The sequence below is a fragment of the Lolium perenne genome, chromosome 3, assembly GCF_019359855.2.
Source record: "Lolium perenne isolate Kyuss_39 chromosome 3, Kyuss_2.0, whole genome shotgun sequence".
Taxonomy (NCBI): domain Eukaryota; kingdom Viridiplantae; phylum Streptophyta; class Magnoliopsida; order Poales; family Poaceae; genus Lolium; species Lolium perenne.
Genome location: NC_067246.2, coordinates 246,699,659 through 246,771,747, shown reverse-complemented (window position 1 = coordinate 246,771,747; position 72,089 = coordinate 246,699,659). Strand labels below are relative to the sequence as shown.

Genomic DNA, 72,089 nt, shown 5'->3' with positions numbered 1-72,089 from the left:
GGGGAACAACGCTGACAATCCTGCATTAGCATTTGCCACGCCTTCACGAATTTCGGACCCATGCAGCTCCAGATAGGAAAGTGCGTCAAGGAGAGGGTCATCGACAGGATTCGCCAGATCAAAATCTTGGTTTGTTTGGTCTGTCAAGGAAACAAAGCGTTGGTCAAACAACAAGAAACAACGGCTCTCATAAAAATAGAAGGGATCAATAATATTACTGAAAGTGCGGCGACTTTGGGTTTTCAGGCGCTTGAGGATCCCCTGTTCACGAGAAGCTTGTGCAGCTTTGTGCTCGTTTAAGGCAGATGCAGTATCCTCAAGTTTTTTCTGCAGTTCCTCGACACTAGCAGCTTTTGCCTTGGCTTCATCAGCCTCGGCCTTGGCTTCGCTAGCAACAAGTTCGGCTTTCTTGCGAGCCGCCTCACTTTGCTCAAGTTTTTGAGCAAGTGCGTCGGCACGTTTGTTGGCCTCTGCAAGTTTCTCTGTCGAGATATAAAAAAAGAGAGAGAAGAAAGATCGAAAATCACGACAAGCAACAGGAGCAAAAAGACAAGGAAAAACGGCAAGTATAAAAGTTGTTACCTTCGGCTCTGCTAGCATATTCACGGTACCCAATAAATTGGGATCCGATGCGGAGAAGCTCTTTGATCATGGGCTGTTAAAGAAGAACACAGCAAGAGAAACATCGGCATGAAAAAGAGAGTGAAAGCGTGCAAAAGCAAAATAGGGAAAATATAGATATCGACAAACTTACATCATCTAAGAGCAGAGTCGACGAGCTGCCCAATTGAGGGGCAGGTTCAACAATTGTTTCAATCCTTGTCCTTTTTGGTGAAGGAGCAAGGGGGCTTGCTGGTGGAGTTGTGGTGACGACGTTTTGTTGAGGAGGCGAGGATTCTTCTCCTTCAACTAGCGTGTCTGAGGCAAGTACAGTATATGACGTGCTTGTCTGAGGAGCTACGTCAACAGTTGGTACTTCTTCCTCGTCATCACTGTTGATCAAAAAATCGGCAGCATAAAAAGCAAGACAAGATAAATATTTCGAGTACAAAAATAGGGAGAAATAAAGACGACTTACGAGCTGACGAGGGATTCAATATAAGGATCATAAGCTGCCTTCGGATGAGAAGGAACAACTTTTTCAGCCTTAGAAGTGCCAGAATCCTCGGCATCATTCCTTTTCCTTTTGTTCCTTGGGGAAACAGCAGGAGGAAGGGATTGCGTCGACTCACTGGCTTCAGATTCAACTTCTTTTTCATGGGAAGCCACAGATTTGTGAGAACCTGCGACTTCACTTTCAGGAATAGAAGAACCTTGGGTGTCTTCGGCAACGATAGCCTGTTCTTCGACTTCTCCATCCTCAGGAAGAGGAGGAAGGGAAGTCATAGTAGGATGGTTCTGCAAGAAAATAGCGACAAACGAAAAATTAGAGCGATACCAATACAATGAGATGCAGGGAAAATTCGGAACAAGATAGAAACTCGAGAAGACAAAATACCTCGGGGAGAGGATTGGCGGAGCTGTATGGTTCCACGCGACAAGAGGAGGGAATAGGATCCTTCTTGGCCAGGCGGGAAACTCTTCGAATCAATTTCTCCAAGTCCTTTGCAGAAAGATCACTGGAGATTCTATTGGCATCATTTTCACCAGAATACGTCCAAAGGGGATTTTTGCGAGCCTGAAGAGGCTGCACTCTAATCCTAAGGAAGTAGGCAGTGATTTGAACACCAGATAATTCTTTGCCTCGAGTATTTTGAAGCTGATGAATACAAGACATAAGTGCTTCTGTCGCCTTTTTCTCTTCTTCGGAAGCTTCAGCGTCCCAGGAACGGCGGCCCTGAATTTTGGCACTCCCGTCGAAAGGGGTTATGTTGTGTTCTACAGAGTTGGCACTTTCTTCGTGAATGTAGAGCCATCTTTTGCGCCATCCTTGGACAGAATCAGGAAACTTGACGTCGAAATAATCAACGTCAGTTCGGACACAGATAACAACGCCGCCTATGTTATAGGTGGCGTTGTGGGAGCCATTGCGGCGGAGGCAAAAAATGCGTTTCCACAGAGTCCAATTAGGAGGGATTCCAAGGAAGCATTCGCACAGTGTGATAAAAATGGAAATGTGGAGGATGGAATTTGGGGTCAACTGGTGCAGTTGAATCCCGTAAACAAAAAGGAGGCCGCGGAGGAAATCGTGAATTGGGGCCGAAAGGCCGCGGATGAGGTGATCAACGAAACTAACCCGGTACTCCATTGGAGGGTTGGGGTAGCTTTCTTCGCTGGGAAAGCGGATGGCGTCTTCCTTCTTCATGAGGCCAAGCCTCTTCAGCGTGTTGACGTCCTGGTTGGAGATTTTAGATCTCTCCCACTCAAGATCTTCGGCGGCCATCTTGGATTCTGGAGTGCTGTGGCGAGTGAGTCGCGTGCGCGGTGGCATCAACGGCAATGGGCAAAGCAATGTTCGTGAGTGCGGAAGATCAGAGCGAGTTGGGCGCAGAGGAAGTTTTTGCGAAGGGGAACAGATGTGCGGCGCAAGCGAAGGAGTGAACGGAGGTTGAAGAAAGGTTTATATAAGAATCGGGCGAAACAATGCACCGTTGGATGAAGAAATCGTGTGGTGGCAAAAAATCTTCTAGATAAAAGGGTAAAAAGGTATTTTTACTGAGATAGGCGTTACTGTACGTGCGCCAGAAAAAGCGGAGGACGTGTGTCCCCCACTTGCCCGACGTGTCAACATGGTGGAAACAATGGACCCACAAGGCAGAAAAATCAAGACTATTAACAAAGATGGAGTAAATTTGATTAAGGGAAGCATGTCGACAAGAAAAATAAAAGAAGATTGGCGACAGGAGGAATTATTAAATACTTCGGGAGCCTTTGATCAAATACAAGTTTTTGCCCAAATGCTCGGGGGCTACTTCGATAAAAAGTAAAATTTCGAGTATGGCAATATAGAAATTATGAGCCTACAACCAAGCACAAGTCCTTGGCTGTAGCCTCGGGGGCTACTCCCATCGGGAGCGCTGTTCGCGCACCCGAGAGATAAAAAAAAGAAGAGAGAGATCATATTGGGAAATAATGACAATATAGCGACAAGGTGGACTAAAATGTTGAGCCTACAACCAAGCACAAGTTCTTGGTTGTAGCCTCGAAACTACTCCCATCGGGAACGCTGTTCGCGTGCCCGATGAAATTACCAAAGGAAAGATAGAAAAGCAAGAGAGTATATTTCGAGTTATAATTAAATCTACATATACTCCCATCGGGAGAGCAATATAAGTCATATTTGACTCGATAAAATGTGCCATTCCAACAGCCGGAAAAGCACTCGACAATATATTCTCAGAACGCCAAAGTTGCGATCAATTTCTGAATGCCGCAAATTTGCGAAGGTAAGACCCCAGATCCGTTCTGCTGGGCGTCGCATCGCCGAAGACTGCGCTCTGCTACTTTTATCCGTATCAACAGATACGAAGAAAAATCCTAACGGACGCGTTAGGTACCCGATAAATTTGACTGGGACTCGACAGAATGGTAAGACCTTAAGCGGCACCTGTCGAAGTTTACACCAGTATCCCGAGATCATGTCCAGGGACGTGATTTTGAAGTAGGTTTTTGCGGATTGCCACTAGAGCAGTTAACTAGTACCTGATCCGTCAGATGAACTAGCCCCAATTACCATTATCCCTGTACAATATAGAACTTTATGTGAAGAAATATAAAAAAGTTAAAAGCTCTCGAATAAAAATAAACAGTGGAGATTTTCCCTGACTCTACGATTCAAGCAAAATCTCGGGGGCTACTGACATAGGCATCCCAAATGGGCCTGCCGAAGATAGTACCCGGGGTTTATTGAAGGCCCACTACCCGAAGAATAAGAAGATTCGGAAGCCCAAGATATATTAAGGAAAGTTGAGTTGTAATAGGAAGTGTTATTTGTAATCTGGCGGGATGAGTTAGAAACCGTCCCGGACTCTGTAGCTTGTATAGCACGAATCCCTCGGCTCCACCTCCTATATAAAGGGGGAGTCGAGGGACGGAGAGATAATCGAATCATTGTTACAAACCCTAGTTTTCATAATCGTCGAGTACTTTTCGGCTGAAACCTTCGAGATCTACTTGCCCTCTACTTCCAACTAAACCCTAGCCTACAATCCATAGGCATTGACAAGTTGATACCTTGTCATCAAGGGGGAGAGCAAGTTCTTCAAATAGTAGCAATGGAGGAGAGAGAATAGGAAGAACTAGTTGCTCAAGGTGGAAGAAGAGCTATTTATAGCATGGGAGCAAATAAAACTATTGGGGGGAAAAGACAAGAAAAACGGGCAAAAAACAGCTCTAAAAAGTGGCCCAGCCGGCTGCCAGGCCGGCTGACCGGATTCTGCGCTGAGGCAGCCGGCGGCCCAGCCGGTCCGGCCGGCCAAGCAGCCGGGCGAGCGCGCCGCGCGCGCGGCGGCGGATAAGGGAACGGCGCGCGGTCCGGTCAGAAATCCGGCTGGGCCGGGGTGCCAGCCGGGCGGCCCGGTAGGAGAACTGGCTCCTGGGCCGGGAGAGGCTGCGAGGCCCACTGGACCCCGCCCGGCAGGCACAAGCGCCCAAGCCGGTTTTGGCCGGGTGGGCCGGCTTGTGGGCCAGCAGGCCGGACGCCCGGCCGGCTGCCCCTCCCCTTTCTTTTTCTTTTTCCTTTTTTTATTCTTTTTTCCTTTTTATTCTTTTCCCTTTTTATCTTTTCTTTAATAACAAATGCTCCCGAACTCCGAATCGCATGAAACCAATTTTGTTTGGAAGATAACAACGAATGCTATCTAATAGAAAGTGAAAACCTAAGAATCTGTAGGAGGGGATTTTATCATGAATATAAAAGGTAGAACCTTATATCATGAATAACCGGTAAAATCACCCAACCTCGAAAACGCAATAGAAGATGCATGTGAACTCCGTTTTCGATGAACTTGGGCTTGTTGTAAAGCTAGCAACAAGCTCAAGAACCTCACATAGAGAAACGCCAAGAAGCAATAAGGATATGCAAAGTATGCAAAGGGTTGAGCTCCCTAAGACGATGTGATCAAGTTACCCAACCGAAAGCCCCTCTTAATAGTGCGGCTATCTATCTTATAATCCGGTCTCCCAACATCCACCTTGAGACCGGTAAAAGGAAAACCTAGCAAGGCCATACCTTTGCCTTGTGCATCCCGCTTGATCTTGATGATAACTCTTCAAGCTTCACTCAAGCCGGAATGCCTCTCTTGACCAATGTTGCTTCGTGACGACTCACAAATGCTCCCCCATACACTATGATGGGAAAGCTCCATTGATGCACATCTTCACAAGTCCATTATCATCAAATGGACGGCAAGCTTCAAGTATGTGATTCACTTGAGACGCTCATCTTGAACTTGCCCAACTCAACCTTGTATCTTCACATACTCACATAAGATAGAGCATGGCTAATATTGAGTCCCACATAAGAACTCCATCTTCATTTCTTCTTATTGATCATATCACATACATATATCTTCATACCGATGATCTTGATGCCAATACACAAGATATACCTTTATCTTCATGGCATCCATACTTGAATCCAACACATGGAGAGCAAGTAGTACCTATGGAATATTCCTTCATATAAACTCAATGAAAACATTAGTCCATAGGGGTTGTCATTAATTACCAAAACCACACATAGGGGCAATGTACCCTTACAATCTCCCCCATTTTGGTAATTGATGACAACCACAATAAGAGGGTTTATATAATGAATATTAGTGACAAGTACGCAACTTATCCGAGAATAAGTTGTATACAAGAGGTTGTATTTGATATGGTCAAGTAACACAAAGCTACTAGCCCATATCAAAACCGGCTCTACTCACACAACTACAACAAATGCAATGGATTTGAGTAGAACCAATATATATAGAGAAAACTCCCCCACAATGTATGCACGTGTGATGAACATGAATTCATTGCATACATTGTCAAGATTAACCTTTGGGATAGTTTCCACTATATATATACAACCATGCAAGACATATAAATATGGAATGCATGAGAGGCAAAACACTTAAGCACAAACCAAGCTTAAGTATAAAACCATTCCCTTAAACCCTCTAAACTTCTCCCCCATTGGCATCGATTGTCAAAATGGGTGAAAAATTTAGAAGGCCAATATAATGTGAGTTCCTCCCCAAAGTGTGCACTTCTCATAATTTGAGTGGAATCAATTGCACATATCCAATGATGAATACTTGAAGGAAATCAAACTATATTGAGGATCAAAGATTGCATAAAGATAACATGGTAAAGTGAGCTTCAACAAATAAAGCAAGCAATCAAAGATCCAATTGGACAAACAAAGATATCATGATAAGAGAGATATAGTGCTTCTAGAAATAAGAAAGCTCCCCAAGGTTCGTGCACAATTTATAATGTTTGCATTTGAATACAATATGCACAAACATGGAATCCTCACTCCCTATATATCATTTAGAACACAACTAAGATAAAGAGAGTATGCTTATCAAGAACAACTTTAGTCCAACAATTACGAGATATGAGTGCATGAAGAAAATAAATAAACCAAGCACTCATAAATTTTCTTTACCAACCCACTAAAAACAAAAGGGGTAAAAGATGGTCGGCAAAGAACAAGGATATCAAGATGATGGATTAACGCTCTTATGTATATGAGTTTCTAAAGTGGACAAAGTGATCCATAAAGAAACATGCACACACAAGAGGTTAACAAAATAGATAAGACGAGATATCCAAGATGAAGTCATAAAATATACCAAAAGATGTTTGCTTAAGAAGCATATATAGCCTATGGCTTCAATTTTCACTTATGGTATATGAATGAACTTCAACCAAGTTAAACCTCAAAAGCATTACAACTAACAATAAGGGAAGTAGAGCTAGTTGGAGTGTTTTGAGAAAGGCAACAAGTATCACAAATACGGATTTATTTCACAAATTCATCAATATTGCACACAAGAGCTCTTTGAGGAATTGATATGCAATAAATTGCTAGAGGGCATATTTGTGATAGGTGAATCATAAAATATGATATATATATAACCTATCATATGCATCTTCTCAAATTACTCAAATGTTCAATAAGAAGTTTTACTTTAAAAAGGGTTTTTCAAGAACCGCAATATTTTCAAAATAAATAATTTCATGCCAAGATACAACCTACAAGAGGTTGGATGCTATATGAGAGTGCATGAATAAGATACTTGTTACCGAGATAGCAATGACTTGATGTAGTAGATAAGAGTTCATTGATCATCCTAGCTTGACTCCAATTCTCATATGGTGATAACACCTTCCTTATAGATGAGACAAGCCTCCATTGCATCTCCAATGTACCTAAAACATCATTCAAGTACATCTTGGTCCCCAAACTTATTGGGTCCAACATGGTTAGACTAACCACAATATATAGGACACACTCCATATAAACATGTGCATATTTAGATGAAGTTTGAATTTCATGCACATCTTAGCCATTTAGGATTTGATGGAGTATATCCTACATAATGGATCAAAAGAAAGCAAGCATGCTACAAGTATAAACAAATTACATATAAGCATGCACCAAAACCTTTAAAGATCCAAGAAAGATATACTTTGGACAAAACACCAAAAGAATTAGATAAGGCATAGAGGTGCCACAAAACAAATTTGTTGTCCAAGTTATATCTAAGAAGCAAATCACAAAAGATTTGTTCAACAAAGTTCAACAAATGAACTAAGAAGAAACCATTGAGCATAAAGGATGAAATAAAGCAAACATGCTCAAGGATTTATCTCATTCAAGCAAATAAATCATGTAAGAAAGAATGAGATAGCAAACTCCCCAAAAGAGCAAGGTTCGAACAAATAAACCAAACCCTCTACACCTTTCACAATGGCACAATGTACCATAAAGAAAAGGTTTGTCTTCCAAAACAAACACTTGATATGAATCAAGATAATTTATCAAAAGATTTTTCAAAGAGACAAGGAAGACACATGGGAGCAACAAGGATTTGTTGGAAATAAAATAAGACAATAAGAAGCAATCCAAGGTGAAGGTGATCCATAAATTCAACCACATATAAGGTTATCAATTGTCAAAGACAATGAGTATATTGGAAATAATTTCCGGTGGTGAATTGACAAGGATAGTAAGGATCAACTTCACAATAAAAGGCATAGGATAAGTATATAGAATTAAGCACTATGCATGGATGAAGATTCTTGATAGCTTCAATTAGTCAAACAATCACGCACGGCAATGATTAGAATAACTTGAAGCAAATGGTGTCCCAAATAAGATATAGAGATATGTATTTGAGGAAAACCGTACCAAGGATCTCTTACTCAAACAAGAACCAAAAGATGAGCAATAAAAGCTTTTTACTACAAGTGGAGCTTGTTTGAGCAAACATGCCACCTAGGAGCAAGATAATTAAGAGCATCAACTTTAAGTGGCAAAACCTCATATGTTCACATTTTCTAGGCTTGTGGTATGTACAAAACATATTACTCCCCCATAATGTGATAAAACATTTCTTCTAAATAAGAGGCAACTAAAATTCAACTAGAGATGATTAATGGATATTTAGAATTTGAATTTCTCATGAGTATGGCACACCACATAGTGACTAGATAATCTTGCAATATCAATACTAAGTGGTGCTACCCATATACACACATTTTATAGAAAGAGAGATGCACAAAGCATATCACTCCCCCAAAATGGGATGCTCCATTAATCACTCAAAGAGAGCCAAATAAGATATCATCAAGATGCATTAGGCTCAAAACAATACATAAGTATATGATGAGTCAAACAAACATACTTGAATACACAAGATAAGCAAGTAAGACACAACACATACATACACATATTTGGTACAAAACCAAACATGCAAAGGGGCAAGTAACTTACAATAAACATGAAGAGTTGACGTATAAGTTACCGCAAAGAGGAACATTGGATATAAGATATAGATGATAATCCATACGACTTGGCTTGGTAAAAATACAATATATGAAGATCCCTTAATTCTTCATGAAGTAGCCAAATCTCCAATGCCCTCCACATGCACCTATTGATCAAGTTTGAGATTGTTGGTCCCCAACCAAGTTGGGTCCTAAGAGATTAGTCACAATAGGCTTGGCAACCCAAATGGTTCTTTTCTTGAAACCACTTTGAGTTCCAACAAACTTGGCAAACACATTGCCATCCTTATCCTTCCCTAGAGAATAATCATTATCAACAATTATAGGGTTAGATAAGGTACCACCTAAGCAAGAAGAAGCAAAGTGCCCCTTCTCACGACATAAGTAGCAAGTGTTCCCCTTTCTCTTCTTTATTGATTTCTTCTCTTGGGGAACAATATCTTGATTCTTCTTGGGAAGAGCCCTATCTTCAACTTGAGGTCGAGCATGAGCTTGACCTTGACCTTGTGGCCGTTTCCCTTGTTGTTTCTCACTCAAGTGCTTCTTTTTCTTCAATGGGCATGATCTAACATGATGCCCTTCAACCTTGCACTTGAAGCAAACCAACTTGGCCGGATCCTTGACTTTGTCTTGGCCCTTCTTCTTGTTGCTCTTGCTCTTGGACTTGTTCTTGTTATTGGAGTTGAATCCAAGTCCACTTTTGTCATTGGGGGATTGTTGCACACTTAGCATCTTGTCAAGTGCGGATTTCCCTTCATGACGCTTTTCCAAGTCTTTCTTCAAAGAAAGGACTTGAGCCTCGAGCTCTTTTATTTCCTCTACATGGTTAGTAGAAACACAAGTACTAGAGGAAGTAGAAGCTTCATTGTTAGAGCAACAAGGCAAAGTGAGTAATCCAACACAAGGTGTATCACTAGTTTGACTAGATGGATTACAAGGACTAGCACATGGCAATATAGCATTTGTAGTAGAGATTGTGCTAACATCCATATGAGGCTCACAAGATGTTACCTTAGTGATACTTGCCTCATGAGCTAACTTTAGCCCATCATAGGAAATTAGAAGTTCATCATGAGAGCTTGAGAGCTTTTTATGACTTTCTTCCAATTCCCTATAATTGCTAGTTAGCAACTCAAGTTGAGCCCTTAGCTCAACATTCTCCTTTAAGGTCGATGCTTCACAAGAATTAGAGTTAGTAGCACAAGCATCAACAATAGTTTTCTCATTTTCATGCATATAGGATTCAATTTTTTGTGTAAGCATGAAATTAGCATGCTTCTCATCTTTTAGCTCATGCTTGAGGAGAGTGAATCTCATTTCCCCATTTTCAACATGGGACTCCAACTCCACTATGGTTTCCCTATATTTATTCAAGGTATCCATAGAGTGTTCGAGATAAGCACGAGCTTCTTTATTACCACGAAGAGAGGCATATACCATTGCCATATCATGCACCAAGATATTATGTTCTTCATCATTATCATCATCATCACTCTCATCATTAGAGGGTGTGTTAGGAGTCAAAGTAGGAGATACCTTTGGTCCATTTGCCATAAGGCACATGTGCATACCGGAGGATGAAGATGAAGATATTCTTGAATCCTCATTTGAAATCATGTCTTGATCCATAGAGTGTTCGGTTTCCTCTACAATGTTAGTCAACAAGCAACTAGAGGAAATAGAAACATTTTGATTATGGGAGCAAGACAAGGCAAGCATATCCTCATGAGATCTATGTAAGCAATTTACACATGATATGCAAGGACTATCAACACAAGCATGTAGATTATTTTCAATGCAAGATGTGTTTAAGTCCAAAGAGGAAACATTGCAATGAGATAGAGATGAAGAGTCATCACTATTGAGCACAATATCAACATTGCAATTTCCCTCACCACTCACCATATCATTACCTTGTGTCTTGCAACACGTTGGTGAAGTGGAAGAAGATGATATATCATCACGACCGGAGGTGGAAGCAACTTGGAGCTCTTCATGATGTGAAGGGGAAGAGAGCTCCTCGGAGTCACCACCGACCAATTGAGAAGTGGATCCACCAAACATTTCCTTAAGCTTGATCCACATCTCATGAGATGATTTTTGCTTTATATATATCAAGAACCTACGAAAATCGGGTCTCAAAGAGAATAAAAGCTCATTAGATACTTGAGCTTCAAGATGTAAGTTTTTCTCATCCTCTAAAGATAGATTTTGAGAATCCATCGGAGGAGAAAAACCGACATCTAGAAATTGCTCTATATGTGGACACAAGGTCCGAAGTTTACAAAGCAAGCAATTTCGCCACAAATGATAATTTGTGCCAACAAAGATAATTGTGTCATTGTGCACTAAATTACTAGCCGACATCTTTACTCTCAAGGCGGTGAAGCCTAAAACAAGGAGAGACCTTGCTCTGATACCAATTGAAAGATCGAGATGTCGCCTAGAGGGGGGGTGAATAGGCAATTACAAACTCTTGCGGATTTGTCTTGTAAGAATGCGGAATTAAACTATCGTTTAGTTTACAAGCACAAACCCTAAATATGCTAAGCTCAACTAGGTGTAACAATAGCAACTAGAGCTAAGCAAGATATGCACAAGATATATGTAGCACAAGTGATAGCAAGATATATGTACTTCAAGCACGATGGCTATCACAAGGAAAGAGAGCTCGGGTATAGAAATAACCGAGGCACGTGGAGACGAGGATGTATTCCCGTGTTCCCTTGCTTTGCAACAAGGTACGTCACGTTTGGAGGAGTGGAGGTTCCACGAAGGATTCCCCGCGCCACGAAGGCTCACCCTATTCTCCGAACCACACCCACGAAGGATTATGGCCCTTTCCTTATGGTTAGCTTTTCCTCCGCTCCGGAGATGGCAAGCTCCACAACCACTTCACAAGCTCCACGAAGGAGAAGCCCGGGCCTCTTCACAATCTTCTTGAAGAGATCACCGGAGCACCAATCACCAAGCCAACTAGGAGGTCACCCTCCAAGAGTAACAAGCTCACGGTCTCTCACTCGAACAAATCGTGGTGGAGAGCTCAACACTATGCAATGATGCAAAGCAAGAACACCGGAGGTGTTCAAGTCCTTCACACTCAAATCCCACCAAAGCAACGAATGCTAGGATGAGATTGGAGAGGAAGAACAAGGGGGAAAGTCAACCAAAGACTCCAAGATCTAGATCCCAAGAGTTTCCCTCACTTAGAGAAGAAATCGATCGGTGGAAGTGTAGATCTAGATCTCCTCTCTCAAATCCTCAAATATGAGCAAGAATGATTGGAGGAATCAAGGGGGAGAGCAAGTTCTTCAAATAGTAGCAATGGAGGAGAGAGAATAGGAAGAACTAGTTGCTCAAGGTGGAAGAAGAGCTATTTATAGCATGGGAGCAAATAAAACTGTTGGGGGGAAAAAGACAAGAAAAACGGGCAAAAAACAGCTCTAAAAAGTGGCCCAGCCGGCTGCCAGGCCGGCTGACCGGATTCTGCGCTGAGGCAGCCGGCGGCCCAGCCGGTCCGGCCGGCCCAGCAGCCGGGCGAGGCGCGCAGCGCGCGCGGGCGGCGGATAAGGGAACGGCGCGCGGTCCGGTCAGAAATCCGGCTGGGCCGGGGTGCCAGCCGGGCGGCCCGGTAGGAGAACTGGCTCCTGGGCCGGGAGAGGCTGCGAGGCCCACTGGACCCCGCCCGGCAGGCACAAGCGCCCAAGCCGGTTTTGGCCGGGTGGGCCGGCTTGTGGGCCGGCAGGCCGGACGCCCGGCCGGTGATGGCGTGTATTTCACACGTTCGTTGGGCAACCCCAAGAGGAAGGTATGATGCGCACAGCAGCAAGTTTTCCCTCAGAAAGAAACCAAGGTTTATCGAACCAGGAGGAGCCAAGAAGCGCGTTGAAGGTTGATGGTGGCGGGATGTAGTGCGGCGCAACACCAGAGATTCCGGCGCCAACGTGGAACCTGCACAACACAACCAAAGTACTTTGCCCCAACGAAATAGTGAGGTTGTCAATCTCACCGGCTTGCTGTAACAAAGGATTAACCGTATTGTGTGGAAGATGATTGTTTGCAGAAAACAGTAGAACACGATGTGCAGAGATTGTATTTCAAGAAAGAGAATTGGACCGGGGTCCACAGTTCACTAGAGGTGTCTCTCCCATAAGGACGAAACGGCATGTTGGGTGAACAAATTACAGTTGGGCAATTGACAAATAAAGAGAGCATGACCATGCACATACATATCATGATGAGTATAGTGAGATTTAATTGGGCATTACGACAAAGTACATAGACCGCCATCCAACTGCATCTATGCCTAAAAAGTCCACCTTCAGGTTATCATCCGAACCCCCTCCAGTATTAAGTTGCAAAGCAACAGACAATTGCATTAAGTATGGTGCGTAATGTAATCAACAACTACATCCTTAGACATAGCATCAATGTTTTATCCCTAGTGGCAACAGCACAACACAACCTTAGAACTTTTCATCCTTGTCCAGGTGTCAATGCAGGCATGAACCCACTATCGAGCATAAATACTCCCTCTTGGAGTTACAAGCATCTACTTGGCCAGAGCATCTACTAGTAACGGAAAGCATGCAAGATCATAAACAACACATAAGCATAGCTTTGATAATCAACATAACAAGTATTCTCTATTCATCGGATCCCAACAAACGCAACATATAGAATTACAGATAGATGATCTTGATCATGTTAGGCAGCTCACAAGATCCGACAATGATAGCACAATGGGGAGAAGACAACCATCTAGCTACTGCTATGGACCCATAGTCCAGGGGTAGACTACTCACACATCACACCGGAGGCGACCATGGCGGCGTAGAGTCCTCCGGGAGATGATTCCCCTCTCCGGCAGGGTGCCGGAGGCGATCTCCTGGATCCCCCGAGATGGGATCGGTGGCGGCGGCGTCTCTGGAAGGTTTTCCGTATCGTGGTTCTCGGTACTGGGGTTTTCGTCACGGAGACTTTTTATAGGCGAAAGGGCAGGTCAAGAGGCGGCACGGGGGCCCCACACCACAGGGCCGCGCGGCCAAGGGGGGGGCCGCGCCACCCTAGGGTGTGGCCCCTCCGTGGCCCCTCTTCGTCTCTCCTTCGGACTTCTGGAAGCTTCGTGAGAAAATAGGCCCCTGGGCTTTGATTTCGTCCAATTCCGAGAATATTTCCTTACTAGGATTTCTGAAACCAAAAACAGCAGAAAACAACAACTGGCACTTCGGCATCTTGTTAATAGGTTAGTTCCAGAAAATGCACGAATATGACATAAAGTGTGCATAAAACATGTAGATAACATCAATAATGTGGCATGGAACATAAGAAATTATCGATACGTCGGAGACGTATCAGCATCCCCAAGCTTAGTTCTGCTCGTCCCGAGCAGGTAAAACGATAACACAGATAATTTCTGGAGTGACATGCCATCATAATCTTGATCATACTATTTGTAAAGCATATGTAGTGAATGCAGCGATCAAAACAATGTATATGACATGAGTAAACAAGTGAATCATATAGCAAAGACTTTTCATGAATAGCACTTCAAGACAAGCATCAATAAGTCTTGCATAAGAGTTAACTCATAAAGCAATAATTCAAAGTAAAGGTATTGAAGCAACACAAAAGAAGATTAAGTTTCAGCGGTTGCTTTCAACTTGTAACATGTATATCTCATGGATATTGTCAACATAGAGTAATATAATAAGTGCAATAAGCAAGTATGTAGGAATCAATGCATAGTTCACACAAGTGTTTGCTTCTTGAGGTGGAGAGAAATAGGTGAACTGACTCAACATTGAAAGTAAAAGAATGGTCCTCCATAGAGGAAAAGCATCGATTGCCATATTTGTGCTAGAGCTTTGATTTTGAAAACATGAAACAATTTTGTCAACGGTAGTAATAAAGCATATGCATCATGTAAATTATATCTTATAAGTTGCAAGCCTCATGCATAGTATACTAATAGTGCCCGCACCTTGTCCTAATTAGCTTGGACTACCGGATCATCACAATGCATTGTTTTTACCAAGTGTCACAAAGGGGTACCTCTATGCCTCCTGTACAAAGGTCTAAGGAGAAAGCTCGCATTGGATTTCTCGCTATTGATTATTCTTCAACTTAGACATCCATACCGGGACAACATAGACAACAGATAATGGACTCCTCTTTTATGCATAAGCATATAACAACAATTAATAATTTTCTCATTTGAGATTTGAGGATTGTTGTCCAAAACTGAAACTTCCACCATGGAACATGGCTTCGGTTAGCGGCCCAATGTTCTTCTCTAACATATGCATGCTTAACCATATGGTGGTAGATCTCTCTTACTTCAGACAAGACGAACATGCATAGCAACTCACATGAAATTCAACAATGAATAGTTGATGGCGTCCCCAGTAAACATGGTTATCGCACAACAAGCAACTTAATAAGAGATAAAGTGCATAATGACATATTCAATACCACAATAGTTTTTAAGCTATTTGTCCCATGAGCTATATATTGCATAGGTGAATGATGGAATTTTTAAAGGTAGCACTCAAGCAATTTACTTTGGAATGGCGGAAAATACCATGTAGTATAGGTAGGTATGGTGGACACAAATGGCATAGTGGTTGGCTCAAGTATTTTGGATGCATGAGAAGTATTCCCTCTCGATACAAGGTTTAGGCTAGCAAGGCTTATTTGAAACAAACACAAGGATGAACCGGTGCAGCAAAACTCACATAAAAGACATATTGAAAACATTATAAGACTCTACACCGTCTTCCTTGTTGTTCAAACTCAATACTAGAAATTATCTAGACCTTAGAGAAACCAAATATGCAAACCAAATTTTAGCATGCTCTATGTATTTCTTCATTAATGGGTGCAAAGCATATGATGCAAGAGCTTAATCATGAGCACAACAATTGCCAAGTATCACATTACCCAAGACATTTATAGCAATTACTACATGTATCATTTTCCAATTCCAACCATATAACAATTTAACGAAGGAGAAACTTCGCCATGAATACTATGAGTAGAAACCAAGGACATACTTGTCCATATGCTACAGCGGAGCGTGTCTCTCTCCCATAAAGTGAATGCTAGGATCCATTTTATTCAAACAAAACAAAAAACAAACCGACGCTCCAAGAAAAAGCACATAAGATGTGATGGAATAAAAATATAGTTTCAGGGGAGGAACCTGATAATGTTGTCGATGAAGAAGGGGATGCCTTGGGCATCCCCAAGCTTAGACGCTTGAGTCTTCTTGATATATGCAGGGGTGAACCACCGGGTGCATCCCCAAGCTTAGAGCTTTCACTCTCCTTGATCATGTTGCATCATACTCCTCTCTTGATCCTTGAAAACTTCCTCCACACCAAACTCGAAACAACTCATTAGAGGGTTAGTGCACATTATAAATTGACATATTCAGAGGTGACACAATCATTCTTAACACTTCTGGACATTGCATAATGCTACTGGACATTAGTGGATCAAAGAAATTCATCCAACATAGCAAAAGAGGCAATGCGAAATAAAAGACAGAATCTGTCAAAACAGAACAGTTCGTATTGACGAATTTTAAAATGGCACCAGACTTGCTCAAATGAAAATTCTCAAATTGAATGAAAGTTGCGTACATATCTGAGGATCATGCACGTAAATTGGCTTAATTTTCTGAGTTACCTACAGGGAGGTGGACCCAGATTCGTGACAGCAAAGAAATCTGGAACTGTGCAGTAATCCAAATCTAGTACTTACTTTTCTATCAACGGCTTAACTTGGCACAACAAAACACAAAACTAAGATAAGGAGAGGTTGCTACAGTAGTAAACAACTTCCAAGACACAAAATAAAAACAAAGTACTGTAGGTAAAAACATGGGTTGTCTCCCATAAGCGCTTTTCTTTAACGCCTTTCAGCTAGGCGCAGAAAGTGTGTATCAAGTATTATCGAGAGATGAAGTGTCAACATCATAATTTGTTCTCATAATAGAATCAAAAGGTACCTTCATTCTCTTTCTAGGGAAATGTTCCATACCTTTCTTGAGAGGAAATTGATATTTTATATTACCTTCCTTCATATCAATGATAGCACCAACAGTTCGAAGAAAAGGTCTTCCCAATATAATGGGGCAAGATGCATTGTATTCAATATCCAAGACAACAAAATCAACGGGAACCAGGTTATTGTTAATGGTAATGCGAACATTATCAACTTTACCCAAAGGTTTCTTTGTAGAATGATCAGCAAGATTAACATCCAAATAACAATTTTTCAGCGGTGGCAAGTCAAGCATATTATAAATTTTCTTAGGCATAACAGAGATACTTGCACCAAGATCACATAAAGCATTACAATCAAAATCTTTAATCTTCATCTTAATGATGGGCTCCCAACCATCTTCTAGCTTTTTAGGAATAGAGGCTTCACGCTCTAGTTTCTCTTCTCTAGCTTTTATGAGAGCATTTGTAATATGATGCGTGAAAGCCAAATTTATAGCACTAGCATTAGGATTTTTAGCAAGTTTTTGCAAGAACTTTATAACTTCAGAGATGTGGCAATCATCAAAATTCAAACCATTATAATCTAAAGCAATGGGATCATCATCCCCAATGTTGGAAAAAATTTCAGCAAACTTTATCACGAAGCGATTTAATGATTTTAGCGATTTAGGCAGTTTTTCGCGCTTTGCATTCGAAGTGGAAACATTGCTAACACCAATTCTTTTATTAGTATGAGTAGGAGGTGCAGCAACATGTGTAGCATTAGCATTACTAGTGGTGGTAATAGTCCAAACTTTAGCTATATTCTTCTCTTTAGCTAGTTTTTCATTTTCTTCTCTATCCCACCTAGCACGCAGTTCAGCCATTAATCTTATATTCTCATTAATTCTAACTTGAATGGCATTTGCTGTAGTAGTAATTTTATTATGATGATTCTCATTAGTCATAACTTTCGATTTCAAAAGATCAACATCAGCAAGACTATCGACTTTAGAAGCAAGTATATCAATTTTCCCAAGCTTTTCTTCAACAGATTTGTTAAAAGCAGTTTGTGTACTAATAAATTCCTTAAGCATGGCTTCAAGTCCAGGGGGTGAACTCCTATTATTGTTGTAAGAATTCCCATAAGAATTACCATAGCCGTTGCCATTATTATAAGGATATGGCCTATAATTGTTACTAGAATTGTTCCGGTAAGCATTGTTGTTGAAATTATTATTTTTAATGAAGTTTACATCAACATGTTCTTCTTGTGCAACCAATGAAGCTAATGGAACATTATTAGGATCAATATTAGTCCTATCATTCACAAGCATAGACATAATAGCATCGATCTTATCACTCAAGGAAGAGGTTTCTTGACAGAATTTACCTTCTTACCTTGTGGAGCTCTTTCCGTGTGCCATTCAGAGTAGTTGATCATCATATTATCAAGAAGCTTTGTTGCTTCACCAAGAGTGATGGACATAAAGGTACCTCCAGCAGCTGAATCCAATAAATTCCGTGAAGAAAAATTTAGTCCTGCATAGAAGGTTTGGATGATCATCCAAGTAGTCAGTCCATGGGTTGGGCAATTTTTAACCAGAGATTTCATTCTTTCCCAAGCTTGAGCAACATGTTCAGTATCTAATTGTTTAAAATTCATTATGCTACTCCTCAAAGATATAATTTTAGCAGGGGGATAATATCTACCAATAAAAGCATCCTTGCATTTAGTCCATGAATCGATACTATTCTTAGGCGAGAGATAGCAACCAATCTTTAGCTCTTCCTCTTAATGAGAAAGGGAACAATTTTAGTTTAATAATATCACCATCTACATCTTTATATTTTTGCATTTCACATAGTTCAACAAAATTATTAAGATGGGCAGCAGCATCATCGAACTAACACTGAGAAAATTGCTCTCGCATAACAAGATTCATAAAGCAGGTTTAATTTCAAAGAATTCTGCTGTAGTAGCAGGTGGAGCAATAGGTGTGCATAAGAAATCATTATTATTTGTGGTTGTGAAGTCACACAACTTAGTGTTTTCAGCGTTGGCCATTTTAGCAACAGTAAATAAAGCAAACTAGATAAAGTAAATGCAAGTAAACTAATTTTTTTGTGTTTTTGATATAGCAAACAAGATAGCAAATAAAGTAAAACTAGCAACTAATTTTTTTGTATTTTGATTTAGTGCAGCAAACAAAGTAGTAAATAAAACTAAGCAAGACAAAAACAAAGTAAAGAGATTGAGAAGTGGAGACTCCCCTTGCAGCGTGTCTTGATCTCCCCGACAACGGCGCCGAGAAAATATGCTTGATGGCGTGTATTTCACACGTTCGTTGGGCAACCCCAAGAGGAAGGTATGATGCGCACAGCAGCAAGTTTTCCCTCAGAAAGAAACCAAGGTTTATCGAACCAGGAGGAGCCAAGAAGCACGTTGAAGGTTGATGGCGGCGGGATGTAGTGCGGCGCAACACCAGAGATTCCGGCGCCAACGTGGAACCTGCACAACACAACCAAAGTACTTTGCCCCAACGAAACAGTGAGGTTGTCAATCTCACCGGCTTGCTGTAACAAAGGATTAACCGTATTGTGTGGAAGATGATTGTTTGCGTAAAAACGGTAGAACAAGATTGCGATGATTGTATTTCAAGAAAGAGAATTGGACCGGGGTCCACAGTTCACTAGAGGTGTCTCTCCCATAAGACGAACAACATGTTGGGTGAACAAATAACAGTTGGGCACTAGACAAATCAAGAGAGCAAGACCATGCACATACCCATCAAGATCAGAATAGTGAGAGTTAATTGGGCATTACGACAAAGTACATAGACCGCCATCCAACCGCATCTATGCCTAAAAAGTCCACCTTCAAGGTTATCATCCGAACCCCCTCCGGTATTAAGTTGCAAAGCAACAGAGACAATTGCATTAAGTATGGTGCGTAATGTAATCAACAACTACATCCTTAGACATAGCATCAATGTTTTATCCCTAGTGGCAACAGCACAACACAACCTTAGAACTTTCTCACACGTCCCGGTGTCAATGCGAGCATGAACCCACTATCGAGCATAAGTACTCCCTCTTGGAGTTACAAGCATCTACTTGGCCAGAGCATCTACTAGTAACGGAAAGCATGCAAGATCATAAACAACACATAAGCATAGCTTTGATAATCAACATAACAAGTATTCTCTATTCATCGGATCCCAACAAACGCAACATATAGAATTACAGATAGATGATCTTGATCATGTTAGGCAGCTCACAAGATCCGACAATGATAGCACAATGGGGAGAAGACAACCATCTAGCTACTGCTATGGACCCATAGTCCAGGGGTAGACTACTCACACATCACACCGGAGGCGACCATGGCGGCGTAGAGTCCTCCGGGAGATGATTCCCCTCTCCGGCAGGGTGCCGGAGGCGATCTCCTGGATCCCCCGAGATGGGATCGGTGGCGGCGGCGTCTCTGGAAGGTTTTCCGTATCGTGGTTCTCGGTACTGGGGTTTTCGTCACGGAGACTTTTTATAGGCGAAAGGGCAGGTCAAGAGGCGGCACGGGGGCCCCACACCACAGGGCCGCGCGGCCAAGGGGGGGCCGCGCCGCCTAGGGGTGTGGCCCCTCCGTGGCCCCTCTTCGTCTCTCCTTCGGACTTCGGAAGCTTCGTGAGAAAATAGGCCCCTGGGCTTTGATTTCGTCCAATTCCGAGAATATTTCCTTACTAGGATTTCTGAAACCAAAAACAGCAGACAAAGAATCGGCACTTCGGCATCTTGTTAATAGGTTAGTTCCAGAAAATGCACGAATATGACATAAAGTGTGCATAAAACATGTAGATAACATCAATAATGTGGCATGGAACATAAGAAATTATCGATACGTCGGAGACGTATCAGCCGGCTGCCCCTCCCCTTTCTTTTTCTTTTTTCCTTTTTTTATTCTTTTTCCTTTTTATTCTTTTCCCTTTTTATCTTTTCTTTAATAACAAATGCTCCCGAACTCCGAATCGCATGAAACCAATTTTGTTTGGAAGATAACAACGAATGCTATCTAATAGAAAGTGAAAACCCAAGAATCTGTAGGAGGGGATTTTATCATGAATATAAAAGGTAGAACCTTATATCATGAATAACCGGTAAAATCACCCAACCTCGAAAACGCAATAGAAGATGCATGTGAACTCCGTTTTCGATGAACTTGGGCTTGTTGTAAAGCTAGCAACAAGCTCAAGAACCTCACATAGAGAAACGCCAAGAAGCAATAAGGATATGCAAAGTATGCAAAGGGTTGAGCTCCCTAAGACGATGTGATCAAGTTACCCAACCGAAAGCCCCTCTTAATAGTGTGGCTATCTATCTTATAATCCGGTCTCCCAACATCCACCTTGAGACCGGTAAAAGGAAAACCTAGCAAGGCCATACCTTTGCCTTGCGCATCCCGCTTGATCTTGATGATAACTCTTCAAGCTTCACTCAAGCCGGAATGCCTCTCTTGACCAATGTTGCTTCGTGACGACTCACAAATGCTCCCCCATACACTATGATGGGAAAGCTCCATTGATGCACATCTTCACAAGTCCATTATCATCAAATGGACGGCAAGCTTCAAGTATGTGATTCACTTGAGACGCTCATCTTGAACTTGCCCAACTCAACCTTGTATCTTCACATACTCACATAAGATAGAGCATGGCTAATATTGAGTCCCACATAAGAACTCCATCTTCATTTCTTCTTATTGATCATATCACATATATATATCTTCATACCGATGATCTTGATGCCAATACACAAGATATACCTTTATCTTCATGGCATCCATACTTGAATCCAACACATGGAGAGCAAGTAGTACCTATGGAATATTCCTTCATATAAACTCAATGAAAACATTAGTCCATAGGGGTTGTCATTAATTACCAAAACCACACATAGGGGCAATGTACCCTTACACCAGGCCTATGCCCATGGCTCGAGATACGCCGATGGCTCACTTGGCAGACTAGCATGGCCAGTCCATACGCCGACGGCCCGGACTTTTGGCCGTCGACGTATGAGCAGGCTGTGGGTGCCATGCCCCATTCATGTAGTGTTGTATGGGTATGAAAACCCCCCATGATGAGACAAACATAGAGATTTTGAATGCTTCCACCAGCATCACTATTGGCAAATGTATTCATGGATTAGGAAGATCAACACAGACGTTTTGTTCTCTCTTGCGCACTTCTGTAATTTATAATATTTGAAGGCTTGGAAGCCTCCCAAGATCAAATTTCATTTTAATGGTGTGCCATCCTAAATAGATTTGTACCGCGGAAGAGCGGATGGCCTAATTGTGGGCTTTCTCCGCTATGCAACACAACCCATGAGTCGGATGCCTATTTGTATCGTTTCTCTTTGAGACTATGAACAATGAGTAATGAATGGCTGGGGCTATAGATGCAAGTGGGATGGGATATATAATCCATCAAACCCGCCTCCCAAAATCTAACTTATCTCGTCAGCGTAATCCCCTTTTTTTGAAATAAAGGCAAAATTTTTGCCTTGTTCATTAATTAAGAAGAGTGTGTCCAGTTTTAAGGAGAAAATCAGGCGAAAACCTAAAACAACACGGCTAAGCCACACACCCACATCATCCCTAATAAAGACCTGAAACAACAGGACCACATCTGCTCTAGTCAACACCTAAGACGATGAAGTGACATGAACAAACACTCCAAACATGACTCACCAACACCGTGCCGACAAAGAAAACCCGTGACATTGGGGGCACCCATCAAATTACTGCGGATCCAGGGTAGACGGCAACACAGCTGAAGTTCGCAGTCTTACCTTTTAGCGTGAAAATCTAAGGTCTGGTCTTAATTGGTTGTGCGTAGCAATGACTTTGTTGAAGGTATTATTTTGAGAGCGCGAACTATCTTTAGAGTAAAATCTAAGATCCTTGATCAGGCGATGATGACGCTTGTGCGCTGTTACCTTCTTGGAGGTATCTCTTTTGAGGAGTCCGAAGTTCAGGTGGTGTCTTAGTGGTGGATGTATTGTTGTTGGCTTGTTGCTAGGACTGGAATGCTGGTTTATTTCTTAGTTTTTTTTTTCCTCTTTTTTGGCCGTGTATCAGTACTGTTATTTGGGTATTACATCGTTGCAGGGCTAGTTATATTTAGTATCTCCTGATATTAACTACGTATTCCCTTCAAAAAAATGAAAACTGGCGGGTTCAGCATGGCCGGTGTATTTTAGTTTATGTTTTGTTGCGCTGCAGTCATTCAATCTGCCATGCGAGCTAGCCTTGTTGTGGGTTTGCAATTCGTACCTGAAGGCGAAAGCGTCTAAAATCTGAAACCTATCCAGCGGTAAACAATTTCAACAGATTCCGGTGCGCAGTCCAGATATGTAGATGGCGTGGCGGATAGATATCACTCCAAGAAACGTCGCTGTTGTTCCAGAACGAGCGAGACGATTGGGATAGGGACCTGTAAGGATGTGCAACTCTCCCGCGCTTCATTGATGGCAACGAGTTGCCGACTGCGAAATCTGTGATTCGTGATGCATAGCTTACAAACGCGTCTGTAAGGAACTGATGCCACAGAACAATTTTGGATATTTCCACGGTTTTCAGGTCAACCATGGAGATATTTAACAATGTCTGACGATTCATAGCAGATAAGGTCGTTTTATACTCGATCTAGTGGACTCCCTGGAAGAGCGTAATAGCTTAAAGAGGATTTTCACAACCCGATCGTGTCTGCTCTCAAAAATCCTAGCCGCGATTCATTTCATGATCTGGGAAGCAGGAGTCTGCAATATAAACCGTAGTGCCATATACTCATCTCTATGGGTGGAAACTGATAAGATGTGGATCGAATAGTGCCCTTCCCATATCCAATTTTATATTTTTAAAACGAATACAGATGTTACTGAATGCAAATTCGGAGCGGATGTTAATCGAACACGAATACATATCGGATGTTTTCTCAATTCGGAATAGATACAAATGTAAGGAAATAATAGACTCATGTCTTATAATGAGTCAACTATAGAATTGTAGAGAGATAAATATACTGATATAATGCATAGTAATTTCAAGTTGAATCACATAAAAGAACATTTGACCGATTTGTTAGTTTCTCTAGGTTAGGTAATTGCCATATCCGGGTCGAATTATTGAAATTGGATAGCATAATATTACTCGGATACGGACATGTCCATTTCCATATCTACATTTTCTTCAAAATTCAATACTATATTTCTATTTGTTTTTGTAAAACGGATCCCGATATTTACCATATCCATTATCCATTTTTACAGATGCCTGGATTCGAATATTACCACTTTCACTTTTAATTTCTCGAATAAGAATGTCGGATAATATGAAATATCCACTATCAGTTTCCACCCCTACTCATCGCAAAGATGATGTCACATCGGGACCAAGTTCCAAAACTTAGCTAAAAGTCTAGAATCTAAAATCTCACTTCTCATATTGAGATCTAGTATCGTAAATGTGTTCTCAAGAGGCTTTGAAAAAAGGTATGTATCTATCTATGTGCAACAATAGAGGTACTCCCCCGATCGATACCGGTTTATTAGCGCATTAGGTGCTTTGAGAAAAAATTAGCCATTAGTTTGCTAAAAAAAATGTGAAATATATGCCATAAAAATTAAACCATAAGATTCATATATCTCATATTTTGTTAATTAAATTAATGGTTAAATTTGTCTCGAAACACAAGCTTATAAACCGGTATAGAGGGAGTACCCGACTAGTTGTGGGCATCAAGTTGTATCCGTTTTTCTTCCAAGAATCTAGTGGAACCATCAAAGAGGCAAATAAATTTTATGAAATTTGCAATATTGTTTACATTATCATATTAAGATAACACTATAAATTGTGTGCCACACCAGAACAAGATTTTCGCTACATGTTTTCTCGAGGCGACTGGGATTGGTGGCAACCATGGTTACCAGTGATAACATGACAAATACAACACAAGATTTCAGAACAAAATTCATATTTTGAAATTATTTCAATATTCTTGATTACCATCCGCCGCCATACCTAGGTCATTTTTGCAATGAGGGAGGGGAGTGGGTTCGAATAGAGAGATGGGGGAGATCGATAGAGGTGTATGGTTGGCTCGATGTTTAGGCTCAACCTAAATTCAAATCGGACCAAGATTTTTTGGCTAAGGTGTTAATTTATCGGAGGGGGCTAAGAAATCCGGTAATCGTGGTAATTCAACCGGTATCCAAAATACCTACTTCAGATAGCTATTTTTAGGCCCGTTAATGTGGAGGAGCGGAAAGGCGAAACGCGAGTTTTATCTTTTTCACAAAGTAGTTCTCTGACTTGATTTACAAAACCATGGCAAGTTCGCTCTTAAACCTCCTTTTGCACTTGCATCACCACAATTAACTAGCATGACAATAAACATGTACAAAATAAAATGTTACATGTATATACATAACTTACTGCTTGTTGTGACTGAGGCATTGATAAACATATATCTATGTTTAGTTTTGGAAGTGTTCACAGAAAATGCTCGGAACTCCTAGGCTTTTGTTGTTGTAGGAAAACTCTTCCTCTGAACCGGCAAACGTATCAGCCGGGTCAAACAAAGCCCCCCTTCCCACCTCACTACCAAGGCCCCATTTCCCACTGCTTGCTCTCCTCTCTTTACCCTCCCTCCCTCCGTTGCCTACACACACCAGCGTAACACACCGACTCAGTCCCCTGCCTTTGCTTAGTCGAAGCCAACATGCCTACGTCTTTGTACTACATTTTCCCCGTTAAGCTCACTAGTTGCACGTCCTTTATCACTTGCGTGTGCTAACCATCATCACCTATGGGTCCTACTCCATCTGTTGTGGGCCCTGTTCTGACACAACCACACACATGAGGGCATGTGGCCTGGAGGTCTCCACAGCTGCCCATCTCTATGGTCAACGCTTCCATGGCATAGCTTCAAGGTAGGCACAAAATCGGGATCTCCAACACGGATCAGGTCCTTAGGAAGATGATATTGGAGTAGGTCGGTATGGGAAGCACCTAATCTCGCTTCCACAAACCTTCCGCTTGGTGGATTCTTGTACGGGGGAGCTAGATTGGCCATGGAGGTGACTCCACGCTCTATGGCGAAGTTCATTTTTTGGGATTTTTGCCAATGTCGCATACGGTGTTATGATTTGCTACATGTGTGCACCATTTTTGTTGTGTATGCACGGGGGAGCTAGAATTGGCCATGGAGATGACTCCACGCTCTATGGCGAAGTTCAATTATTGGGATTTTTGCCAATGTCGCATACGGTGCTGTGATTTGCTACATGTGTGCACCATTTTTTGTTGTGTATGCACTGGTAAAGTACTACAATAATTTATGCACACTATGCTATAGAGATTGCTCCCATTGTTGCATATGTATTCATGCAATGTTGGATGGTGGTGTTAGGCACACATTTTGTCTGTATTGATTTGTTTGAAGCATACTACACATGATTCATACATTTTGCTCCAAACAATTGGGGATTTGTTAAATAATGTATCTGTTTTTATTACATGCACATGCTCAAAATGTTGCAAAAGTTTTCACAAGTTTTAAAGATTGTGACACATTTTTGATATTCTTCTCCAATCACATGGGGATTTGTTACATACGATATATATTTTCTACATGGGCACAATTGAAATGTTGAAAAAAAATTACATGCAGCAAGTTTTTATTTATTTACATAAGAATGTTGCAAAACAAAGTCATGTTTTTCAAAATTCTATATAAATTACAAAAATTTCTACATGGGATTTTGTTGTTGTTACGATGATCAGGCACGCCGAATTCATTCACTTAATGCATCGAATTTCTCTAAAGGCGGCTCATATCTTGCAGTTTATTGCGGGGTGTTGACAGATGTTTAGCACTTGCCTTGTATTTTTAAGGCAACTCATATGCCTTTACTTGGAGTTCTAGCACAACATTTTCAACTTTGTCTTTTTGGCTAGGTAAGATGCGGCCCCGGTTACCCCTAATCGTCACTTTTCCCTGTCATTCTTCATGGTAGAGCCTGTAGGTCATTCTTAGCGGCGCGACTGAATCGGACCATGCGAAGCGCATTAGACCTCGCCCAACCCATTAACATGGTGCTTTGTTGTAAGGGATCCGTACAATATTTCCCATAGATATTTTTCGCTGCTGTTCGACTCTACAAGCTACACTGGTTTCAGCTGGTTTTCTTTTACGTGTTTAGCCTATTTAAATTTAAATTTCTTTTTCCCCTTTTCTAGTTCTAATGTTTTCTTTTTCTTTATCAATAGTTTGTTTTGTACTTTTTTTGAGTTTTTATTATTCTCCATTTTATGTTCTTCTTTTCCATCACTAGTACTATTATTTAAAAACAATTCATGTTTTATTTTCTTTTGCTTATGTTTTAAAAAATATAAGATTTTTTTTGTTTTGCAAAACCATATTTTTTTCCCATCAAACCCATGTTTTTATAAATCTGTGAGTGTACTTTTCTCCAAACCAGTAAATATTATTTCCAAAGCCATAGATATTTTTCTGAAACCATGACCATTTTACAGTTTTCGAACATGTGACCAATTTTCTAAATATAAAATAAATATGTTTTTGAATCCATGAACAATTATTTTGAAATCCCATGTGAGCATTTTATCGAACCCATGTTTTTATAAATCAGTGGGTGTACTTTTCTCCAAACCAGTATACACTTTTTCTAAAGCCATAGATATATTTTTGAAACCATGGCCATTTTACAGTTTTCAAACATGTGACCAATTTTTTAACTCGTGAACAGGGGCTGAGCTCTATAGGCTCACCCTAATGCACATGCATCAAGGTCCAAAAAATACTTTAGCAGTACTTTCCAGATTAGTAAGGCAAATGCATGAGGGTAAGCTAAGAGAAGTACATCATGGAGGCACAATTTCAACTAGGAAGGCTACAAGCTTGATCGTGCATCAGGGAAGATTTCCCTCTAGCTCCGCCCCTACTCGTGAACGTACCTTTTTCCAAAAAAAATGTTCATTTCAAGAAATAGAAAAAGAAAGAGAACAAATAAAGAAAAAGTAAAACAAAAAATTGAATAAAAAAGAAAAAAGTGCAAAACGGTAAATCAGAAATCAGAAAGAAAAGTAAAAGAAAACAGAAAATAAAAACAGTACTCTAGAAGAAAAACTGGAGCCGAAAAACTGGATCAGCCCGGCATGCCTGCTCGAGAAAGGAACACAGCATTGCTCGAATAACTGGGCCTGGGGCCGTGGGCCATCGCGTAATGCCCTGTGCCGCTGTGCGGCGCGAGGCTTCCGCGCCGTAATGGGCGCGATTTGCGGTTGTTCAATCCGCCCCACTCCGTACAAAACAGTCTCCTCCTCTTCCTTCTCCTTGATCCTTCTTCCTTCTCGAGGAAGCCTGTTCCTGGCGACTAGGGCGAGGAGAAAAGGAGTTCTACATCTACCACTTCTGGTCCGTATAGTTTTCGTTCTCTATCCTCCAAGGGGAAATGAGCAGCCTCTCTTTGCACAACTAAATTTCATCTAGATTCTCGTGTTCTCGCAACCAACTTCTCTCGACGTCGTACGGTTAGCCTCCAACGATCTCCTTGAATAGCGCTTTGCCATTCGTAAATAGCTTTAAGATTCTACTACGATGTTAATTTTGTTATGTGAGTCGGCCTCGGTGTGTGGATGGCTGAGTTATGATCTGGACAATTATTCGGGTTTGTTTTTGTTTTCCGTGAGAATCTGTAGTCAAGTCGATTCATAGCCTATGTAGGTTTGCATCCTGTAGACGGACAAAAGCCTCATTGTAGTTCTTCTCTTCTGCTTATTTGTTTTGCCCTGGTCCCCTAGGGTTTTGGATGTTAAAGTCATTTGTTTGCATCATACTGTATTCTCTTTATCGAAAAAAATCATACTGTATTCTCGTTGCTGATGGAAAATCGTATTGGGATGTAACCACGTATATTCTTCGTAAAGGAGGTTATTCTGATTTTCCAAATGCGCCATCTATTCTCGGAACTCGCATTAGCATTTTTTATCTAAGCACTTTATTTGAGATCACTGTTAATATCTATATATACACGAAAAATAGAATAAATTTCATCCCAAAAGTAGATTTACAGGAAACACAACTGATATCTTTTCATAAGAAAGAAAAATCAGTGAGTTAATACGCATGTCTAGCAAGCAAATTATGATGGGAAAGTAACCCTAGTCCATAAGTGTTGTGGGTATACTTCATGGGTGTACCATCGAAAGTGCCTAGATCCGGCAAGCCCGGGTGGCTCACAGACGGTGATGTGGCATGTGGCCCATCGGGCGGCCCAGTTGCTATTGATCATGAAGGATGAAGTCCAGCCCAGGATCAGTAAGCCGGATCCTAACCGACCTTCGGAGGAAGCCGGATCCGTGGAGGCCCATCAGGAACCCGGATCCAGTACGACGTAGATGGAAGGCGGATCCTTGACGTACACGGCAAGACATTGTACTGTAGTTAGGCAACCCGTAATCCGGCTAGGACTCTCCATGTAAACCCTAGATCCGTGCGCCTTTATACGCCGGATCCCGGGAGCCCTAGAGGCACAACCACAACTCATTGTAACAACGCGAAAGCGCCCAAGCAGCAGTAGGCCTGTCATCGTGCAGGTGTTCCGAAGCTGGGTAAATCGCGTACCACCGTCCCGTGTGCACTCCGCCCTATGGCCCCTACTTCTTCTCCCCCTCGTGAGGATCCCTCCTCCGAGATACCGTCGAATAGGCAACGACAATAAGGTTCCACGCTTTCAGATTAATGGTAAAAAAGTAATATTGGGCAATCTTAAGCTTCTCCATTTGTGGGATTAACACACATCAATGCAATAGATTGGTCACTGTATTTCCTCTCTCTCACAATCCTCTAAAAACTTGTAATGGATCCGGATGTATTCCCAGGCTTTTTGATTATAAAGTTGTTCAGGCCGGCGACCCGGTCAAAAACAAATATTGGTCACTATTTCTCTTTTCTCTCAAAGCTAACGTGCAGCTTCAGGTATATGTAGCATACGCTTGAAGCAATCAAGGCCAAAATGGGTTCAGCTGAGGATGAATTCACCCCACTTTCTCAGTTAACCGATGAAACGGGAAAATGTAAAGTTCGGGTGCGCATATCACGGATATGGGAATCCTTCAATCCAAAATATAACATTTTTTTGGGTCTCGACAGCCTTCTGATCGATGATCAGGTGATGCACTCCCTACCTTAAGATATACAGCCAACGGATGATCACATTGCTTGCTGGCTACTAATGTCAAATTGCCATCCTTCAAGTTTTCAACGCTATAATTCTTCAGGTTGTTTTCTACCTGTAGGGTGAAACTATGCAGGCCCGTGTGCTTCCCAATGATATCAAACTTTTTGAAGAGCGGCTAGTTGAGGGGAAGGTCTATGCCTTATCGAATTTTACAGTTGAGGAGACGGACATGAGCTGTAGCAATGAGTGGATTATGTATTTTAGAGAGCAGACGGTGGTCAATGAGATAGAAGGAGATATTGATTCGATACCCCTCCACAGTTTTGAGTTCGTTAATTTCAAGGATCTCCGTTCCAGGCGCGACAACAATAGCTTAATGACAGGTAGATTCCCTTGGAACGGAATAAATCATCAGAGTTATACGTGCCACATGCATATGTCATTCTTTTTCTTACATGTGCTGATTTAAATTATGCAGATGTTCTGGGCCACATAGTACATGTTGGGAAGCTACAGAAGTTCAAGAAAAAATCCCGCCATATACAAACCTGCGATGCAACAATTCGAAATTTGAGGTAACAAAATACAGCTTTTCTTTTGGATGATTGACTTGCCTTGATTACTACTCACTGGCGGAGTTACCATTTATAGCGGAAGGGAACTGAATGTCACACTGTTTGGAGATATCGCTTGCGGTTTTGCTGAGGATATACTCGAAAAAGGCCTAGAAGCCTCAGTTGTTGCTGTCTTTGCAGGGATGCGCGTTGATTCCTATAACTCACATTTAGGTTAACCCTTGATCCATCCTTTAATTGTTTGCTTCTACCATCTGGTACTTTCGAATCATATTCCTTTCTTTTCTAGTAAAACTTTATTCTGTCTATCATTCGACACAGTTATAATGTGTACTCAAATCTTTTGGTGCATTTGTTTTGAAGTCGTGATATTTTGGTGTTATAGTTTGCTCTACAGCATCGTCAAAGTACTATCTAGATTTGGATATACCAGAGGTGCGAGACTTCTGTGTGAAGTGAGTGGACTTGATAAATTTATACCCACATTGATGATTGAGCTAAGATGGTTTGCTAACTGGTTCATGTACATGCAGTTTGCGCATTCAGCAAGCAAACCCTGTTCCTAAAAAAAGTGAAGCTCAGAAGTTAGCCGAGAGTTGGCGAACTATCGAACAACTAAAAGGCCTCGATCGAGAGGAGTATGACGATGTAAATTAAGTTGCTGCTCTTCTCGTGATGTTCAAAGCTTAGTTGTTTTACTCACATATCTATCTTCACTTGTAGGATACCAAGTTCTTGTGCAGAGTCTCCCTGATTGATATTGATTGCACCAGTGGTTGGTGTTATCCTGGATGCGAATTCTGCGATAAGTCACTGGGCAAAAAATACAGGTGCAGCCGATGTGGCCCGGTTAAGAAGCCAATTCAAATGTAGGGAGCGGCAAGGCTATGCTGCCATTTTCACACTGTTGTTCTCCATCTATACTTGTTCCTCAATTGCTAAGTCACTAATTACCAAACTGGTTTTCTGGGCACTTAAGGTACAAGCTGAAGGCAAAGGTGCGAGATAATACCGGCATAATGAACTTGATGATCTTCTGTGAGGTGGCGGAGAAGCTGGTCGGTGTCTCTGCGGAGAAGCTCGTTGATGAGATCAAGGAGGATGATGACTGGTACACCCTGCCAAAAACAATCGCGGATCTTCTTGGCTCGACCCACACCTTCCAAGTATTTGACAAGTACGGTAATGGGAGCTTCTCGGTGTGGTGGATCATGGATCATGTCAGCGTACCAGTCGCTGTTGCCACCACTGGGCGATGCACGGTGGAGCCTGTCCTTGAGGACAGTGTTAACATGGCGAATCCTACTCCAACCATGACTCAACGCAGAGTGGATCATGTTCGTGTGGGCAGAGTTACCACCGCAGAAGCAAGGCCGAAATCCACTAGACTCCGGATGCCGAATAAGCGTCTGAGAGGTGACGACTGGATCAACTAACGGATTGTGCCATTCTGCGACTGTTTAAGTGTATCCAGGCTAATGCATCCTCTAGGATTAGGCAATGGGTCCTTGTGTTTCTCTTTCTTCTACCCTGGAAGGCTGGAACAGCCCTGCTGTGATTCGATCTAGTTTAAGTGCTGGGTAACAGACCTTTGAACACAGTTTGCTTTATCATTGTTATAGAAGAACTTCTCTCCAACTATGGGGCAGAACATTTGGGTATTAATGGAAGACGACCATTTACAACTGACGTTCCTATGAATCCATGAACATAAGATGAGAACACACAAATTACAGATTGGACGGTTGGTAAAGAGTGGATAACTCTTATTAATTGCATGTAAAAAAAACTCTTATTAATTGGTTTTACTACTGAACAAGGTTAAGAACATGTGCCCATCACCGGGTACTATATATACAAAACCTTATATGCAGGCAGCTTGCTCATACACTACGGAACCAGTCAAGGGGCCAACGGCCGGCGGCCGTCGGCACAGCCTGAGCCTGCCCTGCCGTCGGCACCTCGCCGTCGGCACAATGTGGCCTCGACACACGTCTAGCCGTTGGCATAGCCTGCTGCCCGACGGTGGGTCCGAGCCGTCGACACAGTTACAATCGGCACAGTCGCCGCGGGCCCCACAACCTGGCTAACGGTCGTTAGCCGAGGGAGGAGCCTGTGCCGACGCGCCATGCATCCACATGGTAAGTAATGAGCCGTCGGCACAGGTCCGACGGCTCCGGACGGACCCGGCGAAAACCTGCCCAGTTCTTATAATTTGGCACGGGCAGGGGGCTGTGCCGATGGCATTGCTGTCGGCACAACAGCTGCCATTCATTTTTTGGAACCTGCCTGCGATACGATAGTTAATTCACAATAAATATAGCAGTAAATATAACAGTTCAGTAGAATAAAATGGATCAAAACAACATCATCCTCGTCATCATATAAAATGTAGCAACACCATCATCATCATACAAATATGTAGCACGACACATGGTAGCAACACCATCATACACCGTCGACAGGTACACACGATGGACACACACCCGCTAGACGCCTAGCTAAGGAAAACTAAGATCATGGGCTCCAAGCAAGTTCTTGGCTCGTAAACTCGAGCGTCCGACCTTTGTCGAGGTAAACCGAGGTAGAACAAGCACCCGAACCACCGCCAGCAGGAGAAAAACCTGAAGCACCGGGAGAATGGCGGCCGGGGTGCATCGGTGTGCCCTCGCGCGATGAACCAGGAGAGGGTCGGTTCCGCGAACTTCCCGTTCCCTACGTGCTTGACAAGAGTGAGCATCTTAGCCATGTGAAAGGAAAACGGTGACAACTGGTTAGGCACAGAACTTACCAGAGTCCGTGCGTAGTATGTGGCTGCGAAAGCTTCCCTCGATGGGCACAGTGGAGTCAGGCCCGGCCTAGGTGGCTCATCTTCTGGAAGTGGGATCCTCTCTCCAGTCAAGAAAAAACGTCATGAACGCCTGCAAGATAGTTTAGATGTCAATCCTCTAAGAAACTGAAAAAACGCCTTAGGTGATGGATGGTCTATCCACAAATTACGCTGCCATCCATGTTGGATAAAAATACCCCTCTCAGTGTCCTCCAACCATGTTGATATCTCCATAAATAGGTTGTGATACTCTACACGCTGAAGATACGACCATGAACATTGCAAAGTGACCAAATAATGGCAAGCGCTCCCACCCGAGTAAGTATTTTAAACCTATTATCCATACAACTTAGCCAATTGTTGAATATATTAGCAACACTACATGGCGGATATAATGTAGAAGAACCTACTTGGTTGTCAGAATAGATCTAGCAAATTTGCATAGGAAGAATAAGTGTTTGATAGTCTCTTCATGGTGACAGAAGATACCATGCAAAAAACCTTAGTCTTTAGCAGAATCTTCATTTTCCATTTTTATTACGAATCCACATAGAATTTACCACTCTCATGTAGATTTTGCATCAAATGGACCGAAGCTTGACGCTGTAGCAAAGCATTACATGATGCTAGCCTAGGACCAACATGATCTCTTCTGTATGTCACATTTTGTGGTGAAGACTCCAACACCTTAGCGATTGTATTGCATTTGACACACAATATTGTACAAAGCTGAATATGTTCTCGGAGTGGAGCATTACCTAGCCACTTATCTTCCCTCAAAGCTATTTCTGAGCCATCCTTAATTGAGAACGAACCATATGGAAAGAAGTATTTCTTTGTCGCCATTAGACCAGCCTAGAAATGCAAGTCTCCGTGTTTTCAATAAATCTGAGATAGTGCTGGTCAGCCCAGAAATGCAAGTCTCCATGTTTTCAATAAACCTGAGATAGTGCTGGCCTCACTTCAATTCATCGTGAAGTCCCCTGAGATTTCAGGACTGGCTACACATCCCAATCTCTGACGGCTATCTATTATGCTGTTGTTAATACCCGTGCTGCTCTTTCAGGCTTTGTTGCCATGAAGGCGTAGTTCTTCGGAAGTGTCTGTGCTCATGAGTCCAACGTTGGGGTGTCTCCTCATGTGGGGTGGCATAGTTATCTTGCACTGGCCAAGGGTTGGCTCTTCGCTTCCGCTGGTGATGGTGCTGTCTTGTTGGGCGTTTTTTTTTTTGGAAAATCCACCCGGCGCAAAACTACGAACGACATTCCCGGCATCGACATGCCTGCAGGGCATCCCTCGCGATAAGGAGAACGAGACGATGGAGCCCACATACCACCGCTTGGCACGATGAATGGGGGCAGGAGTGGAGGAGGCAGATGTCGGGACTGAGAATGGAGACAAGCCTACCCAAATCGTTGAGGATTCTTCCTATGCGAGCACGAAATGAGTACTAGATTAACACATTAATTAGATTAGCAACAGCAATTCATACCGTAATAGAAAAAAAATACGGATCTAAAAAAATTACAAAGCTATCCTTGGGCCCAATCAATTTTAACCATTAGATCTGACATATACTACACACTTTTAAATGTGTAGTAGGATGCACTGTAAAATCTCCCTATAACAATAATACTCCTGTGTTACAGAACCGTCGCAGACTGGCATCTATGATCTAAACTTGCTCAAGTATCTATAGTATCCACATATTATGGCCATGGTATGCATTCCACATTTTTTTTTCCAGATGTGCATACCCACATGCATGGTTGGTGGAACACTAGGTAGATCTCACTCTCACATGAGACAGATGTACAGTCACAACCAACCATATTACATTTATTCCACTTACGGTAGTTGCTAACCAGGGAAGAATGGAAAGGACACTCAAAGCTACGAGCATAACTTGTAGAACTCACTCTCACATGAGACAGATGTACAGTCACAACCAACCATATTACATTTATTCCACTTACAACAGTTGCTAACCAGGGAAGAATGGAAAGGACACCCAAAGCTACGAGCATAACTTGTAGAACTAGTGGCATGCAAAACAACCGTGAAAACATGATTGGCCCACATATAGGAAATACAAGGTTTTCATCATTTGCTCGACTTACAGATATAATGAATTTTATCTTTGGCATATATATTGAAGGTACATATTATCTGAAAAATAATGCCAATTCATCATAGAGCAAGCTAGCTATCTTTTTTTGAACACCGCCCCGAGGACACCGGACAGTGTAGCAAGGATGGAGAGCGCTCCGAGCATGGGTTTCTTGTACTTGTGCCAAAATGCGCGCACCTTGACCCATATCCATCTCTTTTGCTTGTACATCTCAACATCACGAATACTGCGGTGATACAAGGGCCCCTTTGTGACGCGAAGGCTGGTGAAGAAGTCGAGCGAGATTGTAATCTTTTAAGTTAATCAATATATCTCGTTCGCAAAAAAAAAAAGAAGTCGAGCGTCTCCTTGTCGGTGAGTCCTCCTCCTCCTGGCAGGAGACCCCTGGATCGTAGCTCCTGCACATCCTCCTCCCTATCCATTAGCATGCTGAGGAGCTGGATATACGAGCAGACTGCACTATCTTCTCCATGGCCAGGTCGAAGCTTTGAGGTCATCTCGAAAGCTGCCATGTTGAAGAGGTAGCTTGCACGCGAATATGTCAGTACTATGGGCGGCAGGAAGAGCTCGGCAGAGAAGCTCCCTTCCTTGAAGCCCATGTCCGCGAGTTCCGTGGTTTTGCTGGGTGCGAGCTTGATGCCCATTGCTGTAAGCTCAATGGCACCAAGAGAAAATGATACCACTTTGGCTTCTTTGTGTGGTTGGTACATCTGGGATTTGTTTGTCCCTACAATATAGAATCGGACGTAGCCAAGGAGATGCGGCGGATTGTACGGAGCAGTAGAATCATGAACGGCACAAGATTTGGCTTCGAGATCATCCATTAGCGGAGTGTGGGAGGGGATGTTGTGCAGTTTGAAACCTTTAGCGAAATTCTCCAAGTTCACGGACGTGAACCTCGCGAGGGTTTCAACCACCACCCAGGGGAGCTGGTTCTCAAGAAGCATGATGTCATGAAAGATGTCACCCTTGTTGGACTTGAGAAAAAAGTCCAACCACGGGTGCATCTGCATCGTGCCTTTTTCGCTGGCCATCCAAAACATGAACTGCACCAAGAAGCAAGCATCATAAAACATCATAGGCAGGAAGTTGTCATCCTCGGTACCTATCATTGTGTCCTTGTCGTAGAGCCTGCGGGCCTCTCCTGCGACTGCGGCTGAGACGACCGCATCATACATCTCTTGGACTGAGAGGCCTGCGTGCTTGATGCAGCTGTAGGCGGCCACATGCTTCGCCTCCTCCGCCTTCTTGAGGTGGTCTAGGCCATGGTGGTATGGCCCGATAGACACGATCGTCGGAACTGTGTAACGGTAGCCGAGTTCTCGAATGCTTGCAGGGTACCTATGCATCTTGTTTCCCCACTGGTCATTGTCATGCTCAAGCTCTAGTGCTTTGCTCTGGAAAATAGCAAATGGATCATCATGACTGGGTGTGTCTGCAGCTGTATGCTGAACCAGCTGCTGCCCTGTGCTGGAGCTAGCTACGGACGTTTCTTCTAAACGTGTCATCTTGGTTGGCTCGAACTTACACGACACAGGGACGCCAGGAATCCATACAGAGTGTTCCATGGACAAATCGGCTGGCTGATATTTGCAAGGTGCCCATACTTGAGGTTCCATGGTTCAATCAGCCAACTGAAATTGTTTGCAAGGAAAGAAGTGGTGAAGGAAATTGGAAGTGAAGAGTGAAGAAATAGCGAGGATCAGATCACAGGAAAACTACTAGCTACTAGCATCAGCACTAATCTCATGGAGCGGAGAAGACTAATTCATTGCTTTGCAGGGAGCGGAGAACCTGTGCACATGAAAGAGAAGAAAGTGGAAGACTGCTAGAATCGACATCTAAAACTGGGGCATGTCTTCTTATTCCTCTGGGTTTGTCACTCCTCTTATAGTCGAACCGGCTGGCCATGTCATTTGTTTATGTCTATTCATGCAGGTTGCAGCTGTCTAGCTGCCTCCACTTGTTCTGCTTCTTTTTGTACTGTACAACTTGTTATCCTAAGCTGGTGTTCACATGGTCATTGTAGACCATAATAGGACGGGCATTGCATTGTATTTATGCAAAGTGTAAGTACATATATACATTAGCACAAGGGAGCAAGGCCTGGTCCATTCTGCTTCTTCCATTTTTCAGGTTCCTTTTGTTTAAACCTTACTCTTTCTTGTCTGCGGGATTAAATCAATAGTTCAAGATTGGGCGTCGCACACAATTGAAATGGGTTGTCGCACACGATAAACCTAACAATTGCGCTATGCAAGGGTGGGTGATATGTCAAAACAAAGCACACGGTTTTTTTTACAAAGAACGTGTGAGACACGATAAACCTAACAGTAGCGTTTCTTAGTTACGTCTTTGTTTCTGTGAGGAAATGAAGGTGAAAATTCCTTTCAATTTTGCATCTTCGTGAGGATATTAGGTTTCTCCATTTATCCTTACGAAGACACGACTAGAAATAAGTCATGTCTCCGTAAGAATATGAGATTCCTCCATTTATCCTTGCGAAGATATGAATAGAGAAGTTTAAGGTGCGTCGTCTTAATGTTTTGCAACTGAGTTCCTTCCATGTTTCTGCGACCGTGCCATTGCATGTCTTGCAAACAATTAACAAGAAAGTGAGAAAATATTAACAAGAAAATAATTATCAATGATTTAAAATCCAAATAATTAGTAATCATACGTTAGAACGCCGAGGCAAAGCGATCGCGAACACGGCGACGCACACCTTTGCTTTCCTTTATCTTATGTAGAGTTACCAAAATAAAATCCCTATTACCAAGTGTATAGATTAGAGATGGAGATAGCTATGGTTAAACATCACACTATCAAACGAATGAACAAACAATATATATGTCTCATATAGGCAGTAAGATGATTTTGTGTCTACCACGTCTGAAGACGTATAGTTGTTCGACAGAACTAGGTAGAGACAAATCCATCTCGCTAACATTTTAATCATTGGTATCATAACCCAATCAAGATCGAATAAATATATATTGGATCTGCGCCAACACACTATTACATTTGCACTAAGCAAACTAATGGATGTAAATATGACATTACTGTATCTGCACTAAGCAAACTAATGGATATAACTAATGAATAAAACATAGATCTAAATCACAATATAATCCAATCCTGCCAATGGTGCTGTTTATAGTAGATTTGCGCTGTAAATATGTAAACATGGAAAAGATAAGAAGCAAATTTGCGGGAGGGCGATGAAGCATTCTTGCGCCGTCGTGGCCATGGTGGAGATCGTGGCCATTGCCATGGTGGAAGACGAGGACGAGGACGAGGCATCATGTGCAGGACCGGCCTCCAAAAGCGTGGATCTCCGTCCAGAAACTAGGTTTTGCCTCACCGACTAGGTAATCTTTCGGGGTGATCTCTTCATCGTCGTGGATCTAAGTAGAGGAGCGGTTGTGGTATGTGGAGTGGAGTGGAGTGGAGTGAGACTGGACAAGGACGAAGACCGGTCCTAATTTATAGTAGAAAAGACAGCTGCAAGGGTTTCTTCCGTCCGACATGATGGGTCCACATTTCTGACACGATGGAGAAAGAGTAAACTGTTTAGGACTTGTGAGCAAAAAACACACGGTTGTTTCGTGCAAGAATCTTGTGTGCTTACATCACATGATTTTGAAGTAACAAATCGTGTGTAACGAGGTGTGAGGCCATTGCACACGTTTGTACTTCAACTCAACTCAACCGTGTGTGATGTATCAATTCTTGAATGCAAAACGATGCAACTTCATTCATAATTTCAACCATTTATATTAGTCCATTACATCATCTCTATATTGAGGCGATCCATAATGCTATCGTAGCCGACTAGATGCTAGTGCTTCGTAGTTATATCGAAGTTTAGGCGTGCATCTAGAGCTGCATACTTGAGGTGATCATAGTCCAATGGGAACTCGGACCAGTTGTCGTATCGAATGGAATTGCGAGGCTTCTTCACAAGTTTTATCCCAATGTAATGGTTGGACAGAGCGTAGAGTGAGGAGGATAGTTCTTTGTCAGTTGCGAGGCCTCGGAATGGCTGTGAGGCCGTAATACTTGAGCATCTTCAGGTCTTTGCCGATAGCAGTGTCATCGAATCTGATTGACTCATTCGTAAGGAATCCCTGAGGGCCTCCAGAACTGCATTCACATGCACAATCTGGAAGACGAACACCTCGTTGGCGAGGTAGAGTTGGAGGACGGCGGCGCGCTGGCTCTGCTGGAGTGGAAGGTCCTTCTGGCTTACTGGCTTCGCGATGGTGAACTCGCAGTCCAAGCCAACACACTTGGTCGGAGCGGCGTCGAGGTACTTTTCCCTCACACTGTGGATCCACCTCTTCACCCTCTCAGCACAATGGGTGAGGTCACTTAGAAGGTCATGCCTTCGTCGCCGAAATGGTACAACCTGGAGGGTGGTACGAAACCCGCCATTGGGGCACAGGCTTCGTGTTCTTGGATTTTGGTGGGCGACTTCGACGGTGACAGACACGTGGATGCGTGGCTTCTTAGTCATGTTCTTGTTCTTCTTCGGGCATCGTCGACGATGAGGCCTTGAGGTTGTGCTTTGGCTTCAGCCATGGTCATCCCTTGCCCATGGCTGACATCATACGACTGCTTATAAAGGGACGAGGCGGCCTCCATGAATGCTTGTGGATCTTTCCATGTGGTTGCCATTGATGACGGCGTGAAAGCCCAAGCGCCGTCCGCCAGCGCTGCCGCTGAAGCCAAAACGTGTCATTGAAGGCTACTAGGCCGCGGCAGTGATGCGGCCACCCAGGGAGGGCATCGATTCAGTTGTCACGATCGCCGCCAGGCAGGCCCAAGGTAGATGGTGACGGACGCTTGGTACGTTCGCGCCGTTTCTGCGTGGACGCATTCACGGCCCAAATTTAGTTAAGGAATGTGTCCGGGCAGACAATCCAATCACTATACATCAGCCGCTAGGCTGGGTCAGACGCATTCAGTGATCTGTCATTGACTGCGCTGCACAGGCCAAGACCGATACGGAGGTGAACAATGATGTACATCCATGATCTATAACTTCATTGGTTCCCCATCGAGTATGAATAGTTCTCTCACCTAATTCATACGCCATTGTTCTCTTTGTTTATAATCATGTTGCAACAGTCAGAAAAAAGAGGTTGACACATCGATCACATGCTTGTGCACATGTATTCGGGGCAACAACAGGCAGTATAATGCATTAGGTTCGTACCAAATACAGACTAAATTATAAGTACTTTCCTTGACCAGATAGCTGTATATTGTTGGCCTTTCGGAAGACTCCGAGTCTGAGAGAACAGTCAGCCACCATGATGTATTTGTAAGAAGTCCCATTGGGTAGAAGATGTAGGGTCCGATTCGTTTCAGAGCTACTTGACCAGTTTGGGCGATGGAGAGTGGACTTACTGAATCAATATTTTATGCCAGTTGATCTTTCTAAAATATTGAAGATAAATCCTTCTTCAAGGCTAGAGGAAGATCATCTTGCCTGGGCACCTGTCAAGCACGGCCTATTGACAGTCCGTAGTGCACATGGACTTGCGATGGAGGATATCTTGTGTGAATCGAATGTGTCCACAAGTTCATCATCTGATGGTCTGAGAAAAGTCTGAGACTTAATTTGGAAATCAGATGCACCAAAGGTGCAACACTTTGCATAGCGCTCCCTGCCTACATGGCGGAATAAATATAAAGGTACACTTTAGGTTAATGATCAATGCCCAGTTTGTGGCACGGAAGATAATTTTCACCCTTTTTTTAGTTGCACACTGGCAAAGATCTTTTGGAACTTTATGGCCGAAAAGTGGCAGCCTTTTTGCCCCAAGAAAAGTGGCAGCTACCCCCCCTTAGCTTCTATTCAGAATACGGCCACTGATTGGCTTTTGAATTTTCTTGTTAATCTGCCAGATGGGATTATATGCAAGGTCTTGATGACCTTACGGAGAACATGGTATATTAGGAATGAAGTTGTGCATGGTAAACCGCCTTCTTCAGTGGAAGTTTCTCGGCGGTTTTTGATTAGCTACACCCAGTCCTCATTACAAATTAGTTTGGTTGGGTCAGTCTCCGGCTGAGTTGAGTATTCCCCAAGACATTATGAATTAAATAAATAGTGGGAAAGTTCTAAAAAAAACTAAATCGCATTTGTTCTAGAGCAAAAAAGATAATCGCATCTTCCTATCGTCGAGTACCGCATTGAGCAGGGGAAAGAAAATCCCCAAATCGCACCATCTCTTCATCCTCCCTCGATGTCCGTCTCCGCGCTTTCCTCGCCAGCAGTCGCCTCCTCTCCCGTATCCGCCTGCTGCACTTCCTTTCACTGGAGTCGGAAGATGTTCCACCGTCGGCAGCCACGCATCCTTCCACTGGAGCCGGAAGAGGCTCACTCGGTGCTGCCGCGCGTCCTTCCATCGGAGCCGAAATAGGCCGGGCAGAAGTGCCCCCTCACCAGCTGCGTCAACTCCTTCCGCCAGAGCCGGAAGATGCCCCCTAGTCAGTAGGTTCAGGCCTCCGCCGCACGCGAGATAGGGAGAGTCACGGGAATATGAGGCTCTCTCCAGTCTCCTGACAGCATCAGCCTCCTCCGCGAGTTCCCGTCGGCATTGCAAAGCGGGTTAGGGCTGCCCGCGTCCGCCTCCTACAATATGACCCTGCGCTGCCTCTCCTTGCAAGCCATCGGCGACCACGTCGCTCTCCAGCCGGCTCCAGCCTGCTCTGATCTACTCATCATGTTGTAACATTGGCTCACGGAGTAAGCAAGAAGTGTCTGGAGGCATCTGATCTACTATATTGTTCATGGCGAATCCGGCTGTTCTGAGTCGTTGGATCTAGGAGATCAACGGCTGAAATTGACGTTTTAGAACCAATTCAAAACTGGTACATTATATAATAATAATATAGGGGTATAGGTTAGATATCACCCAGGAGAGGATATTACTAAAGAAAAAATCATCTTGGATGTTGAGGAGAACCCGTTCCATACGGTGAGTGCTAAGGATAATGTATTGACACCACATTGGAACCCGCCCCCGGTAGGCTGGGTGCAAGCTAAACACTGATGGTTCTTTTGGAGCTGAAGGTGATGCTGGGGCTGGCATGATTCTTTGGGATCATAATAGGGACATCATTTTGACATAGTGCTGTCAGCTATTCTCATGCTGGGATGCACTTGGTGCAGAGCTCAATGCAGCTATAGAGGGCCTATCGTTAGCAATACATTGGTGCAATCAACCTTTGATTATGGAGAGTGGAGACAGATTGGTTGGGGACAGCCAAGATGTTGGGTAATAATGATATTGATCGCTCAGTCTATATCACGTTGATAGAAGAGATCAAAACTTTGATAAAGGTTCGTCAAACTTGTATTACTCATATCAAAAAATGCCAGAATAATAGTAGTTATTTCTTAGCAAACTATGCTAGAACTAATGCTCATACGAGAGTAAGGTTCGCGTGGTCCAGAGGGTTTAATAAACATATGCCATAGAGATTGTAATCTTTGATGCTGTTTGAGTATAAAGATTCATTCGCAAACAAAAAAGAGGTCTCATTGGGTACACAAGTTGCTCATCTTTTCAATTTAATACTCATGGATTTGGGCCTTACCATGTATGGAACCAGCAACTGCAGTGGAGAAAAAGGCCAATTTTACACATCAACGATCAAAATCATTGTAGCCTAAACAACAATAGATTTTTATTTGTTCCTTCTAAAAGCCAAACTATGTTTAGCGAGAAATTTCACAGGAGAAATAAATAATTTTTAGGCAACACGTTTATATAGTATATATATCATGCCTTGGTCTCATGAATGCAGAAAAGGAGAAAGGACACCTGAATGTTGGAGAAAATAAGCAAAATTCCATTCTCCTGCTGCAACTGTCACCTCAAGGATTTCAACAACGACTACAACTGTTGTACAAAAATGCAATTGATTCATCCATTTGTCGACCACTGCAAAACTAAGGGCAGAGCTGAAACAATTGACCCGGTCATGTGATTGCTCTGCTCCCTCACCTTGCCGCTGTCGGCCAGCCGTGCTTCTATGTGTTCTATTCCATGTTGCGACGACATGCCGAAGAAATCCATTAGAAAATGAAGAAATTTAAACTACAAAGAATAAATCTATGTAACGAAAATAGTTAACATTGCTTGAAACTTTGGTTAATGGTGGTGATGACAGCAGTGGTGCCGTGGTGGTGATGTCAAAGCTGGTGGTGCTTGATTATTATGGGGCATTCGATACTTTTTGGTGATGTTTGATTGCAACTTTTAGATCAAAAAATATTCTTAGTTTAAATCTGAATGTTTAGAATTTGAAAAGTATTGTCTAACGTTACATATTTTCTACAAATGGAGCTAATGTTATAATGAAAGCTAGTGTGAATGTTGGTAAAATGGAAGTGAGAAAATTATTATCTAAATGCATCGACTATCCATCACAATGAATATTCTGTTGGAAAATGCTTGGGTTCACCTGGGGGATCATGCGCAGTGCGTCCCCCGCATTGACCAGATGACACACATCCATGTCGGGTTGATTACAAGTGAGGCAATGTGGCTAGGGCCCACCCCAATCTTATATTTTCTCAATTTTTCTGCACAATTCTCCCTCATGTATTCTTCTCATAGATCAAATCGCCAACGGGCATGGTGTCGTGTACCTCCACTTTCCGACCACCGATGCCCTACATCTCCTGTCCTGCTGACCACCATCGATGCCCTACGTCTCCTCTACCCTCACCTCTTCTCGACTGGCGGTGAGGCTTCAGAAGGCAGACGATCGTGCCGCCTGCCATGGGTGGCGGTGTTGTGACGAGCGTCGTCGCTGCTGCGACCGGAGTCGGATGCTGCAAATGGCAGGGACGACGCGACGCTACCACCTGTGTGGTGCCCTGCTACCATCAGTGGCAGACGTTTGTACCGACGGTGTGTTCTGTTGTGGTGGTGATGCTACCAGCAGTGGCCGGCGTTGCTACCGGTGGTGGGTGGTGTTTTTGCAAGCAGTGGGGGGTGCTGCTACCATCAGTGGTTGGTGTTGCTACAAGTGTTGGGTGGTGGTGCTGTGAGCCATAGGCGGAGGTGCCATCTATGGATGGCAGTGCTACCAGCCGAGTTTTAGGATGCTGGATAAGGGTGGTGGGCGATGCTGCTACCTGTTGTGCTACCAGATGCATGCAGTGATGTTCTGCGACTTCTCCGCGACTTTACGACGATGGTTGGGGAAAAGGCATAGCGACTGGAACGATTGTTCTTAAGACGGACGGCCATGGCTGTGTGTTTATGGAGAGGGGATTCCGTTGGGGCTTTCTGGAGAGGGGATTCCGTTGGGGCTTATTTGGTGAAGGAATAGCTAGCAGAGGTCCACAATTGACTTGAAAAAAGAGACACTTGTCAAACATGGTAGGCGGACGCTCAATTCTACACTATGCGGGGTTATATAAAGGGAATATATTAATATCAAAAGATATCAATTACACCTAGTTTCTGCAACAACGCTCCAGTGGCAGTACGGATACACACAACTAAAAAAGAGTAAAGAAATAAAAGTCCCGCTAGAGCATTCCAGACCTAGCAACAGCAATATGACCACCACCGTGACAACACCTGAAATACAAACTCTGCAAAACCGACGGCTCTAAGAAGGAAACAGTGCACCAGCGCCGTCGTCGCCCGACCAAATGTCTTAGGTTTTCACCGTGAAGATAGTCCCCACTCTCAAAACAATGCCTCCAACAAGACCATTGCCAGTCACAACCAGCTAAGGCCAGACCTTGGGTTTTCAACCCTATGTGGTTTTATAGTACGAGTTACATATGATCATGCGGATGCTGAACCATACCGCAAAATCGGTCTGCGATTTTTTACTGGATCTGCTACAGTTACTCTTAGGTCTGTTGGAAATAAACTAGCTGTTAGGATATAACTCAGTTTCGTCAGAGTTAGGTTTTAAGTTTCAGTTTCGTTGGTCTTATCCATTTTCAGTTAGAGTTTTTTACCCGGGCGAAAGACGACGATCTCGTCCGCCAATCTAGTATCTCCGTGGGCATGCTCCAGCCTCCAGGTCGTTAGATGACACGACCCAGTCGGGGGCATGGCGATCCTCACGACACTACTCGCTTTCTGTTGAATATAAAGGGAAGAAAACCAGCGACAAGCAACAAGTTGAACACTGCACAAGAACTCTTTCTTCTTCTACCTCTGAACACTCTATCTGCGTGTCTGTGTGTGCGGGTCACCAAAATTCAGTAGGTTGTAGGCAACAAGCAAAGGCCGCAGTTCTGCATCACTGGGCAAATCTCCTTTGGCAGTGTGCCCAGTTGATCGCCACCTTGCGCGGGTGCGAACACTGCCAAGGAAGACTAGCCCGGCAATGCATGCGTCCTAGTACTCCCCGTCCTTCTCGTTTTGGAAGGACACTCGTCCTATGTTGAGGTTGAGGGTTTTGCACTTGGTGTCACTGACTCGCTGATACGTTCCAGGTTTTGCCCCTACATATTTATAGATGCAGACGTCGTCTTGCACGGGCATATGCAAATACATTTTGTACTAGGAATCGGCATGATCCGATTGTAATATCCGATCGCCTGATCAAGCATTCGAGCAGGCGTGGCTTGCCGCAGTTAAGCTGGCTCTGATCTTCCGTTCCTACGACCTTACTAAATCTCTTTGAATATTCCTGATATGCCGCCCGTGGCATATTCGGCAGAAATATGATGTAGTGAAAGGAGCAGCAGGCATACATGCACGATGCGCTCCGGTCTGTCTGCTCCGGACATGCAACCTGAATACCTCAATTGAGAGAACTTGTGATTTCGTTCCTAATCTCCTTTGTTTCAATTTTTAGGGAGCGGGCGGATATCACTTGTTGGCTGCTCGCATATGCAAAGGGTACGTGCACGTGTGTACGGCTCTTGGGGCGTGTAAAGTTTCTCGAATTTAGGAAAGCTATCGTTCTGTTGCACTCATGGCGAAAGGCCATGCCTCGCCAGTTGCAAATGGGGAAGATCCTATGGAATGTGCCCTCAGCTCACTAGACAACAGCCAGGTCCAGTCCTTAGAGAATCGACCAAGCGAATCTGAAGGGCAAGAAGAGCTGCAGAGAAGCCAGGCAGCACACCAAGAAGAAACTCGATCTCTTGCTTTCGGAGGGGAATAGGTCGCCCAAGAGGGACCATGCTTTCCATTTTGGAAGCACATTCCGATCCATGGGGGAAAAGCAAAATCTGACCGAAGATCTCTAGATCGCCGTCAGGAAACGAAGCTCCCCTGGAATAGTCCTTCTCTCCGCTCAGTCCCAGCATATGCCGCGCAGGATCCATTTCCCGAGGCCGGTTTGGCGCTATATATGCCAGTCAGGCGAGAGGAAGGAGTTAAGCATGCACTCGTCGACACTTGACAATCATCGCAGAAAGCACCGGCAGCAGAGAGGTTCCTGATCCGGCCGCGCGGACTGTGAATTACAGGGCGGTTCTCCTTGGGCACAAGAAAGCAGCCATTTCATTGCAATGCAGCAGGCCGTGCTGAATACCCATCGATCTAGGCTCTGCTAGCTAGTGCCAAAGGAGAATTGCCCTGCGATTTGCCTCCGTAGAATTATCCCTTGTGCTGCTTTCTTGAATTCTTCAGCATGTGCAAGCTCTTCGTGGCTTCCTTGCTACGGTAGTATACTTATCTGGCTCCATTGTTCCGGCATCTTTTGCTTGTGCTTTGCAGATTGTAAGTACATTTTGCAGTTGTTTGTACATTCAGATCGAAGCCTCCATTTCAAGCGTGTCGGTGCTGGTTGCCACGTTCCGTCAGCTTCTCCGTGTCCTTGGGAGCGAAACCGGTAAAGTTACTCAAGTACTCTACTTCATGATCTCTGCTCCAGCTAATGCGGCAGCCTAGTCGAGGTACCGTACACCATTAATTTACCTCTAGATTCGATCTGAGCTTACAAAACATCAGTAATCGGTGACGGTGAGGCGCTTAGATGTGGGGCTTACCGATTACAGGAGCACCGCTTACTTTGGGATTGTTAAGAACCCTTGTGCGCGACGCCCGCGATGCGTGCAGCGTGCTGCGGTGGTGCCACCATGCCACTCTCCGACTCTCGCTCCACGTTTTTCTTTCACAAGAAGCGAATACAATACTCCCGCTTGCTTAAATTTTACTTCTTTCTCTAGTATTTCGTATTACCCGAGTGACTGGTGCCAAGATGGTCTCGGATCCCCAAACTGTATGGGTATGGCCGGGCCGTGTACCTATCTTTGCCTAATTTCCGGTTGCCAGCGATCTTGCTGCACATATTAATTAATGGCATGAGTTTTTCCATAGAAAATAAAGTTAGTCAATCCATCTGATCGAATAGTTAGCTATCAAACATGCTATGGCCGCACGCAAGAGACGTCGATCGGCTTTGTGTGTGCAAGTGAGACTGCAACTCACATCGGAAGAGGGAGTCAACCAATATGTTTATCGGCAAGTTGCTGCCAACTGCTCGCTGTCACACGCCAAACCGCAGGAAAGTCGAGCCCACGGTTCATACCATTGGATACCAGATGTGAAACTGACCCATGTGTAGTATATACTAGCAAAACTAGCTAGTGTATCTTTGATTCCTTCTAGTTTCGTCAGGCTGTGAGTGAATCCTTCACCTCAAAGGCAGCTAGAGTTTCAGAATGCATCTGACGAGAAATTGCTAGTACTTTGTGTTTTCACGGTCATGAACAATTCAAGTTTATCCTTTTAGGTGTCATGACAATGACCTTGACCTAGGTAATCTAGCATTGCAAAAGTCGAAGAGCTTTTCTATTTTTATTTGTATGCGTCTACGATAGACCGGAGTATTTGAATAGTGCTACAAGACAAATGATTCAACCAAACCATTGACAAAAGGGGTTTTGTCGCTCTCAATCCCTCGTCCAATCAACTCTGTGCAATACTATTGTTTCAGATTCTTCTCATCTTCTGTGTGCTAATGTATGTGGTACAGTATGATTAAAAGAACCAAAAGAAGGTGGTGAGGAAACTAACCAACAAAGGGCAAGAGAACAAGAAACCAAAACCCCATGAGTTTATCTGCTCGATCGATCTTATTGGATGACCATGTCATGTACGTCCCACATGTCAGATCACGTACGTAATGCTCATGTCATGGCAGTGCCCTCCGCCGGCTGCTCGACCTTGACACCTCCCGCCAGGCCGTTGCGCCGGAACACCATGGCGCATTCCGGCAGCTCGCCGAGCCCCGCGAACATGGCGTCCTCCTCGCTCGTTGTTCCTCCTTCCCCGCCTAGAACGTCCCCGAACTCGTCGGGAAGGAGCGAGGCCGTGCCGACGGCCGCTTTGCCGAAGAACATCGGCCCGTACATCAGCATGTCGTCGGCCTCCTCGACCTCGGAGGGCGACGACGACGAGGTGACGGTCACGACGTCGTAGAGCCACCGGAACTCGTCGTGTACCTCGATGGCCGCAGGCGCTGGGCGGCTCTCGGTGACGATCTGGTGGCCGCCGGCAACGTTGGCGCCTTGGTGCGTGTTGTCGGATGGATCCGCTGGCTGATCATGATCAGGCGGCGGGGCGGGCTGCTGCTGCTTGTGGATGGGCTTCTGGTTCTGGACCGGGCGGTTCTGCGCCCTCGCCACCGCGCTGGAGTGGTTGTGCTCGTAGGAGTAGGTGACGAGCACCATGTCCGGGTCGGCCTGGCTCCTCTCCACCTGCTTCCTCGCCGGGCACCCCTTGGAGCTACTGCACCTGTAGTAAGCCCTGCTCGCAAACACCAATTGCAACCCAAAACCTGGATCAGTAAACCTCTCTCCGTGTGCATACACGAGTAACACAACTCAACACTGCATGACAATGACAAGATCGAAGTCGATCCCCGAACAGCACAAGGCCGTGTCACGGCCGGAAGCAAATTAATTCTGTCCCAATCCCAATCCCATTCCCCCCAACTCCCAAATAATTGCAGAGTTATTGGTGGCTTAATTAGTTCACAGTACACGTACCTTGGGAAGGGGGAGCCCTTGATGGGCTTCTGGCCGTACTTCCGCCATGCCCATGAGTCGGTGGGGGTGTTGCCCTCGCCGACGCCCTTGGGCCGCGGGACGCTCACGTCGGCGAGCGGCACGGTCACCACCCGCTTCTGCAACGACCGCCTCCTCCCGGGAACGCTAGGCGCCGACGACGTGGCCGTCGACGGCGCCGCTGGCGGGGACCCCGGGCTGCTGTCAGCGGAAACCCCGTCACCGCGGGCTTTGTGCTCGCCGCCGGACATCGCCCCGTCGCTCCACTCGCTGTCCATACGGAAAGCAAGAACCGGAGAAGCACTAGCTAGCAGATGGCAGTGCGGATGGACGAAGCAGCTAGCTAGCAGGCGGACGCCGGAGCTAGAGGTTTGGATCGACGCCACCAGCTAGGGACAAACCGACGATCCGCCGGATATAAAGAAGGAAACGTACGGCGAGGTGGAAGTAAACAAACGCGAGGGAGGGCTGTGCGCCTGTATCATGTGCCGTCGTGACGCTAGCTGTGGTGTTCAGTTCAGTTCGTGGGGGCGCGATTTAGGGTGGGGGAGAGGGGAGAGGTGGGGTTGTGGGCGCGCACGCTGCGATGGACGACGGGGATTAAACAAAAGGGACAGGCTTGAGAAGATGATCATCGACCGTGTGACGGCGACGCCTCCCCAACTATCTCATGCATCCAAGTACCATCTATCAGTCAGCTGCCGCTTCTCATCGACCGGCCGGCAAGTAGACGAGTCGTCGACGAGTAGCAGCACATGTTGGTAATATCTTATGCGCAGGAGTAGCTGTCACCGGCGTTTCGACCGGAGGATAATTGAGGAGAGGCGTCGTAGGGAGTATTTAAGACTTCAGAGCTTTCTAGAATCTGTCATCGTCGTCGTCAGTAAGGCGATGGTAATTCTGGTAAAGACCTGGTGTTCTCTTTTTGCTTGGAGGAGAAACAACGACGTCGCTCGGTGATGAAAATATCCATATCAGATTTGCCATGCAAGTTTGACAGTTCTAACCACGTACAACCGGCCAATCACCGCTTCTCCAGCGAACATTTTCATACCAGATAGTCAGAGACGCATTGCGCGTTCTGCCTCTGCCCCATGCATGAAGCTCGATCAACCGTGCCTGACATGATGCTCATTCGAATATCCTATGGCTAAACCCGTTCAGCTATCGCATCACCATCCCCTCTATTTTTTCTTGGTTGCTTTCTTTAATCCTCGGACGTTCTCTTACTATCGATCTCGACTTGTTCCTCCCACTCCGGTCTCAATTATGAGGTGCATTCTTTCACCGCATCACACGCAGCCCTTGGTTTTCCTGCGTATAATACTCAGCTGTTTGACAAAGGCTTAACAGCTCGATTAGGTTATCTGAGAAAATGCTGTGCTGCTAACTGGCTATAGTTCATACTACCTTGCCTAAGGACGCGGAAACAGCTGTAGTCGAAATTAGATAATGAGACTTGACTGCAGATGAAAGATTCTATCAGCAGGATAACTAATATGAATCGATCCGACTGCATCCTAGCTACTCCGATTTTGTATGTATGAATATTGACTACATTTCACACGTCAATGTTGCAAGTTTGGCTCCATCCATTCGCTCTCACCTGCTTCGATGCATGATGCTGCAGGGCGGGAGTCCGGGACATTGGTCTCCTGACTTGCATGTCTAAACTCTGTGCTTCAAACATAAGCCTCAAAGAGTGTAACTTTAAATTATAATAAAGCCCTCAACCGGTTAGAAACTTAGAATACAAAGGAGCTGACTTCAACGAGTATAAAAGAAAAAGGCAAAATCCTAGTGGACAACGAATTCCACCCGGCAGCACCACCAAAGAACCATCCACCACAAGCTAGGAAGAATTACCGCGGACGAAAAGAGACACAGCAAGTGAAGAGGAGGAGCACCAGCGTCAAAGGGATGAAGGTCTGGCTCATAGACCGCCTCGCTCTGTTGCTGCCGGAGGAGGGACCCTTCCCTCCTCTCCTAGGCTCGAGGGTGTCGTTCCACCGGCTAACACGGAGCATAGAGGTGGTTGAGCGCTCAAAATACCTTGAACTTGTTGAATGTCGCCTCCAGCCTCGCCATTGCCAGAACCGAACCGCACCACCATCATTGTCACCACAACGTCAGCCCTCTGTCTCCTCGTCCCAAAGCAGTGCCTCCAAGGAGGAGAACGACACAGCGCGCCATGGTCGTATGGTTGTAGCCTTAGTTTTCACCTAGCATGAAGGGGAAGAGGAGGAAGGTTACCTCACCAGCCCTTCAAGAAGGAGAACGGTAACAGTAACTTCGTAGCCGATATGGCTGACATAGAGCCAGCCAAAGGTTTCCCTCCGCAAACCCCAGTCATCTCGCACGGATGCAAATCGGGCAGTCTGAGGACCATACGGGCCGTATCTAGCGCAGAGAAGCCGAGAAGTCGAGACGCCAACGAACGAACGAAGAAAGCGTCGGAGCACTGCTACGCCGCAAATCCTTCCGGCGGCTCCTCACTTCCACACGTCCACGAAGTCCGGCCAAGACCAACGAACAGCATCCGCCTTCCGATCGATGTTGCCACCCACCGTCCAGGGCCACCGCCCCGGCGTCCAAATTCAGACCGCTGATGATCCGAGGGAAAATGGGAGACATCATTGCCAGGATCTTGAGCATGCAAGTGTGCGACTGACAACAACATCACCACGTCCCTGGAAATTGCCAGAACGGTAACCTGCTGCCCCATGGTTGCCTCAGGTACCACTAGGGACTTGATGGGGTTTGGCCAGGCCCGTGGTCCCTGGCCTGAGCGTGAGGCGCCTAGATCTGGTCATGCTACTCGTCTGACTCCACCTCGCAGGGGGTTGCGCCTCCGCTGACCCTCCATATGACTCCATGGTCGACCACCCTCTCGCCGCAACTCCCGCCTCCAATGGGTATTATATCTTTAGTTTTCTTATCGATCCCATTCAACCAATCTCCAAACATATTTTTGATATTGGTGGGTGGGGGAATATTGTAGGTAAATAAAATAAAGCACCACACAATTTTAAAAATAGACATGAGAGAAAAAGATGTTCATTTGTTTCTTCGGCGTCACAAAAACAATATTTTTTGCACCTATTGCATTTTCTATTTATCTAAGTTATCCTTTGACAATATTACTTTTTTATTGAGGAACCACATAAAGATTTTTATCTTTAGGGAATTTTCAGCTTCCATAAGTATTTGGTAGGGAAATCACTATGAATGTTCATTAAATCTTCATACATGGATTTTAGTGTAAAAATACCGAATGCATTTAATTTTCATATAGAGCTATCAGGTTTCTCGGATAGGTTCACCACCATAAAGTGTTGGCATAGATGTAGCCACATAATCTCTATGATAGGGCAGGATGACGGAAAACATCTTTCCTTTGCACAATATTATATATAGTGATATTGATTCGCCAACGATGTTTCTCCTACCCAGATGTATTTCCAAAATCTAGTTGTCCACATTACCTATTTTGAAAGAACCTCTGCTCAAAAAATCTTCTTTTACCCGTATAAGATCTTTCTAGAATGGTGAATCTTTTGTTTTACCTTGAACCTGGGATAGGGTATTGTTTCGGAGGTACTTATTATGGAGCAATTATTGCCACATTCCTTCTTCGGTTGGTAGTTTAAATAGCCATTTACTAAGAAAACACGTGTTCTTTAGTAATAACACCTCAATGCCAAGATCCCCTGATCTACAAATTATGTTCCATTTTGTTAGTCATTATTTCTTTTTGTTGTCATCCTCCTGCCAAAAGAATCTTGAGATGAAGAATCCAAACGTTTCCTTAACCCTTTTGTTATCTCTAAGAAGGATACCATGAACATAGGCAAACTCGTCAGATAAGAATTCATCAACACAAGTCTACCTCCATATGAGAGTAGCTTGCCCTACCAGCATCCAAGCTTTCCTTCAAAGCGACTTTCTACTAGATTCCATTTTGAATTCTTTAGTTTCCTATAGTAAATCGGTACCCAAGATACCTAAAAGGAAGCACCCCTGATTCACAGCCAAAATTTTCTTTATGGAGTCATTCCTCTTCCTTTGCCCTCCCAAAACAAATATCGTTTTTATGAAAGTTAATCTTTAGCCCTGATAATTGATTAAATATGCTTAATATTAGTTTCATGTTCACGGCTTTCTGAAGTTCATGCTCCATGAAGAGAATTGTATCGTCTGCATATTGCAAGATGGATACCTCTCCGTCTACAAGGTGAGGGATTAATCCTCCAACTTAGCCGTCCACCTTAGCTCTACTAATGAGGATAGCTAACATATCAGCAACTATGTTAAATAGCATAGGGGATAGTGGACCACCCTGCCTTAAATATATTTTTTAGTTTGGAAATAATGGCCAATATGATAATTAACCTGGCCTACACTACCTCCTTGCACAAAATGTTTGATCCAGTGACACCATCATGGATCAAATCCTTCCATGTGCATCACTTGTTGCAGAAAGGGTCATTTAACTTTGTCATAAACCTTCTCAAAATCAATTTTAAACAAAACTCCGTCCATTTTCTTCCTTTGAAGTTCATGGAGAACAACTACCCCCTCTAGGATATGTCTTCCTGACATGAACGCCGTTTGAGTAGGACTTATCACATTATGAGCAATCCCAGTAATGCGATTAGTGGCTACCTTTGTTAAAATTTTGAAGCTAACATTAATAAAGAAAAATTGTCTATATTGTTGAATTTGCACCACATTCTCCTTTTTCGGAAGAAGAGTGATGACCCCAAAGTTTAGCTTAAACAATGGTAACTCGCCTGTTTGCAACTGAGCAAACAAGGCGATCAAATCACCCTTAATGACCACCCAAAAAGTTTGGTAAAATTCCACCGGAGAGCCATCCGGTACCGGCGCCTTATTACGCTCCATTTGAGAAATCACATCTAACCGTTCCTTCTCATTGAAGAGGATCTGTCATAGGACTATCTTTTAGTTATCTTTGGCTAGAACAATCATCAGTTTATTCAGTCAAACCTTGTAGCCTTTTGTAAGGACAAATATGTGTGTGGACTTGTCAAGTTACTATTGAGGGACTTTTCAGTATAACTAATATGTCTGTGGATTTGTCAAGTTACTACCGAAGGACTAGCAGCTTGTCTGCAATGTTTGTATTCTATGCATTTGTCTGCAGTTTATAAGTGTAGTGCCCCTGCCCTTCTAATAAGCTTCTATGGATAAGTTAATTTGGAACTTATTAAATTCGAATATACAAGGTTTAAATGGTCCTGAAAAGTTGCCACTAAAAATAATAAGATCAAGGAAAGTGGCTGCCATATAATCTGGTTTCAGGAATTTAAAAGATAGGTTGTGCACTTGAATTTTCTTCGAGAATTTTTTCCAAGAAATTTTGATTCTTTGCTTATGTGCCATCAGTTGGGAGGCCATGAGGCATGATTTCAGATGGGACAGTTCAATCTTTCCTGGGCGGTGTGTTTTTCACAACAACTATGCTATATTAGTTGACTTTGATCAACCGTGTCTGACATGATGTAACTTCCGATATCCTGGTTGAGCCCGTTCAGCTATCGCATCGCCATCTTTTATTAAGTTGATGCACTGGCTAAGTTCTCTAAATGTTCGAACTGATGGAAAAGGCTGGGCTATATATTTTAACATCTTCTCTCTTTTTTCTCAGTTTCTTTCTTTAATCCTTCGAACGTTCTTATCGATCTCGACTTCTTCCTGCCACTTCGGTCTCAATAATGAGTTGCATGGCATCACCCTGTCACGCAGCCCTTTGTTTGCCTGCATATAATACTCTGACAAAGGCTTAACAACTCGATAAAGCTATCTGGGAAAATGCTCTGCTACTAACTGTAGGGATTCGTTGCATAGAAAACAAAAAAAAATTCCTACCGCGAGAACGCAATCCAAGCCAAGATGCAATCTAGAAGACGGGAGCAACGAGGGGATGATCAAGACTAACCCTTGAAGATTTCCAAAGCCTATAAGAGTAGGCTCTTATTGCTGCGGTAGACGATCACTTGCCGCTTGCAAAAGCGCGTAGAAGATCTTGATCACGGTGCCACAATCGGGCAGCACCTCCGTACTCGGTCACACGTTCGGTGTTGATGAAGACGACGTCCTTCTCCCCGTTCCAGCGGGCAGCGGAAGTAGTAGCTCCTCCTTGAATCCGGCAGCACGACGGCGTGGTGGCGGTGGCGGTGGAGATCTCCGGCGGAGCTTCGCTAAGCGTGCGGGAGAAGAGGAGGAGAGAGGGGGCGGCTAGGGTTTGGGAGAGGGAATGGCCGGCCACCTATGGGTGCGGCCAAGCTATGGGCTTGTGGTGGTCAGCCCCCTCTCCTATGCCCCTCATTATATAAGTGGAAGCCCCAAGTGTTGGACTACAAGTCTTCGAATAAGACCCGAACCAAAAACCTTCCATGTGTAGGGAAACCTACCCAAGGTGGGAATCCCACTTGGGGTGGGATTCCCCCCTTCCATGAGGGGGGTTGGCCGGCCACCCTTGGGGAGTCCACCTTGGACTCCTCCCCTTTAGGGTTGGCTGGCCATGCAAGGTGGAGTCCCTCCGGGACTCTACTTTCCATGGTGATTTCTTCCGGACTTTTCTAGAACCTTCTAGAACCTACCATAAATGCACCAGATCATTTCCAAACTTGGAATATGACTTCCTATATATGAATCTTATTCTCCGGACCATTCCGGAACTCCTCGTGATGTCCGGGATCTCATCCGGGACTCCGAACAAATATTCGAACTCCATTCCATATTCAAGTTCTACCATTTCAACATCAAACCTTAAGTGTGTCACCCTACGGTTCGCGAACTATGCGGACATGGTTGAGTACTCACTCCGACCAATAACCAATAGCGGGATCTGGAGATCCATAATGGCTCCCACATATTCAACGATGACTTCAGTGATCGAATGAACCATTCACATACGATACCAATTCCCTTTGTCACGCGATATTTTACTTGTCCGAGGTTTGATCATCGGTATCACTCTATACCTTGTTCAACCTCGTCTCCTGACAAGTACTCTTTACTCGTACCGTGGTATGTGGTCTCTTATGAACTTATTCATATGCTTGCAAGACATTAGACGACATTCCACCGAGAGGGCCCAGAGTATATCTATCCGTCATCGGGATGGACAAATCCCACTGTTGATCCATATGCCTCAACTCATACTTTCCGGATACTTAATTCCACCTTTATAACCACCCATTTACGCAGTGGCGTTTGGTGTAATCAAAGTACCTTTCCGGTATAAGTGATTTACATGATCTCATGGTCATAAGGACTAGGTAACTATGTATCGAAAGCTTATAGCAAATAACTCAATGACGTGATCTTATGCTATGCTTAATTGGGTGTGTCCATTACATCATTCATATAATGATATAACCTTGTTATTAATAACATCCAATGTTCATGATTATGAAACTAATCATCCATTAATCAACAAGCTAGTTAAGAGGCATACTAGGGACTCTTTGTTGTCTACATATCACACATGTGCTAATGTTTCGGTTAATACAATTATAGCATGATATATAAACATTTATCATAAACATAAAGATATATAATAACCACTTTTATTATTGCCTCTTGGGCATATCTCCTTCAGTCTCCCACTTGCACTAGAGTCAATAATCTAGTTTACATTTGTAAAGATATAACACCTTGGCCTTCTGGTGTTTTATCATGTTTTGCTCACGGGAGAGGTTTTAGTCAACGGATCTGAAATGCTCAGAAACGTATGTATTTTGTAATTCATTTGCGTCTCAACGCATCACTCATTTCCAAATGAGTCGGCATTAAATATGTTTGGTCTTCTGGTGGAACCTTAATTCCGCGGTCTGAAATATGTTACTAATATTGTCACACACAATATAGCTTCAAAGTTCGACTGCATTTTAACTACACCAAGTTCTCAAAGAACCTCTTGACTTTAACATCCTTTGTCATTGTCAAAACAATGACATATTCTGCCTTCTTTTGTAGAATCCGTCATAATATTTAGAACTCTTCTAAATCTAGCATAGACAACTTCTAGCTCATTGTGCTACCTTTTAAACAACACTTAGTCTAATTTGAGATTGAAATTTTATTTTCATATGTGACAAAAGAAATATCGGTGCAACATCTTACAGCGATTTGTTTGTCATTTCCCATACAAAACTATATATATATCCTTAGTTCTTCTAAAGTACTCAAGAATATTCTTACTGTCGTCCAATGATCATCATATGAATCATTCTGGTATATGCTCATAACACTTTATAGCACATGACATCTGATTGTGTACATATTATTCGTGATCTATAATCACTCATGTGTTTTTACTCATTGAGTGTCAGATACACTCAAGTCTTGTTAAAACTTAACATGACAAGAATATTTTCTTAATATTTTTATATTGAACTATTTCAATATCCATTCTATGTACTTTGACTTGAACATATTATGTGTTTCAATCTATCTTCATAGATCTTGACACAAAATTTGTTTCAGTCCATATCACTTTCATTGAAGTTAATTTTTCAATGAAACATTTTAATCAAGTATGTAATTACATTATTTATAACCAACTATATGTCTTCTACATAAGTATTATAAATATGTCTCAGCGCTCCCACTTAATTTCTTGCAAATGCAAGCCTCTTCATCGTCTCTGATGAAATCAAAAACTCTTTGACTATTTCATCCAGTGAAGATTCAAACTCCGCTATACTTACTTCATCAAATTGAAGTTTGTATACCTATCTAGTATTCCACGGACCAGCAAAACTCTTGGTTGTATCTTGTATACACCTTTTAATACATACTTCTGATAAGTAATGTATTTTGCCATCCTACTAGTATATCTCATAAAAGAAATATGTAGTGATTACTAGAATAATCCATATAGACTATAAGCATTGCTACGGAAGATCTAATCTTATCGTAGTCAACTCTTTGAACTTTGTCGTAAAAAAAATTTTGACAAGTCGAGCTTCTTTAAGGATATTCCATCCAAGTCCATCAATTTTATAGATCCATTTACTTTCAAAAAGTATTTATCTATCTTGGATTTCATGGCATATAGCCATTTTAACGGAGTCAGGGCCCATCATAACTTCTTTGTTTGTAGTTGGTTTATCATTGTTCAAAATCAATCCTTTGTTCACAAATCATTTATTTGATCACAAAGTAAACCATACCTACAAGGTTCAATATGTACTTCGATCTCCATGGCTAAAACACTTTGTAGTCATGGGAGCCATGTTCGTCATGGTCGCTTCCGGAACCAATTTCCGATGCTGCGCTACTCTGATCATTATGCTCAGGTTCATAAACCTTATCAAGTTCTATTGTCCTCCCACTCAAATACTTCGCTAGAAACAATTTCTTGGAAATAAGAAACATTGACAAACACTTTTGTCTTTGTCTACATAGTGGGAAGAATTCCCAATCAATTCTCTGGAATAACCAACAAAGACATTCATCCGATTTTGGTTGTAAACTTATTTACTTATGCTATGCATACCAAAATTTGAAGAAAAGAATATTAGGATTCATACCCATGCCATAACTCGTATGGTGTCATTTCAACGGATCATGATGATGCTCTATTAAGTGTAAAAGCGGTAGTCACTAAAGCATAATCCACAAAAAATATAATGGCATCGATATTTTATCTCATCATTGATCCAACAAGGTTTGGATACGTCTTTTGGATACTTCATCATTATTATGATACTCCAAGAAACGTGAGTTGTAGAACAACTTCATAACTCTCTTAGATGTTCGCTAAAATTCGTAATTCAAATATTTCCACTATGATCCAATCATAGATATTTGACTTTTCTATTACGATGATTTCCACTTTATGCTGAAATTTATTTGAATCTATTCAAATGTTTCAAACTTCTTCCTTATCGAATATATCCACATATATATATTCAATTCATTGTTTGAAGTTTTCATGAAGTAGAAGAATCTCCCGCACACAACTATGTCCAGTGAACCACATACATCATCATGTATGTTTTCACTAAGTTAGTTGCCCGTTCAACTCTTGGCCTATAAACGGTATTTTAGTCATTCTCTTTAGAAAAGATTTGCAAGCGCCAAATGATTCAAAAATCAAATGACTCCAAAAATCCATTTGCATGGAGTTCCTTCATGCGTTCCTTTCTAACATGACCTAAATGGCGGTTCCACAAATAAGTGGAATTCAAATCATTTGCCTTATGGCATTTTAGCGTCAGTGTTATGTATGTGTGTTTCACCATTAAGATTTATAATAACTTATCCATCGTACATGGAGTAATGTCATAATTTAAACAACTCATTGTTTTCATTTGACCAGAGCAAAATAACAATTATTAAGTTCTTTATTATAAATTCTAAGGGCTAGATAGAATGCTAACGACGAACATAATAACACTTTATTTTGTTCCAGACGTGCATTCCTATCATATTCCTTGTCAGTCACTTAGGCCATTGTATTATTGTATTGCGTTGTTTTGTATGACACTTCATACCAACCAATATAGTACTAATACCCAAGAATTTCATAGTGTGACTTAACTAGGAATACAACCATAACATGTATATCATTTATATACACCTGAGCTAGACTTTCTAGTCTTTTCTTTTCTTTTTGCCAAAATATCTTTTGCAGTTTCTCTTTTAGCTTTCCTCATTATTCAGAAAAACACTTCAACATCAATAACTTCTAGGTTTGTTGGTCAAATACCAATAACCTTGAGGTTCTTACTTTGAAGTTGATCATCATATGACAAGTGTTTCAGATTTCACTATTAGTAACTTTGTAATATGATGAACAATTTCACTCATAATTTTATCCATCATATCATGACGACTTTTCGAGACCATGTCTGTACATGCTAGGCTCGTAAAGTTTAACCTCAGTATTCGCATGTGCAAATCTGACTTGCACCCGTTGTAAGCACACGTAGAATCTATAACACCCGATCATCACGTGATGCTTCGAAACGACGAGTCTTAGCAATGGTGCATACTAAGGACAATCACTTCATGGATATGCGAATATTATTAGTGCCCCAATAGTTGGAGGATTGGGACGCCTTGCGTCTTCAACCTTCGTACATTCCCATAAAACTTATGAGTTTATGTAGTCTCACCAAATTATATTCTATTATCTTGCAATAAGGTCTTAGATATCACATATACCTCATACCTTGATTATTTCTGAAAACTAAATTTTCAGCTCCTTACTTTTCAAACAGATCTGATCGGAGACAAGATAACTTTAGGTAATAATCGTAAACATAGCTCTTAGAATCAACAATGTGAGGTTTACTAAAAGTTTGCAATAGAACTTAAACATTTCTTGATTCATTAACAATACGGCACCAGTCCGTAAAGTTATTTGTCAGATTTAACAGTATTTCTATCTCAATTACAAGACTAACACATAGTAGTAAACAGATGCCAATTCTACAAATTAATTCAAAATACTACTTAGACTATGTTTATGATAATTAGTTCATGTTTTAATCTAATTACTAATGAACTCCCACTTAATACAACATCCCTCATAGTTGTTAAGTGGTACACGATCCAAATCCACTACACCAAAACCGATCATCACGTGAGATGATGTAGCTTCAATGGTGAACATCAACATGTTGATCACATCATCCATATGACTCGTGTTCAACCTTTCGGTTTCCGTTGTCCCGATGCCATGTCTGTACATGCTAGGCTCGTCAAGCAAACCCAAGTATTCCGCGTGTGCAACATGGCTTACACCCGTTGTATGTTGAGTTTATCACATCCGATCATCACGAGATGCTTCAAAACGTCAAACTATATCAACGGTGCATACGAGGGGAGAACACTTTATTATCTTGATATTAAAGTGAGGGATCATCTTATAATGCTACCGTCGCGTTCTAAGCAAAATAAGATGCATAAAGGATTAACATCACATGCAGTTCATATGTGATATGATATGGCACTTTTGTCTTTGCGCCTTTGATCTTCATCTCCAAAGCACGGACATGATCTCCATCATCAACGGGCATGATCTCCATCATCGTCGGCGTAGCGTCAAGGTTCATGGCGCCGTCTTCATGGTTGTTCACCTCATGTAGCAACTATTACAACTACTTTAAAATACTACTCAACATGAAATTTAAAGATAACCATAAGGCTCCTGCCGGTTGCCACAATACAATAATGATCATCTCATACATATTCATCATCACATTATGGCCATATCACATCACCAAACCCTGCAAAAACAAGTTAGACGTCTCTAATTTGGTTTGCATATTTTACGTGGTTTAGGGTTTTCGAGAGAGATCTAATCTACCTACGAACATGAACCACAATGGTGATACTAGTGTTGTCAATAGAAGAGTAAATTGAATCTTCACTATAGTAGGAGAGACAGACACCCACAAAGCCTCTTATGCAATACAAGTTGCATGTCGAACGAGGAACAAGTCTCATGAACGCGGTCATGTAAAGTTAGTCCGAGCCGCTTCATCCCACTATGCCACAAAGATGCAAAGTACTCAAACTAAAGATAACAAGAGCATCAACGCCCACAAAACTATTGTGTTCTACTCGTGCAACCATCTATGCATAGACACGGCTCTGATACCACTGTAGGGATTCGTTGCATAGAAAACAAAAAAAAATCCTACCGCGAGAACGCAATCCAAGCCAAGATGCAATCTAGAAGACGGGAGCAACGAGGGGATGATCAAGACTAACCCTTGAAGATTTCCAAAGCCTATAAGAGTAGGCTCTTATTGCTGCGGTAGACGATCACTTGCCGCTTGCAAAAGCGCGTAGAAGATCTTGATCACGGTGCCACAATCGGGCAGCACCTCCGTACTCGGTCACACGTTCGGTGTTGATGAAGACGACGTCCTTCTCCCCGTTCCAGCGGGCAGCGGAAGTAGTAGCTCCTCCTTGAATCCGGCAGCACGACGGCGTGGTGGCGGTGGCGGTGGAGATCTCCGGCAGAGCTTCGCTAAGCGTGCGGGAGAAGAGGAGGAGAGAGGGGGCGGCTAGGGTTTGGGAGAGGGGGTGGCCGGCCACCTATGGGTGCGGTCAAGCTATGGGCTTGTGGTGGTCAGCCCCCTCTCCTATACCCCTCATTATATAGGTGGAAGCCCCAAGTGTTGGACTACAAGTCTTCGAATAAGACCCGAACCAAAAACCTTCCATGTGTAGGGAAACCTACCCAAGGTGGGAATCCCACTTGGGGTGGGATTCCCCCCTTCCATGAGGGGGGTTCGCCGGCCACCCTTGGGGAGTCCACCTTGGACTCCTCCCCTTTAGGGTTGGTTGGCCATGCAAGGTGGAGTCCCTCCGGGACTCTACTTTCCATGGTGATTTCTTCCGGACTTTTCTAGAACCTTCTAGAACCTGCCATAAATGCACCGGATCATTTCCAAACTTGGAATATGACTTCCTATATATGAATCTTATTCTCCGGACCATTCCGGAACTCCTCGTGATGTCCGGGATCTCATCCGGGACTCCGAACAAATATTCGAACTCCATTCCATATTCAAGTTCTACCATTTCAACATCAAACCTTAAGTGTGTCACCCTACGGTTCGCGAACTATGCGGACATGGTTGAGTACTCACTCCGACCAATAACCAATAGCGGGATCTGGAGATCCATAATGGCTCCCACATATTCAACGATGACTTCAATGATCGAATGAACCATTCACATACGATACCAATTCCCTTTGTCACGCAATATTTTACTTGTCCGAGGTTTGATCATCGGTATCACTCTATACCTTGTTCAACCTCGTCTCCTGACAAGTACTCTTTACTCGTACCGTGGTATGTGGTCTCTTATGAACTTATTCATATGCTTGCAAGACATTAGACGACATTCCACCGAGAGGGCCCAGAGTATATCTATCCGTCATCGGGATGGACAAATCCCACTGTTGATCCATATGCCTCAACTCATACTTTCCGGATACTTAATTCCACCTTTATAACCACCTATTTACGCAGTGGTGTTTGGTGTAATCAAAGTACCTTTCCGGTATAAGTGATTTACATGATCTCATGGTCATAAGGACTAGGTAACTATGTATCGAAAGCTTATAGCAAATAACTCAATGACGTGATCGTATGCTATGCTTAATTGGGTGTGTCCATTACATCATTCATATAATGATATAACCTTGTTATTAATAACATCCAATGTTCATGATTATGAAACTAATCATCCATTAATCAACAAGCTAGTTAAGAGGCATACTAGGGACTCTTTGTTGTCTACATATCACACATGTACTAATGTTTCGGTTAATACAATTATAGCATGATATATAAACATTTATCATAAACATAAAGATATATAATAACCACTTTTATTATTGCCTCTTGGGCATATCTCCTTCACTAACTAGCTATAGTTCATACCTTTGCCTAAGGACGCGGAAACAGCTGTTGTCGAAATTAGATAATGAGACTGGCTGCAAACGAAAGATTCTATCAGGATAACTAATATGAATCGATTCGACTGCATCCTAGCTACTCCTATGTGTAATTGTGTTACTTGTGTATGTATGAATATTGAGTACAAGTTCACACCTCAATGCTGCAAGTTTGGCTCTATCCATTCGCTCACCTGCTTCGATGCATGATGTTGCAGGCCGGGAGTCCGGGACATTGGTCTCCTAACTTGCATGTCTAAACTCCGTACTCTTTTAACTCTAGGATAGTGTTGGTACCCTGCAACTTCCTCATGGTCTAGGCTACTTGCGAAGAACGGCCGATACCTTCTATCCGGAATATTGGATGTATTATAGTTGCTTTTCTCCTAGAAGTTTATATCGAACCTTGAAAAACGACTGATGGGGTGATTTACTCAATTAAGACCTTACCAAATTGTAGAATCTTCGTATCATCAAACATTCGAGTTTACTTAGGTTTGTAAATCAATGGATGGAGATAGGCCAAGGCCAAGAATTTACCTGCAGTTGTGCATCCATGTTATGGGATAAAAGATAATGATTTGCATAATTGCACTTAATTCAATTCATATTATATACTCCAGTCGAGCTGGTTCTTCACTCCAGTCGAGCTGGTTATATAGGATTATTAAGTGATCTACATACCAAAGCATTAAGATCAATGATGCAATCATTATCCCTAATGGATCTCAAAGTATCACTCTACTCCCACTACTGTCACTAGGTTTCACAAGAAGCAGGAGATTACCACTAATGACACCTTATTACCTTTATCAATTATCGTGGTTTTAGGTCTCTGGCAAGTCCTAGATAGAGGTAGGAGATAGAGATAACATTATACAAATCTTAAAATGAAAATGAGTACAACACCCATGTAGATTGGATGCACATGATGCTGCGAGCCTAGACCTCAGCCCTCGGCCGTGAGGACTACTCACCCATGATAAGATCAACAATCATAAACGTTGTAAAGGAATTCTTACAATTGATATAAAATAGTCTTGCGGTGCCACCAATTGTAATGAGATCAACAGTACTAGTAGGATCTATGGCTAAGAAGAGTGGGGAGATGGCAATGGAGCAGCGGTTCCCCTCTCCTCGGATGCAAATGGTGAAACGGATCTCGTGGTAGCTTCAGATCTCTATGTGTTGTTTCTTCTATTCGTCTCTCTCTTTCTGGTGGTTATGATGCCTAACATATATAGGTCCCTTCAAGAAAGTTGTTATGTTTGACCTGGGTAAGGCGGTGGCACATCGTAAAGGCGCACTGTACAGGCGCGCTGCAGCTGTACCAGTGCTCGCCAAACTCTCTGATGTTTCTCTTCGTGGCCTCTTTGACTTGGTAGATTTGAGTACTTGAAAATCTTCATTAGTTGCCCTTGATTCTACCCAGAAAATATCCATATATGCACACGAATAAATAAAAGAAGAGATTTGCACATCTTTGCAATAATTAGTGATTAGTGGCAAGTTGAGAGAGATATTTTATCAATTATTTGAAAATATCAGAGTTAAACATGGATAACGATGGTTTCTTTTCACATCCATCAACATCTCGAAACATAAACGGTGATCGTCTTTGAGCAAGAGAACAAAAATCATAAGGAATCCAGTGTTTAAACTGAAACAATGAGAAAGCAAATTTACTTACTATTAGTAGTCTCAATCAACCACCACTTCGTCTTCCTAAAAGCTTCAACATAGATAGAGTAATGTCAAGATAACATACAAGCTTCGTTAAGCCAAGACAATCGCAATAAAGATTCTTTAAGTAAGCATAACTAGTTAAGCAAGATTCATTATAATTCCTCTAGTTAACTCTCGGTTTGCCAAGGAACAAAATAAGAAAATCATTTTAACATATAAGAGTGAAGGATCATCTCAAAAAAAGCATAGCAATAGAGTGTCTCATTAGAACACCCACGTCATTAAATCAAGGCTTTTCAAACACTACTTCTCAATCTTTGTCTTTCTAGAATTTCCGATTTTTAGTAACGAGATGATGCCAAAGCTTTGTTAGTTTAATCAGACTGTACAGACTAGGAAGGGTACTTTTAGCACATCGATTTATAAAAATCGCCCATTAGAGTATTTCCATCTTCGCTTATAACGCAGACCCATGAGATACAAAATTTTACCCACTATAGTATTGCTGCTACAAGTGTTTATCAACCCAAAAGAAAATATCCAGGAGTTTCCTCCATGAAAGATCGTTTGGTAGGCCTTAGGAGTTATTTTCCACCATGGAGTGCGAAAGTGCTGCAGATACGCATAAAGCTATATCAAAATTTACTTAACGGGTCAAACTTTGGTGTGCATCTCAATTACCGCTAAGCATTCATTCCTTCAAACAAATCATTAACGAGTGATATCAAATCTATCAGTAAATCTGTGGAGTTGATTACTATAAGTCTAAACTCTAAGGACAGTTAAACATCACCCAAACCCTTGATTAAGACATTTATTTTGTTCTAATTATTTAGCAAAATTATCTCATTGGCAAAAATTGGTTAACTATAAGAACTAGGGTAAAATATTACTCAAATAATTAAACAAACATATAAAAGCTTTACTCTAACTACCAAGACTTACTCCCACTAGCATAATAATTTAACAATTACAACTAACTCCATGGAATTTCAAAATCAAAAGTGGGAGTTGTAAGACATACTTTTCACTCGCAAATTCACGTTCCTCTTCCGCATGAACTTGTTTCTTCAAAACTCATATTAGACCACTCTCTTTGCAAATATTGAAAGCATAAGAGGCAAATGGAACCATTTTGAGAAAAAGGATAAAAGGAAAATATCTTTGTTTTTTTTGTTGATTCTGGTAAAAAAATAGAAAAAATGGTGGAAAGGCATGGCTATAAAAACTTCAAACAAAAAAACTCAAGATATATGCAAGTAAAAAAGGAAACGTGTTGGCACTTGTCCAACACGAAGTTTCAAAGCTCGCAAGGTGCTATAGTACAACCTCATTATTACAAAAGTAAAATTCACTGCACTTATGTCTTGGCGAGACATCCCAACGCTTAGGCTTTTCCAAGCCCATCTTGTGCTTCATTGCGGTGGTGGATAGTTCCATTGGTTGGACCAATGGTCGAAAATTGACGTCAATATTGCAGAGGTTGGTGGAGAGGTTGTAAAGGTTTATAATGGTTGATGGCTCCCAAGTGCAGGAGATCAATTGTATTACTTTTTAATAAGAAAGGTTGCCGAACCCACGCGGAGCTAATGGTACTGGTTAGTAAGTTTGTCAAGTAAAACAATAAAAGGGTGCAACTAGTGGTTTTGGTGTTTTGGGTTTTTAGTTCGCAATAAAATGAAGTACTGAAAGTAAATAGCAACAATTAATGCTCTCAGTGAGAGAAAATCCAATCCTCTATGCAGCAAGAAGACAAGCTCAAGTGTGTGTGTGAACTTATATGTGACAAACGTTCCCGAGGGCGGCTTGGATTTACTTAGCATTTAGATTTCTACACGATATGATGAATATCTTGTCAAGTTTCATTCCTTTAGGCCGGGTGGAGCCTAAATTACGTGCAGCCATAGATATGAGAACATACACCTCTTATGATGGGTCCTAGAGCCATTTTCATGATCAAGTATAGGAATCATTAAGACATAAATGTCCCACCATAGCAGTTAGTTCGTTGGTCCCCGACATCAATTTCTCTAATGCAACTCAAAGTATTGGAAGACGGTTTATGTCATTCCGTCCCTTCCAACCCTCGTCATTACAATTAAGTGCAGCCCGATGAGCTCATATAGGTGAAGTATTATGTAGTCGAAGTTCGCATAAAACCATCATAGAACCACATAAAAGATAAAAACTTGACCAAATACTCATTGCATATTATATGGAAAGCATAGCCAATTCATCCTATGCCCTCAGGAATATGGGAATCTACTAACAAGTGACAAACATGATATGGATCCGAGGCATGTGGATTACAACACAATCTAAAAATATAATGTTTGCACCAAATAAAGACAAGTTGTCAATCACAATCATTCAAATAGCACTTAAACAATATCTGGGGTTCAATCAATCACAAACTATGATGTGAACGAGGTGGATCTTGGAGATGGAGATGGTGGTGATGATGGTGATAATGGAGAGGCCTCTCCCTATGCCAAGGAGGAGTGGTGATGAAGATAGCGGTGATTTCCCCCTCACCGTAGGCTCCGATGTTGCAGGATTTGCCCTACCCCGGAGTAGGAGGTGACTTTTGCCTCCACCACCGCCTTTGTAAATCTTGAAAAAATATGGCATAGGATTTCTGGCGAGCCATCTGTAAAAAGGAGGGTTCGAGACGATGCTCGAGGTTGAAACGGGCCTAGGTGGCACGCCCTGCTAAGGGTTGCGTCACCTAGTCTCCTTTAGGCCTCATGGCTCCCCTCTCGTGCTTCTTTGACCCACGGTCTTTCTCTTGATGAAAAACTGATCATGTATATTTTCCTTTGATTTTTAGGCGTCTAGAAAATAAGAAAAAAGAGGTTTTCTGCCTCCGAGAAATTAAATATCAATGAAAAGAACTTTGTAGGAAAGTCCCCTAAATCAACTAAAAAGGCATAAATAATGATGGATGATAATGAAATACGAGCACGACATATAAGTTTATATATTGATGATGTAAAATGCACGTCAAATCCCAACAAAAGCTTAAACCTTTGCTCGTCCTCGAGCAAATAAGCGAATAAATCATATCATGTATGAATGAGCTTATGGTTGATAATGAAATACGAGCAAGACATCATCAACTTATGCATATTCAATTGTCTTAAAAGATCTATGAATTAACAACCATACAAATATGGGCTTCATAAATAGTATTTCTTGCAGGTACCCCTTGCTTTTAAAACAAAACTAACCATTGCATGCTGGACAATTGAACAAGTCTTAAATTTCTCTTTTTCTATTTGCCATTGCCCTTTGCATGGCTTTCTACCATGCTAATTTTGATTTTACTCTTGACTTTGCAATGAAGATAAACTCTCATAGAACAATTAGTTAAAAGAAGAGAATTTTCAAACAGCAAGATAGACATGAAGTTCAACTCGTCAAGCACTTTCACCACTTTTTAAATGGCATCAGTTATTGGTCTTACCTCTTAGTAACCATTATAAAACTTATTCATGGATATTTCAAGCATGTATGCTCTACTCAACCTTTGTCTTTCACTTTTGATGGCTAACCGAAACCTCGGGTGCCTTCCTTTCATACAATTTTCCGTAGAGCATATGCATTGAAATATCCATGACCCTCAGTTTACTCGTTGATTACTAAATAGAACAAGAGTATCTCGATTATGTCCCCTTGTCATCATCTCTTCCTAACTATTTTTTCTACAAGAACATATCTCTACTGCGAATTCAAGGTATTCTTTTTTTTGTTTATTTGTAAACATCACTTGCATTGATCTTTCCTTTGTTGCAAGTTTTGTTTGTTTGAGAAGTTCTATGCTTGTCCAACACACTCAAGTTAATCTAATTCAATAAAAGATGTAACTAAGACTTCTAGATATGAGGCTTACATCTGTATGAGTGTTACCCATAAATCTCCAAACAAAAGAATCATCGATGACACCATACTTTATACTTGATTCAACAACCACTCGACCAAGAATAAATGATAATGCTCTAAGAGCTTTTCAAGCTATGGGAAAATCGATAACTACTAGATAAAAGAAAAACCAACCTAAAGTTGACGATTAAAAAGCAACATGGTAAACTAAAGATGCATGCAACTTCATGTTGACTTCAACTTGCTTCTACCACTTGGCCTTGTGACTCTTAAGATTTTCCTCCAGCCTTTCAATAATCTCCATGCAAACTGCGAAGTTTGTTTGCATGCTCCTAATATACTTTGTGTTCGCCGCCTCTTCGTAGTCCTGCAACAATTTAATATGACGGCGAGAGCCAAATGAGTGCTTCCCTTCATCAACAATTTGTCGGTGAATGAAGATCCGGGTTAGCCAAGCCCTTGAATTAAGGTTCTCCAGTCTCCCTCATCCTCCTTGCTCCATCTTCAAGTTGACTCCTCCAAAGTTCATTGTTTGTAGGGGTCTTGTTCTTCCCTTTGCAGCTGACTCCTCGGTGGGGAGCTCCACCAGGAGGTCATGGTGGATGTACAAAGGAACCCTCCCATTGGGGTGCTCCACCGTGAAGACATGACTAATCGTAGAGATGGGATCTTGAAAACAGGGATAGAAAACAATGTTCGCTCAAAAAGACTCGATGCGAGATTAGATCAACAGTAAGGGGTATATATTGATGGGTTTAAGGGTAAGAAGAAGCGCTAGAGTCGAAACGAACTTTGGAGGGGCGAAATAGCCATGGTGGCGCACCCAGTTGATGGGGGCGCCACTTGGACTCTTTCCCTCTTAGGGACTCTGTTTCGTCCAAATCTTTCGTTGCACGCTTTATTTTCCAAAAATAATGACTTTCCTAAAAGATGATGATAATTCAAGATTGTCACGCACCTGAAACTTAACTTTTATTGATTTATGATATCTAGCATGGGATATTTATTTGCGATTATGGCCTCAGTACTTTGGAGATTTAACACTTCCACCTTTCTAACGAATTCTTGGCCTACAATATAATGTTTAAGACGTTCTACATTAACAACATGAGGTCTACCTTTCTAGTCTCCATGAAGACAGATGGCCCCAGAGCGATACACCTCTTGCACAACTAATGGACCTTTCCACTTCAATGATAACTTCCCTGCAGAGAACTTGAAACGAGAGTTGAAAAATAATATGTGATCTCCTACTTTAAATTATTTTCTCTATATTTTTCTATCATGCCAAATCTTCACTTTCTCTTTAAATATCCTAGCACTTTATAATTCTTCATTCCTCCATTCATCTAACAATTTTAGGTCTATGATTCTTTTCTCTCCAGCAGTTTTGAAATCAAAGTTGAGTTATTTAACATCCCATCTAGTTTTATGTTCTAATTGTACTGGAAGGTGACATGCTTTACCATAAACAATTTTATAAGGAGACATGCCCATAGTATTTTTAAAAGGAGTTCTATAAGCTCACAACCATCATAAATTTTATTTGGCCAATCAGACCTAGCTCTATTGACTGTCTTTTCCAAAACGGGTTTGTAACATAGTCCACTACAACCAAAATGTGAGTGTGTTTTGTTGTTGATGACAGGAATGGTCCCATAAAGTCAACTCCCCATACATGAAATGGTTCAAGAGGAAGTCAATAGTTCATAGGCATTTCATTTCTCTAACCAATGTTTCCAACGCGTTGACATTTGTCACAAGATTTGACATAGTTAGCACAATTTTTAAATAAAGTAGGCCAATAAAAACCAGATTGTAATACCTTTGTAGTTGCAAGGTCTCATGTGTGATGTCCTCCATAAGTACTATCATGACAATCTTTTATGATATCTTGTTGCTCAAATTCAGGAACACAACGTCTAATAATACCATCTGAACTTTTCTTATAAAGGAATGTATCATCTCAAAAGTAGTGTTTAAGGTCATAGAAGAATTTCTTTCTTTGTTGGGAAGTGAAGTGAGGTGGCATAACTTTTCCAACAATGAAGTTAGCATAATCAGCGAACCATGGGGAGGCTACTCTAGCACTAGATATATTAATGTTTGCTAGTTGTTCATTAGCAAAGCTAACATTAATAGGAATATGATCTACCGGAATGTTTTCTATTCTAGATAAATGATCAGCTACTGGATTGTCCCGACCACCTTTTCTATCAACAATGTGTAAGTAAAATTCTTGTAGCAAGAGAACCCATCTAATAAGTCTAGGCTTAGTGTATCTATTGTTCATAAGATATTTAA

General features: G+C 42.6%; 3 protein-coding genes across 3 annotated transcripts; 1 reads left to right on the top strand and 2 right to left on the bottom strand.

Moving 5' to 3' along the window:
- Positions 1-28,339: 28,339 nt before the first annotated feature.
- Positions 28,340-32,416, top strand: LOC127344605 (replication protein A 70 kDa DNA-binding subunit C). The gene is made up of 8 exons (XM_051370915.2): positions 28,340-30,194; positions 30,322-30,586; positions 30,682-30,778; positions 30,855-30,991; positions 31,164-31,233; positions 31,312-31,426; positions 31,502-31,647; positions 31,758-32,416. Exons 1-8 carry the CDS (start codon positions 30,039-30,041, stop codon positions 32,212-32,214), a joined length of 1,443 nt encoding a protein of 480 aa, XP_051226875.1. The 5' UTR covers positions 28,340-30,038; the 3' UTR covers positions 32,215-32,416.
- Positions 32,417-36,038: 3,622 nt separating this feature from the next.
- LOC127340070 (UPF0481 protein At3g47200) lies at positions 36,039-37,307 on the bottom strand. Its single transcript, XM_051365849.1, has one exon. The coding sequence runs from the start codon at positions 37,305-37,307 to the stop codon at positions 36,039-36,041; it is 1,269 nt and encodes a 422-aa protein (XP_051221809.1).
- Positions 37,308-48,517: 11,210 nt separating this feature from the next.
- LOC127344604 (probable WRKY transcription factor 65) lies at positions 48,518-50,470 on the bottom strand. Its single transcript, XM_051370914.2, has 2 exons — positions 49,739-50,470; positions 48,518-49,496 (listed from the first exon to the last, which is right to left on the bottom strand). The coding sequence occupies exons 1-2, from the start codon at positions 50,032-50,034 to the stop codon at positions 48,878-48,880; spliced, it is 915 nt and encodes a 304-aa protein (XP_051226874.1). The 5' UTR covers positions 50,035-50,470; the 3' UTR covers positions 48,518-48,877.
- Positions 50,471-72,089: the final 21,619 nt, after the last annotated feature.

Excerpts from the sequence above, each read along its gene's own strand:
- LOC127344605 (XM_051370915.2), top strand. The coding sequence starts at position 30,039 with ATGGGTTCAGCTGAGGATGAATTCACCCCACTTTCTCAGTTAACCGAT. Across the intron at positions 30,779-30,854 it reads GCAACAATTCGAAATTTGAG|CGGAAGGGAACTGAATGTCA; the intron begins GTAACAAAATAC and ends TACCATTTATAG. Across the intron at positions 31,234-31,311 it reads GTGCGAGACTTCTGTGTGAA|TTTGCGCATTCAGCAAGCAA; the intron begins GTGAGTGGACTT and ends ATGTACATGCAG.
- LOC127340070 (XM_051365849.1), bottom strand. The coding sequence starts at position 37,307 with ATGGAACACTCTGTATGGATTCCTGGCGTCCCTGTGTCGTGTAAGTTC.
- LOC127344604 (XM_051370914.2), bottom strand. The coding sequence starts at position 50,034 with ATGGACAGCGAGTGGAGCGACGGGGCGATGTCCGGCGGCGAGCACAAA. Across the intron at positions 49,497-49,738 it reads AAGGGCTCCCCCTTCCCAAG|GGCTTACTACAGGTGCAGTA; the intron begins GTACGTGTACTG and ends GTTTGCGAGCAG.